At 30.3% G+C, this 72,089-nt stretch overlaps 3 protein-coding genes across 6 annotated transcripts; 2 read left to right on the forward strand and 1 right to left on the reverse strand.

Annotated features, from left to right (window-relative positions):
- Nucleotides 1-15,113: 15,113 nt before the first annotated feature.
- On the forward strand, nt 15,114-24,738 carry LOC124920788 (ABC transporter G family member 28-like). The gene is made up of 14 exons (XM_047461350.1): nt 15,114-15,415; nt 15,528-15,604; nt 16,370-16,639; nt 17,726-17,789; nt 17,873-18,019; nt 18,148-18,182; nt 19,812-19,885; nt 20,259-21,127; nt 21,869-22,165; nt 23,085-23,579; nt 23,669-23,817; nt 23,899-24,188; nt 24,275-24,408; nt 24,495-24,738. Exons 1-14 carry the CDS (start codon nt 15,114-15,116, stop codon nt 24,649-24,651), a joined length of 3,360 nt encoding a protein of 1,119 aa, XP_047317306.1. The 3' UTR covers nt 24,652-24,738.
- LOC124920680 (ATPase GET3B-like) lies at nt 24,734-27,758 on the reverse strand. Its single transcript, XM_047461223.1, has 11 exons — nt 27,544-27,758; nt 27,068-27,279; nt 26,926-26,988; nt 26,751-26,855; nt 26,547-26,621; nt 26,369-26,437; nt 26,229-26,294; nt 25,535-25,615; nt 25,368-25,466; nt 25,159-25,293; nt 24,734-25,078 (listed from the first exon to the last, which is right to left on the reverse strand). The coding sequence occupies exons 1-11, from the start codon at nt 27,671-27,673 to the stop codon at nt 24,941-24,943; spliced, it is 1,173 nt and encodes a 390-aa protein (XP_047317179.1). The 5' UTR covers nt 27,674-27,758; the 3' UTR covers nt 24,734-24,940.
- Nucleotides 27,759-30,704: 2,946 nt separating this feature from the next.
- Nucleotides 30,705-38,282, forward strand: LOC124920681. Of its 4 annotated transcripts, XM_047461225.1 has the most exons (10): nt 30,705-30,902; nt 30,983-31,085; nt 31,411-31,543; nt 32,685-32,871; nt 33,484-33,542; nt 34,752-34,839; nt 34,976-35,964; nt 36,452-36,733; nt 37,042-37,098; nt 37,882-38,282. In XM_047461225.1, the coding sequence occupies exons 3-10, from the start codon at nt 31,430-31,432 to the stop codon at nt 38,056-38,058; spliced, it is 1,953 nt and encodes a 650-aa protein (XP_047317181.1). In that variant the 5' UTR covers nt 30,705-30,902; nt 30,983-31,085; nt 31,411-31,429; the 3' UTR covers nt 38,059-38,282. The 4 variants fall into 4 exon arrangements, with proteins under 4 accessions (XP_047317181.1, XP_047317180.1, XP_047317183.1 ...); XM_047461224.1 differs by lacking the exon at nt 30,983-31,085; XM_047461227.1 differs by lacking the exon at nt 30,983-31,085 and having other exon boundaries at nt 33,484-33,521.
- Nucleotides 38,283-72,089: the final 33,807 nt, after the last annotated feature.

Raw genomic sequence — 72,089 nt, forward strand, 5'->3', positions numbered from 1 at the left:
CAAAATTAAAGTTAAAAGGTGAAAAAAACCAATTTCAAACAATCCATTAAGGTGTTAAAGAAGCTATAGTCGAAGACACAACCGATGGATGAGCGTTGGATTGTCATTCAACGCTCTAGGCGCGTCCGCGTAGCCGATTGTAACCAAGGAAGTGCGCACTTGCATCGCACCGAATCATCTAACTGGACGTTAGTCAGGTCGCTAACGGAACGCCCAAACGCAACGATGCCTTGACGGATCGCTAACGGAACGCCAAACGCGCACAACGACGTCGTTTTGGCCTCCGATCATCTTCCTCATTGCGACGCCGGGAGGATAAGGATGAAATCCAATCCATTGATTTTTCGAATTTGGAACTTTCTCCATAGTCAACCAAAACAACCAAAACGACTAATTCAAAAGGTGAAATGATCACCATACTTCGGTGATCATTTATCCTAAAAAATATGGGTGAATCATCCATATTTCAGCCACTTGAACAAAAAACAGCCAAAACACCATTAATGATTTTTGGTTGATCATTGGCGATTTTGGTAAGTTTTATTTATGAATAATATAAATGGTAATTAGATTTTATACATATATTATTTATTTTATTATTATTAAATAAAATATCAAATAAGAATAATTAAGGTAACTAGGAAGATCCCCGTGCGATGCACACGAATAAAAATATATTGTTATAATGTCCCGCGTAGGGTTGTAAATGAATCAAATACTTTTGATTCGATTCGGTATTCGTATTCGAATTTTGATATTCGTATTCATAATTTTGTGATTCGAATTCGAATAAAAATATTCGATTCGATTCGACTAATAAACGAATACAAAATCAAGATATTCGATTCGGTATTCGCTAATATTCGATTAAATATTCGATTATATATATATACCGTTTTATTAATTTTAATTTTATAAATATTATTTATTCTAAAACCCTAGTACATATATACATTTCTTCGGTTGAAAACTTGAAACCCACATTAAAAAAGTCGAATCGAATACTCGAATCGGATCGAATAATACGAATATCAATTTCAAATCGAATACGAATCACATTAATTATTCGAAAAAATTTCGAATACGAATACGAATATTCGAATAGTTTCACGAATACGAATCGAATACAGTAATATTCGCTTCGTTTACAACCCTAGTCCCGCGTTCATCAAATTTGGTATTGAATTTAAAACATAAAGTGTTATTAGCCTAGTTGGTTAAAGAGTTGTACTTGTTTTATTAGGTTGTGAGTTCGAAACATACTTATAACATTTTTTATTTTATTTTTAACCGTTTTAATTTTATGAAGGGTCAACCTAGAATCCGACCCAAGTATACATTTACTCTCACATATATATCTAAATTAACCACAGCTCTCACCCCAGCAATCATGACACTTTCAAAATTAAGCATTATTATATATATATATATATATATATATATATATATATATATATATATATATATATATATAGATTCCATTTTTATCATTAATCATTATTCTTATTTATGACATATAAAAAAAGGGAGAAAGTCAAAATGGACCCAAATTTATTAACCTTAGGTCAAACCTCCAATGACTCTAATGAGTATAAGAGAAAGCCAATGGTTGTGAAGAAAAGACACAGAAAAACATACCAAAGACAAAAAAACATACACGGAGAAGAAAAACAGGCACACCTAGAAATTTTACCTCACGCCCCTAGGTTGCACACATCTACTTCCATCTTAAAGAAAACCTAAGTAAACACCAACCATTGTAGGGTTGTGTCTCAAGTTTTTCTTAGGAACTTTCGGTTGTAACATCTTCATTAAGATCAAGAAAGCGATCCCTTTATAATCTCTTTTAATCTCATTTTCCATTTGATTTTGTTATTTTGTTTATAACATAATAAGATGCATTATCTTTGTATCTTCAATTTTTTTATTTGATTGCATACTTCCTTTACTAGTTTATGTTTAATTTTTGTTTAATCATATAACATATGTAAAATATAATTTAACATGTAAATACATTATACTGAAATCAAGATAAAAAACTATGAGTCTAAGCTTTGATTGTCGACAACTTGAATGTTATTATTTGTATTGTCTTTTATGCAATTAAAGTTTATTTAATTATTAGTGAGTTTGGGCTTGTGTATAAGTTATTCAGGGGTTTTGACATAATCTACTCATTTAAAAAAGTTGTTTGCAATGGTTGAAACATAACACTAAATACATTTAATTTTTTTCTTCTTCAACATATCTATCACTTCTTCCCATATTTTACTTATTTTCTTTTCTTTATCATTGTACTTAAAAGATTCGATAATCGGAACCGATTTTTGGTATCAGAGCCTATCTGAAGAATATGTCGTTGACAAAATCAACTAAAGATACGGCAACAATGAAGATCGGAAGAGAAGTGCACATGACGCTCTCATATTCGTTACTCACGAAGTGTAACTACTTAGTGTGGGTGTTGATGTTGCGGGTGAACTTACGAGCATAAGGAGTGTGGGAAGCCGTGATGCTCGACGAGGTCGACGAACAGAAGGCTAGAATAGCTCTCTCCGGTCGACAAATGGAAGAATAGAATGGCTCGAGGAGGTTGACGAACGTGAGCGCTTGATAGATGGCGACGAGAGTCATTATATCATTCAGTTCATCGACCTCGTCGAGCATCACAACTTTCCACACTCTTTGTGCTTGTAAGTTCACCCGTATCTTCAACACCCACACTAAGTAGTTACTCTTAGTGAGTAACGAATAAGAGAGCATCACGGGTCCTTCTCTTACGATCTTAATTGTCGCTGCATCTATGGTTAATTTTTTCGACGACATGTTCTTCGGATAGGCTCTGATACCAAATATTGGTTTTAATTATCGAATCTTTTAAGAACACTGATAAAGAAAGGAAAATAAATAAAATTTGAGAAGAATAATTATATATGTTAAAGAGGATAATTTTTAAAAGTCTTTAATATTATGTTTCAACCTTTGCAAACAACTTGTTTGAATGAGTACATTATGTCATCCTAAACTACTTATACACAAGTTTAAGCTCACTTATACAAGGTATTATTATTTTTATTTATATATTATAATAAATTATTTATTAAAAATACATTTCTTAATATAAATATTTATGACAAATATTTTCTTTATTAAAGTTATAAAATATATGTATATATCAATAATATGACCAAAATTAGTTATTTTTATTATATATATATATATATATAATTTTCTTTAATTTATCTTTTTTTTTTAATTTGACATCTCAATGAGTCTTTAAATTTTCTTTTTGTAATTAATTTTATAATAAATTATAAAATTTGTTTTTATATGAATAAAAATAGATAAGTGGATAATATAATAAGTTTTGTTTAGTTATTTGTAGTGAGTTATTACCTAATACTAATACTAGACTTATTTCCCTACGTTGTAGGACACATGATTAATAAAATTTTAAAGAGTAAATATATATTAGTTACCTTTTAAATTAAGATAAGTGTAAATTAATATACAAGTTAAAATGATAATATTGTATAAATTGGTACATCATTCATAAAGTTGAATGTGTGTACACATGATTAATAAAATCACAATTAAGAGTTTAAAAGAAAAAAATATATTCTCATACCAATAAATTAACTCAAATATTAAATTTGAAAGAATATAAAAGGTAAATGAATCTTATATAAAATAAAAGTAAAATTTAAAACTTTTAATAAAAGACTTGTATAATACATTAAAAAATAGTGTATATTATTATTATACAATAACAAATAAAATAATATTCAATAAAAAGTTAAGCTAAAAGTAATCGTTAATAAATAATCAAATTAAATAAAATATAAATATAAATCAATTTTCTCATAAATAAAATAAACAAATAACAATAAAGTTAATAAAGAATCATGATATAATAATTATCAAGATCAATTTTAGATAAAACAAACTTTAATCATTAACCTAAAAGATATTATAATTTGACTTATTTATATTAAAAATAAATAAGTGCATTTGTAAAACAAATTTTAAAATTAACAAAGAAAAATTTAATATACAAATTAAATTCTATCATTATATTAGATTACCCAACTTCTTCTTTACAATTACCTAAACTTTCTTAGGGTAATTCGTCTTTTAAACCATGAGAGTGTAAATATTTGAATGGTTCTTCGGTTCTAGTATGAAGATTGAACTTGTGTGCATAAATTATAGAAAAAATTAATATAAGAAAAGTGTATTTGTAACCAATAATTCGATTTTCGAAAGCATCAATATCAACATGGAAGTAATGTTAGACTTGTATGTTAACTATTGTGATAATAATAATAACATTTGATTTTTTTATGATATATATATATATATATTTATATTATCTGTCAACATTTTTTATATACATACGATTATAATAATCACCACATTTGTAAATATTTGTCTGATATTGACTATATTGTCTTCACAAAATTGTCATTTAGGAGAAGTGAATAATTGATGAATCACTTGATAAATCATAAATAAGCATACAAAAAAATTATAATTATATTAATAATTCACTTTATTTATATATATATATATAGTATGTGAAAAATTTCAAATTAATTAATACATTTGCTCCAAATTACCGAACTTACATTATAATATGTTTCTTATACATTTATATCTCAAAAAAGTTATAATTAAGAAAATAATCAAATTAAAAGTTTTACCATTTAATCTGTAAAATATTATTCATAAAACATACTTATCTCATATTTCTCCTTTAAACGGCATCTTAGATAAATTAAACGATAAGATAAATTAAACGATAAAAACTCAATATGTATAATCTAATATATACTAAGCGGAAAAACAAAACAAATAGATGAGTTTATATATGTCAATAAAAATAAAAAATAAAGAAACTTTATAGATTTGAGCCATTTTAACTATGGTACGTCCATATGTAGTTAATAAATGAGTTGGTTCAGCATTACAGTCTCACATCACATGTTTTATACAGTGAAACCACAAATTTCTTTGGGTAGGATCACTCATTTCCTAAACCAACCATAGGATTGTATAAGTTGGATCAGCATAACAATCTCACATCACATTTTTGTATAATGGCGCCATAAATTTATTTTGGTAAGATAACTCATTTCTTAAACCAACCAACCATACATACACAATATCATTGAATCAAATAATCAATAATCGATACGAATTCAGACTCCATTGGCAAGCACCTAAAGACATAAATGCATCAATTTCTCCATATTAGGTATGCACGTATGCCATCTCTGTAAGCCATCTCCGTAGAATGTAAAAGCAAATGATATAGTAATATGTATTGAGAGGGCACTTGAATCTAATGTATACTAAGTGGAAAAACAAAACAAATAGATGTTTATATATCAATAAAACAAAGAAACTTTATAGATTTGAGCCCTTTTGACTATGGGACATCCATATGTAGTTAATAAAATAGATCAATAGCCTAAAAATGACATGCATAATGGTATTGTAATCGTTCATGTAAAAATTGATACCAACCGCACTACGATTACTAATTCAGACCACCATTGCAACGATCCATCTGATAGCCATTTGTTTCTTTTAGAGAAGCTATGACAAAATAATTACACATATTATAAAAATTTTGAAGTTAACATAACTCTATACTACCTGAAATAAGCATATTCAATGAAGTTATAGACAAACGTGGCCAATCAGATCATGGAGCTGATGCTGGCCTCTAATCAGCAATAATAGTCTTTCAAAGAGTGTCTAGATATATCTGCAACGACATTCAACAATCAAATTCTGAAATCTTTGTATTTCATAATCGAATATTTATGGCATAACTATCCAACGTGTCATCATATATATATAACCCATCAGGGAAGAAATCACTCATTTCCTAAACAAATCATAGGATTAGGCAAACCACAAAAAATGTCAACTCTAGATGTTGTGAACATGTACCTATACAAGTATAGAAAAAATCTTGTCAGCAACTTGTGCTAATGGCTTGGATAAGTTGGTTCAACATAATAGTCTCTCACATGTAGGATCACTAATTCTTAATCCAACCATAGGATCGTGCAAACCAAAAAAAATGTTAGTTATAGATGTTGCAAACATTTACATATACAAGCAACAAACCCTCAGAGAGCCATTAATCTATTTTGGAGGAGATGTGACAAAAAATTACACATATTATAAAACTTTTAAAGTCGACATAATACTATACTATTTAGCATATTCAAGAAGGAGTTAAAGACAAACGTGGTCAATCTGATCGTTGAACTGATAATGACCTCCAACCAGCAACATTGGAAGAGTGTTTGGATGTATCTGCAAAGGCATTCAACAATCAAATTCTTAACTCTTTATATTTGATAATAAAATATTTATGGCATATCTATCCAACATGCCATCATATATCTAACATAAGATAAGAAATCACTCATTTCATAAACCAACTATATGAACAGACAAACCACAAAAAGTGTCAACTAACTCTAGATGTTAGGAAGACATCTAACTAAGAGCTAATTTAGAGAATAAACATTCAGAAACAAATTTTAGGCATCATCCCAACTTAGATGCTTAGTATCTGATTTTCACATATTCAATGCTACGAGAAATAACAAAATGTCTATTAACCTAAATCTGATGAGATGGAGAATGTGCGAAATGCAAGTCACTTCGTTCATAATATATGTATTTATTATTCGATTGAAGATTATTGTTTACACCGGATTGAATAACGATTTCTTCAACTTTTGACCATCTCTAATCTTCCTAAATCCCAGATAGTAAGTACTACTACTCTTGATGCATAGATATCCACTGACAATGATGTTTGTAGAGTACAATAATGGTGCATATTTGATCTGTTAATTCTCACTGGATACGAATTTTGATCACTCCATTTTCTCTGTTTCTTGTTTTATGTATGATCTTTGTTTGAATAGAGTTTCAGAAACAGGAAAATTGACTCAATACTTTTTCATTACTAATAAATAACACATCTTCCTATTCCTTGCCTCTTTGTTCTGTTGGAATTAAGCTAATTTCATTAATGAATAGAAATAAGATTGTAAATAAATAAAATCAAATAAAATTCACACAAATTCAAACGTGAATTAACGGTGAATTTAATCCAAATTATAATTAAATATTAATTGTTTAATTAATATTTAATGCCTAATTAGAAAATTAAAGCATAATGTTATGATAAACATTTAGCTTTAATTGGCCTATTGGCTAACATATGGACTCTTCAATTAGCTAGCATTAACATTGAATGTCTAACATTGCATTTCTGCAAATCAACGTATAGGCTGATGTTAATTAGTTATGGATTAATTAACAAATGAATGAGCAATATTTATTGCTAATAAATGTTTGGATGATTTTATTTATAAGTTTAATTCTCAGCAATATATACTCATTCATTATTCATTTTACATATACTTCATCCTTCATATTTCTCACTCTAGAATTTCAAAAGCCTTCTTCTTGTTTTGTGAGTGTTCTTCGAGTTCTTCGCTTGATATTTTCCGTTGAAACCCAGTGATAGTTCAGGTACTTTATCAAGTGCGTTGTGTAGTGATTCCGGTGTTGAATCACTACTAGATTCGTTGTACCCTGGGAGACATCCATCTGTGACAAGCTCTAGCGCACGGGGAGACGGTGGAACTGTTTTAAGGGAAATTTGTTTAACACATGCCTCGAATCAACCATCAAATACGGTGATATTATTCTTCGTATATCTTATTTTATTTTTATTTATTTGTAACATCGTATGTATATATATATTTTTTCTGTTATTTTTCAAGATAAGACTTCTAACAATCTTAAAACAGGTTTCATGTGCTAAGTTATTTAGTAGCTTTTGCCGTCAAAAATCTTTGTCTTTGATGTTTCAGAAATACGAGTCACGATGTTGCAAAAGAGATGATGACTCATTTCGACAAGTTGAAATTATTCATCTTAATAAGAAGAAGAATCGACTAATAAAGATAAGTCTTTATTATACACGTATAATGTTAATTATTAATATTTTTCTTGTATTATTAAAAGCTTAATTTTATAAGCTGATATATGTTTGACATATAAATTTTCTCAAGAAAAAATTATATATTCAATATAAAAATGTTATCTTGAAAATAATTTAGAAAACAATAATTTGTTTTCTTTTTCATTAAAAGTTTGAGAGTTACTAGAATTATTATTATTAATAAATGAAAAGGTAACTAAAAGGTTAACTTATAATTTTCAAAATAAAATAAAATTTGTGGTTATATTTAATATTAATTAAAATTAATTATAATTGAAACATATGGTTTCAGTTTTAAAATAATTAATTATAATATATATATATATACATTCTTAAATTAATTAAGCGTGATGATTAATAAGAATGTGATATGTTGATTATTAACGAAATATAGTCTATTTATATATGTACATATAAATTGTCTTATATATTTACCGTTTGATTATGATACTAAGTTATCAATTTTGTTTGACATAGTTTAAGTCAAAAATAAGAGAAAAATAAGTTTCTCTGAAGAGAAGACAAAAGGTCGTAAACAGTAATATATTAATAAAAAGGCGTATTGGCACAGTGGTTCAAAGTTCAGACGCAAGGGTGTGAAGAGGCGAAAGGTCCTTAGTTCAAATCCCATTTAGTCAATGATTTCTTTTATGGAACCATTCAAATTTCTTTTATAGAAATTATTAGATGAATGGAGCCAATGATTTCTTTCATAAGAAATCTAATGTGTTATAAAATGACACTAGTCATTTATGTTGAAACCATTCCAATTTTCTTGTGTAGAAATTATGAAATGAATGGATAGTCAATATTTTTTGATAGAAATCAGACTTTTAAAATGACTCTATCCATTGATGTTGGAGATGAATGAGGTCGATAATGATTTCTTATAAAAAAAACATGATTTGTCTAAATGACATTAATTTTGAATGTTGAAATCATTATAATTTCTTATGTAGAAATTATGAAATAAATTGAGTATAGAAATTTTAATTTCTTAAGATTAAATAAGTTGTTTGTGTTAGAACTTATTCTAATCATGCATTGAAATAGACAATTATGTAAGTCGAAATATTTTCGCAAGAATTATCTCGGTGAGAATGATCCACCTAGATTTGTTTTGAGCATTGTCGCTTCACGTGGATTATCGTTCATAACACGATAATGTAATTACTTCGATTAAGACATGATGTACGTTTGTAGTTATGTTTTATTTGATTATATTGCTAAGTGATTGTTTATATATATCATGCATATTAGCTAATAATATGATGATTCATGTTCATTCATAATAAGTATGATTATCTAAAAATTTATATACATATATAAATAAAGATTTATTTTTAATCTATTTTATTTTAATAGATAATTTTGAATTTTGTCACAAAACTATGTATTTTTTGATTGACAAATATTTGTTATAGAATGTTAAAGGTCATCTAATTAATTAAGAAACAAATAATTGATGACATGAATACTTATAATTAGTTAGTTTTATATTTGATTAAATTTAAACGGTCAACATTCTAATTAATTATAATAGTTAATTATTATGTATTCTATAAATGTAATTTTATATATATGAAATTATATATATATTTGTTTAAATAATATATGACATATTATTTATTTGATTATGTTTCTAAGTTATTGACTATATATATATATATATATATATATATATATATATATATATATATATATATATATATATATATATATATATATATATATATATATATATATATATATATATATATTTGTTTTTGTTTTTGTCGTGGTGACTAAAATTAAAGCAGCAATAATATATATAATATCATATATATGGATATATTAAATTTGGTATAATATAATATATTTGATATACATTGTTTAATTGTATCATAAAAACTTACTTCATTTGATAATTTTGAAATCAAATAATTACAAGGAAAGTCTTGTTTAATTTGAGAATAATATGGCAAACATGCCGATATTGCGGGATGCAAACGTGCAACCGAAAATAAATGTTTAAGCGGCTTCGGCCAAAGATGCTTGAAACATTACGATTTCTTTTGTAGAAATCATGTGATATGGTGAATATTTATTTGATTAAATATTCTAATTTCTTTTATAGAAATTAAGTGTTGAAATAAATATTTTAATTGATTAAATATTTTTAATTTCTTATGTGGAGATTATGTGAAGAATGATTTATATATGAATAAACATTCTAATCTCTTGTATAGTAATTATATTTTATTCAATTAATTATTTATGATATAGTTATCTTATTCATTGTATGATAAGTATAACAAAAGAAATTTGTAAAAGAATTGTGTGACAATTTCTTGATTAGAAAATCATTGATTTAAATTATACAAATGTGTGTGATTTAAAAAGGATACCAACACGAATGTGGGGGCAAATATTTTTATTGATTATAACACAAAAATAATTGTGTATATTATGATAAATGTAAAAATAATTTGTTGTTAGAGAAACATGTTCTCTATAAAAGATAAAGTTGCGCAACTTTATAAAAAGAAATAAAATAACAAGAAAATGTATTGTTTATATTTGCTGAGTTGGTGTTCAAATCGATATTTTAGATTTGAGGATTTTGAAATCAAGAAACGTGTCATATTTTGACATTATTTTCATAAATTATGAAGGACCAATGTCTTCAAAAGGATTTTATGAAATAAATGAAAAAGAAAGTTTATAAAGTCTTGATATGACTTATAACAAATTTTATAATAATGATATGAAAATTTGATCATACTTTTATTAAAAAGTGGATGTGACAATTATATATATCATGAAGACAATGAAAATTATTTCATTACGTGTCTTTTGTATGATATTTTTATCGTTGAAAATTACGATAAAAATGATTAAATCCATAAAGGATATGAATTGCACTAAACGAAATATCATGTTATTATCAAATGATATATTGATATTATTAAATGAAAAACTTTACGTTTTAAAGTGAATATGTTTACACTTAGAAGTGCAATCTACGTATGGAAATCTTCTAAGAAATTTATGATGGATAGATTAAACGTTATAATCTATATTTTTGACTTATGTCGAAAAATAAAATATTTTTATGTAAAATATATAATCGTTTACACGAAGGCAGAATAGTTCAAAGACATTTTGTCTACTAGTTAGCCAAGTAAACAATATTTTCATAAAAAATTAAATGATAAGCATGTACGAATGACTATGCTTCTTATTAGAAGATGTTCCAAGGTTAACTAAGAATGTACCAACATAAATTTCTAATTATTGTGATAGTAATTAGAAATTGGACAAGCTTAGAGTCAATGACAAGTCTAGACATACACGTCTATGTCTTAGACATAATGTCATTAGACTATACTCTCTAATGGAGTTATCAAATTTGACTATGTAAGTCAAAGATAACATTGTGGATCCACTAATCATATTATTGAATAGAGAGATAGTTTGAAGTCTTTTGAGACATTAGCCTACTATAAGTTGGTATGAAGGAAAACCTAACCTATGCAGACTGGAGATCCCAAGAACTAGGTTCAATGGGACAACCTAATTGTACTGACTTAGAAAATTATTGTTGAGGATTAATCCTATAACGAAACAATAATATTTTGACGAGGATAAGTATATCGCTTTTAATGATTCTTTGTGAGCAAAGAGATCACCTATGTGAGTGAGAGTGGGGCCGCTTCGAAAGAATTGCACGGCTCAATTTTAGACCCTCTCACAAAACCAGGCGCGTGTTCCATGGCCAAAATGGACACAACCATGAGAGCTTGACATGTATTAGGGGGAATTCTGTGTGAAAGTGTGTAATCGTTTACACAAAAGGAAGAATAGTTCAAGGACATCGAGTCTACTAATCAGCTAGTAAAGTTATATGCTTTCACAAGGGAAGGTTCAAAGGGTTACACCTACCTATCCTATGTAGAATTCAACTGTTGAACCTTTCACCGAGTTAATCTTTCAATTTCCATTAATGTGGGGGATTGTTGGAATTAAGCTAATTCCATTAATGAATGGAAATAAGATTGTAAATAAATAAAATCAAATAAAATTCACACAAATTCAAACGTGAATTAACGGTGAATTTAATCCAAATTATAATTAAATATTAATTGTTTAATTAATATTTAATGCCTAATTAGAAAATTAAAGCATAATGTTAGGATAAACATTTAGCTTTAATTGGCCTATTGGCTAACATATGGACTCTTCAATTAGCTAGCATTAGCATTGAATGTCTAACATTGCATTTCTGCAAATCAACGTATAGGCTGATGTTAATTAGTTATGGATTAATTAACAAATGAATGAGCAATATTTATTGCTAATAAATGTTTGGATGATTTTATTTACAAGTTTAATTCTCAGCAATATATACTCATTCATTATTCATTTTACATATACTTCATCCTTCATCTTTCTCACTCTAGAATTCCAAAAACATTCTTCTTGTTTTGTGAGTGTTCTTCGAGTTCTTCGCTTGATATTTTCCGTTGAAACCCGGTGATAGTTCAGGTACTTTATCAAGCTCGTTGTGTAGTGATTCCGGTGCTGAATCACTACTAGATTCGTTGTACCCTAGGAGACAGCCATCTGTGACAAGCTCTAGCACACGGGGAGACGGTGGAACTGTTTTAAGGGAAATGTGTTTAACGCATGACTCGAATCAACCATCAAATACGGTGATATTGTTCTTCGTATATCTTATTTTATTTTTATTTATTTGTAACATCGTATGTATATATATATATTTTTTCTGTTATTTTTCAAGACAAGACTTCTAACATGTTCTTCATAATGGCTTATATAGATCAAGTAGTTTATAGGTTTTACCTAAGAAATCATCTTCGATTCCCACTAATAATGTTCTCATTTTATCCCGGATATTTCTTGGTAAGGAATTGAGGTATAATTATAGTTATGTATGCTAATGTTTCTTTTCTTTTGAATGGAGGTTTTAAGTTATTATGGATCGATCTTAATGGATGCAGTCATAATTCATGAACTTTGCACTCACCGTCTACGATGTCCTGCAACAGTACAATTTTCCGGTAAGTCTTTACCAAAACGTGTAACAGGATACCAGATTAATCAAAATTCGTACCTTAAGGATACCTTTAGTTACAACATGGAAGGGTAGTAAGAGACAACGCGAAGAACACCACATCATCTTGCGAATTAATCCCATCTCCTTGCACAACCAGCTTCTGCATTATTTCTCACTCAAATAAAAACCTAGATTCAGTTAAACATATGCAGTTAAACATTAACCCACATTAATATGGGAGTTATATATGACACCTTCTATGTTTGACATTATTATATATGTATAGATTATATAATAAGAGAAAAAATAAAAAAGAAAGAGAAATTAGTAATTATGAAAGAAGTGATAAATTAGGAATTATGAAAAAGAGTTAATTTAGTAATGATAAGAGAGAATTTGAGATAAAAACTGGAAAAAAAGAAAAATTAGTAATTATGAAAGGAGAGATAAATTAGTAATTATGAAATGAGATTTAAATTAGAATTTGAGAATTATTATTATTAAGTATATTATATATATATATATATATATAAATAAAAGATGAGGGAGAAAATTTAAAAAAAAATTAATTAGGAATGTAAATTAATATATATAAATTTTAGGTAAAAAATGTTATTTGTTTCTAAAATATTAATTTTTTAAATAAATTAAAATATATATAATCTTTTATTTTATTTTATTATTTAATATATATATATATATATATATATATAAAAGATTAGAGAGAAAATTAAAAAAAAAAATTAATTAGGAAAGTAAATTAATATATATAAATTTGAGGTGAGAGATGTTATTTATTTTTAAAATATTTATTTTTTAAATAAATTAAAATATATATAATCTTTTATTTTATTAAAAAAAGTATAAAATTTATTTGAATGACAATATGAAAAAAATTGTATTTATATAAAATTATTGATAAATGAGAATTATATTATAAATATTTTTACATACAAATAAATAAATATTTAATATTAAATATAAAATTATTAATAAGGTAATATATATTTTATATAATTTGTGTGAAAAAATATATATATTATATGAGAGATAAAATAAAATAAAAACTAAATAAGAAAGATAAATTAATAATTATTATAGGAGAGATAAATTAATATTTATAGATATGTAATTATGATAGAAGAGAGAAAATATGTAAAAATTCAAATGAATACGGTGAAAGCGTGGATGTCAACCTACATTTTTTTTTATTTATTAAGCATAATTATATATATATAGATTACATATAATCATGTTTTCTTTATTACCCCATATTTATTATAAAATTATTTTATTTCTTATAATTTTATTATCAATACTCTTTAAACAAATATAAAGTTATTTATTATATATATAAATATGTAAAAATATATAAATAGAAAAAAATATATTAGAAATATAATGACATTTATTTATATTAACACAAAAATAAATACTAATAATTATATTTTAATTTTACACACATTTGAAATTTAAAGTTGGTTACTAATTGATGCACATAAATATAAACTTTGAATTTTGTATTTATTTGATTAAAATCACTTTGTTTATATATATATATTTTAAAACTTAGTATAATTATATTATTTAAATAAGTATAATATAATATTTTAATATTTATAATCCAAACACATGCAATGCAAATTATGCAATGCATGTATGCCTGCATATTATTTAAAAAAACAACTCACTCTAAAAAATCACAAAAGAAATAAGGTTACTATGACCGAAGTGACGTCGTTTTATTCGTATGTGACAGTTTATTTAACCCGCGGAATTCGAACTCATACGGTTACCAATATGCAAATGCCCATTCTCCCCCTATTTCGTCTCCCCGCCATCCATCGATTTTCTTCCCAAAACAACTAGTGTTTTCCCCTCTGAAGCAAACCCTAGCTAGCTCCACCATTTCCCCAAACCTTGCTCTCATGAGCTTCTCCGTTCCATCTCCTCCCCATCAGGACCCCTGCCAAACCGTCACAACAACTTCACGTTTCCATATTCAACACAATGAACAGCAGACACAAGTTTCCACATCCTATTATCACTGTGGCGTTGGTTTTGATACTTTGGTTCGGTATATTGGGACGAGTAAACTCTGCAGATGACGATTATGAGGCGACTGAAGCGACCGATGCATCGACCGAGGATCCCGATGCGGCCGACGCGCCCGAGGCGGCTCAGTCGACTGAGCCAACTAACCCTGCTGCCGTTCAGATCCTATCACAGCTCATATTTACACAATTTAGTAACATGAGTACTTTCCTTAGCCCCGACATCCGAGCTAAATTGGATTTCTGCATTAAGAATGTGTAAGTCATTTATTTATTTTTATACCTCATATGTCTTTCTGATTACTTGATTTTTTTTGAATGCATAAGTTGGAGATCAGTTTTGGCATCTGAATATTTTCATGTTCTGCAGAGAAGCTGAATGGAATTTGGCATTCAATTTCTCCGCGGATTCTGAATTCTTGTCCAACTGCATACAGAAAACAAAAGGTATAGATTAAGTAGCTTCAATTTGAAATTCATGAGTTTAACATGCTTGAAACAATTCGTTTAATTAATAGACAAAATAATGTTTTGCTTAGAATTAGAAGTTATGTAAATGTAATTAGTCCATATAGAGATGTCTGAAGCAAGATGCTGAAGACTAACGCATTATTCTGCTAACATTCACATAACATTTAGGTGCATCTGTAAGTTAGGTGAAGCTACGATTGTGCTTTTTTTAATAAAAAAAGTAGATAGTTGTGCATCAGTTCAGTACCAGGGCCTGATACCTTAAATGGAAAGAGGAGCTTCTCTTAACCAATATATACAAATTGTTACACTCTTTTTTAAGTAATATATTAACATAATGACTTTTGGTCTACAATAATAAGAAAACCGGCCAAACATAGATGTGGAATGAGCACAGAGGGTATTGTTGAGTGTTGCTACCTAACATGAGATCCAACCTGACTGGGTTACTGCCTATTCAACTTCACTGGACCAGAGGAGTTAAAATTATTCAATGCATCGGCCTCTGCAACTTGATGGATTCATACATATCTGGTCTTTCTCTCATTTATAATAAGTGATAATTTCTTTGCTAGAAAACTCACTTTATCTCTTTATATGCTTGCTCATGTTATATATCTCTTGAGATATTCCTTTTTTATCCATTTGTCTTGTGATTCCTTTTTAGGCTATTTGTATTTCTGCTGCTTGTTGTGTGATCCCTCTAGTTGCAATATCTTCTGATTATTGGTACATATATAGGAGAAGCCATGCAGCGTATCTGCACTTCAGCTGAAATAAGGTTCTACTTCAGAAGCTTCCTTGACAGTGGCTCAAAAAAATATTTGAAGCCCAACATGAACTGCAATTTATCCTCATGGGTTCCTGGATGTGAGCCTGGGTGGTCTTGTAGTGTTGGAAAGGATAAAAAGGTTGACTTCAAGAATTCCAAGGACGTGCCTTCCAGAATCCTTGCCAGTCAGCCTTGCTGTGAAGGTTTCTTCTGTCCACAGGGTATTACTTGTATGATACGTAAGTCTGCCAAGCACAAAAAATTGTCATCTTACGATTCATTTACTTATCTCAAGCACCTTCTCGTGTCATATTTATGTATTGTTATCAATGACACTCATCTTATTATTTTATTTCTTGTTGGTGGTGGTTTCTTAATTTGAACCATTCCATTCACATCAGCTCCTCCATATAGTAATTGCTAAATAATGACCCTGGTCTTGTTTCACTTCTCTACACTACTACAATCCTAATACTAATATCCTTAGATTAGATGTATGACATTTGTGTTTTTGGGACAAGCATATATGAGACCTGTGTAATTCTAAAGGGTGTAAAGAGTAAAGAGATAGTACAAAGAATATCATGCGGTGTGACTATATACGTAACTGTTGAAGTCATCCTTTCTTCAAATTAAATCATGTGAATACTTCAACACATTGCATTTTCATGTGAGTACTTCAACAAATTTTTTCTTCCGCAAAAGAAATTAAACACATTGCTTGGTACATTTACAAGCTTGGTTCTCCCAGATGAAATTAATCGACATATTGCAGATTCCATAACGGTTCATTCCTTAGAAGTTGTAAATCTTTGGGATCTCAGGATTGGTTTAGTTGTCTGGTTTAATACTTCTCTCTCAATTTCTATCTGTTTTCTCTATAATCTCTAACTTGCTAGATATATACAGTCTACAATATTGACACATCCTTACAAAAATGATATATCACACGATTCGAACATCATATATTCTAGGAATATAGTCTTTGGCTTCACTCTTAGCATATTGCATTTTATCCTTGGCGAGTAATTTAAGGACTGTTATATTTACAATTCATTGTGTCAAAACACTAAGAGCATACATGTGTACTATTTATTTTAAATCTATTCTAAAAAAAAATGTAGTTAAAACCATATGATTTTTTTTTTGAATTTAGGAAGCTAGCACGACTCCCACAGGACCCCACTTCAACTTAAGGCGTTCTTAGTGGGATGAGTTGACTAATGTGCTCATAGAACATGTATTGAATAAGAAAAAAGTGAGAGATTTCATTTTGTTACTTTCTGTGTACTGGAGTTCTGACTTATAAGTATTTTTTTATGAAGCTTGTCCATTAGGTGCTTACTGTCCTCTTGCCACTCTAAACAAGACTTCTGGTGTATGTGACCCGTAAGATTCTTCTTCTTGGGATTATTATCTAATCGTTCTTTTGATTTATCAGTGAAATAAAACCACTCGAAACAAAATTTCAGGTACCATTATCAGACTCCTCAAGGACAGACGAATCATACTTGTGGTGGAGCAGATATGTGGGCGGATATCTTAAGCAGTAGACCGGTATTCTGTTCCGCAGGATCATACTGTCCGACTACTATCAAAAGAGTTCCTTGCAGTAGGGGGTATTGTTGTTATCCCAGAACTTGTATTTGTCAGTAGTTACATATCTTTTGTATTCCTCTGTTCATATTTTTGTCAACCTTGTTAACTATCATACTTGCACTGATTATCACCCTTTTTCCTATGTCAGACACTACTGCAGAACTGGTTCTACAACTCAAACAAGTTAGTTCCTTGTTTGTTTTTTTTCAAGAATGCACTTTATTGTCTTGCATTTTCCCCTATGGTATATGTAACGTTTGAACACATCTTGCGCTCTTTTTAATAATTGTTGACCTTTTTCAAAAAAATATTTCCCCTATGGTATAGGGGAGTTGTAATTTGCATTTTCTATACTTAGTATTGAAAATATTGAAGGATCATATGATACATAGACAGTTTGATAATAACTGTACATGCACCATAGGTTTGGTAAATTTCTGGATGAATACCTTAATGAACGTCCTGATGTACGGGGCAGAATGCCAGAGCAGATATCACAATGCATAATCATTACATAGTTTTGGATATGAAAGCAGAGAGTAGTACATCTTAATTTATCCTTCTTTCTTGAGCAATTGTGGCTTACAATATGAATCAGTGTGATGGTTTAACTTCTTTTTTGGGGGAATTAAAGGAGAACTAGCCTGACAACCCACAGTCATGGTCTCCCACTTAAACTCAAAGCGCTTTCAGATGGAATCGAACCCGTGACCTTTTGGTCTCTTAAGCCGACTCTTACCACTGGGTTACCTTGGTGGGGTGATGGTTTAACTTTAAGTTCACGTGCAGTGATTTGAAGCACTTCTGTTTTGGAAACAAAGGGGCCATTTGTTTAGGCTTCTTGTCACTTCAATAACCTTGGACCTTAGTCAAAGACGACTTAAGCCATTGTCCAGAGAAAAGAAAGCATTAAGGTTGGCTAAGAATGTTGTTGTGCACAATAGTTATTAGTGTTGCCAACATTGAACAAACAATACAAACCTTAGCATCCTGACCATAGTGAATCTATACAAACAACCTTATCAGTGGTATTGGTTTAAAAGCTAAATCCTCTAAAAAGCCTAAAAAAGTCTCTCCCAGTGACTTAGTTATAAAATGAATATCGATAATACAGAATTTCTATAACTAACAACAACATTGAGAATGAAGTAATGGTATTAACCCCCGAACCTACATAGCTTTCCTAATTTTCTAGTGCCAAAAAAATGTACTGTAAAAGCATGTAGACTACCTTGTTCTATCAGAAAAGTAGGAAGGTAGTGTGAAAATTGATGGACGACTAAACCCACTAGGGTGGTTCAAGTGCCAAGAGTCAGTGCCTAAGAGACCAAAAGTCACGGGCTTGATTCCCACTTAGAACACCTTAATTTGAAGTGGAAGTCTAGAGTATCATGCTAACTTGCTACACTAAAAAAAAAAATGAAATTTGATGGACAACAGCAAAAAAAATAAAATCCTGGAGCATTGGCTGTTTTTACATGGCTTATTGAGAGCAAAACTCTGCTGCTAGATATTAATGAATTTTCCGTACAACAAATAATATCTAAGTATATGTGATATATTTATATTTCACAAAATGCAATTTTCCTGCATTAGTTCTCTTAAACTTTCCCTGTAATTATAGTTGTTTCTTGGTCACTCTAGAGAAACTGCCTGCAAATGTGTATTGGGACTATTGGAATAACAAAAATTAAATTAATTGGTATAGCTTTTTTGTACCATTCTGTTTTTCCTATCTTCATATTTTGGTATACTTCACTTATTCTGATCTGATGGTCTCAAATAATGTCATTCATGTGGATGGCTTTGTAGGATGCTTTCGTTTGGCTACTTGTGAAGAAAAAACTGAAAATCAGAATATTACTGCATATGGAATCCTCCTTTTTGTAAGTGATTACCTCTAGATTATACTGTTGAAGCATGTACTTGACATGAAACTCAAAACTATATGCAGAACTGTAATATCACTCTCTCTACGAGGGGTGTTCATGTTAAAGAACTGTAAAAAGGGGATCAAATACAAAGAAATTTAGATTCTTTTGAGTTCAAAGTATTTCCATGCGGTGCATATCCCCTTTTCCTTGGTTGAACAAACATGTAGAAGGAAACCTTTGATCCTATCAATCCCAAAACACTTTTCTTGGAAATCTCTTCTAACCCGTTCTTTCCATAGCATCCAGCATATGATAAGGGGGTCTACTTTCCCAAAAATAATACACTCAGAAAGCATATAGTTGATTTTATCTATTCACAATGTAGGTTGGGTTAATGCTGGTGATGCTCATTATGTACAACTGCTCTGATCAAGTCCTCAGCACTAGAGAGAAGAACAAAGAAAAATCCAGAGAAGCTGCTGCAAGAAGTGCAAAAGAAACTGCACAAGCACGTGAACGATGGAAAACTGCAAAAGATGCAGCCAAAAAGGGTGCGTCTGGACTGCAAACTAGTTTATCACGGACATTTTCTCGCAAAAGATCATCAAATTCCCAAGATTTTAAAGGCACAGGCCAAGTGAAATCTGGATCAGATGTGCCTGCGAATGCATCTCAGGCCAAAGGAACGAGAAAGGAAGATAGTGACTTCCATGATATAGATGAGGACCCAGATAACCATGAGGGCTTTAATATGCAGATTGGAAATAAAAACATGAAAAAACCACCAAAAGGTAAGGAGCTGCATAGTCGTAGCTCCATTTTTAGATATGCTTATGGCCAAATTGAGAAGGAAAAAGCTCTGCAGGAGCAACATAAGAACTTATCTTTCTCGGGAATTATTTCAATGGCCTCTGATGGTGAACCTAACAACAGGCCTACAATTGAGGTTGAATTCAAGGATTTGACGCTTACTTTAAAAGGAACAAACAGGCATATCATGAGGTGTGTTTCTGGGAAAATTATGCCTGGTCGAGTTTCTGCTGTCATGGGGCCGTCTGGGGCAGGGAAAACTACATTCCTTTCGGCCTTAGCTGGAAAGGCAACTGGGTGCACAAGGAGTGGTCAGATTCTTATTAATGGAAAGCCAGATTCAATTCATTGTTACAAGAAAATTGTTGGGTTTGTGCCCCAAGATGATATAGTGCATGGGAATCTAACAGTTGAGGAAAATCTATGGTTTAGTGCCAAATGCAGGTAATTACATTGTTGTTACTATCACGTCCAATTGTCTTTTTACCTCTTCTTGAGCATGCTCAAAAAACATGTGCTTCTATAGCTTAGACTTACTTGAACCACATTACAAGGCAATGACAAATGTGTTATGGAATTATCATTTTAAATCCATGCATTGATTATCTTATGTTCAATAGCTTCACAACCTCAGGAATCAGTATGATAAAAGCTAGTCTGCAAGGGTAACCAAACTCAACGTTCTCAACCTTTTTCCAATTAACACCATTACATTTCGTGGATATAATATTCCTAATTATACTTTTCCTAGTTCTCAACATTTTCACTTTATTATCCTCATTTCTGTTGTTTCAATTGTGTTTATTTCTCATGGTCTTACACCAACACAGGACATGCTAGGTTTTGTAGCTCTTCTACAGAATCAGTTTTAGTTGTAGTAAAGTTGTTTTATCACATAAAATATGAATGCTATTTCCATTTGTCCTGTTTGCTTTCACCTGAAACAATCATCTATTTATAAGCACATGCTTCAGTGCTAGGTATACTCATAAAAAAACACTTAATTGATTAGGTACCACTTCATCAGATGCATAAAATCAAATTCACAATGGTAACCTTCAACACAGAACTATTTGCCATAACATTTCCTTTTATATTCACAGTACTTTTCTTCTGTTTGTTTTGCTTTACTGTTTTACTCATGCAGATTGATTTTCCCTTAGTTTGACATAGCTTTGTTCATAGACTTCCAGCTGAGCTGCCTAAAATGGAAAAGGTTCTAGTTGTTGAAAGAGTTATAGAGTCTTTGGGATTGCAGTCTGTCCGAGATTCCATGGTGGGATCTGTAGAGAAACGAGGAATATCTGGAGGTCAAAGGAAGCGAGTGAATGTTGGGTTAGAAATGGTTATGGAACCTTCCCTTTTAATCTTAGATGAGCCAACTTCTGGTTTGGACAGTTCATCTTCACAATTACTTCTTAGGGCACTTCGTCGGGAAGCCCAGGAAGGCGTAAATATTTCCATGGTTGTTCACCAACCGAGGTAATTTAAGCTTGCACCTTGTTTTACTGATTTCTTGGAAACTTGTAACAGTATTGCCCGTCATCACATTATATCTAAAATCTTGTTCATATACTTCTGAGTTCTTTTCATTATAAATTTGTCTTGTTCAAGTTTTTCAAATTCTTCATCAACTACCCATGACATGTTTTTTTCTTTCTTTCATTATTTGTGAAATTTCAGAATAAGGTCCGAACGAGATGTGGTATATGAGAATTTTTCAGGATAATATCTAAACATTTAGCTGATAGGAAATATTATCTATGTGAATACAAAATGCTTTTTTTGCGGAATTTAGAGTAGGTAAATTGTGTGTTAATATTATTCTTTAAATACATACATGATGATACATCACTCAATGTACACAAGAAATATAGAATTATGAGATATTTTAGGTAATCTTTTATCCTAGAATCATGAAATAATAGAGAGAGAAACATAGGGTCATCATCATAATTGCACAATTAATCCTCATAACATGATTCCATTTATAATCCTACTGTAGTTCTAATACTAATAACTAGATAAACTTGAATGTGAACAATATCTTACTAGTTAACTAAAATAAGTAACAATAATTGTATAATAAGCATATGTACATAACTAACAATTATCGTTTTCTAATTAAGTTAACCCTCCGACCACATGCCCCTGGAAACTTATTCACTTTTGTTGAGTAATGCTCCAACTTTTTCTATCTGTTAACTGTGTATTCTATGCTTTCTTCATTTCTTTCCAAAGCAAATGAAATGTACATAATTTTGTGGTGTGAAATAACAAGATATAAACACTTGAGAGGATTTAGAGGAACTTGTCACATTTTTAAACTCAGTTTCGTTCAATTTAAACTTATACTTGATTGAAGTAACAGAAGATGTATAATATGTTGGTGGTGCTTCAGCTATACCTTGTTCCAGATGTTCGATGACTTGATACTCCTAGCTAAAGGTGGTCTGACAGCTTATCACGGACCAGTAAAAAAGGTTGAAGAATACTTTGAAGGGCTTGGTATTACAGTACCGGAACGCATTAATCCTCCTGACCATTTCATAGACATTCTTGAAGGAATAGTAAAGCCAACTGCAGCTTCAGGCATAAATTTTAAGGAACTTCCACTGAGATGGATGCTTCACAACGGGTATGCAGTGCCACAGGATATGTTAAACACTGCTGGAGGACTGAAATCATCGGCTTCTGGGAATGATTCAGCTCACGGAGGAATGATCTCATCTGCTGCATCAGAGAGCCTTTCTTTTGTAGGTGAAATACTCAAGGACTTGAGATTTCATGCAGAATTGAAGATAGACTTTATACTTCATAACTTCTTAAGGTCCGCAGACCTATCCAACCGCAACACCCCTAATGTGTTTGAGCAATACAGACAGTTTCTTGGAAGGTGAATAATGATGATTTTCTTTTTAAGATGATGATGCTGATGAAGCAGTTAAAACCTACCTACATTTTAATATTTGGGATATATTTCAGGATTGGCAAGCAACGGATGCGTGAAGCCATGATACAGGCGATAGATCTTCTGATTTTATTATTGGCTGGAATCTGCCTGGGAACGCTTGCTAAAGTGAGCGACGAGACCTTTGGGGCAACTGGATATACGTATACCGTTATTGCAGTTTGTAAGTAAAATAAATAAAATGCCTTCTTAGTTTTACGTGCTGACAATCGAGTTTTCTAATAATAGATTGTATTTGTTGCAGCTCTTCTGACTGGAATAGCAGCTCTGAGATCATTCTCTCTGGATAAACTACACTACTGGAGAGAGAGTGCTTCTGGGATGAGCAGCTTGGCTTACTTCATGGCAAAGGATACAGTGGATCTTCTCAACACAATATTAAAACCAATGGTGTATCTTTCAATGTTCTATTTCTTCAACAATCCAAGATCCTCCTTTTTGGACAATTATATTGTTTTGGTTTGTCTTGTGTACTGCGTCACTGGAATAGCTTATGCATTTGCCATATACCTCCAACCAGGTCCAGCCCAACTGGTAAGTCTTTGTTTGTTTGCTGTCCTCTTTCGAATAAAAGAAAAGAACATTTAAGTTTTTACCTTTTCCCAATTATATCTTTGCAGTGGTCTGTGCTTGTTCCTGTTGTGTTAACTCTCATAGCAAACCAGACGAATCCCGGAGATTTCCTCAAGAGCCTACAAGACATTTGTTACACCAAATGGGCTTTGGAGGCATTTGTTGTCGCCAACGTTGAAAAGTGAGTCTCTCTTATCTCTTACTACACACTTTATATTTTTAGAGTGGCGGTTTGGTTGGTTAGTTTGAATGAATAAATAAATGCAGGTATTCTGGTGTGTGGTTGGTAACAAGATGTGGTTCACTGATGAGCAGCAATTATAAGCTGGATGACTGGTTTCCTTGTTTAATTTACCTCATCATTGCTGGCATAGTTAGTAGGACAGTTGCATACTTTTGCTTAGTCACCTTCCAGAAGAAATAACTAAACCTCCCCTTCATGCTTCCAATTTTCTTCTCTTTCTATTCTACAAGAACAATATGCCTAACTTGTATACACAGATAGATTTCAGGAAATCTCGCAGAATATAAATTGAACATAACCATGACTCAAATGGTGACAATACAATTTGAAAAGATCGTTGTTAATGTTCTAATTACCTAAAGCAGCCTGCAAAAGTAAAGCGTGAACAATTCCTGTGAAAATTTTCTCTCTTTAAAAGGTCAGCAAACCTCATGTTTGGTTTTCTGGACATCTGATATAGCGTTTGATTTCATCTCCAAATCATGTCTCCCATGTACTTAAGAGCTGGAACACCTCTAATCTCCAAATCAAATAAAGGTGCTTCCATCATGGACAGATCACTAAGTATAGGATCATTCTTTATCAAATCAATGGCCCTCAATTGATCCTGCAACGGGAGCAAATCAGTTCTGAAATAACTTTAAATGTATATTAACAAAGGAAAAATATATATAAGAATTTGGTTACCTTCCTTTTCATTGAGCAAAAGTTGCAGTTTGATGATGATTGAGGTAATACTTGATTCACAATAATCCTTTGCACAGGAACATTATCCTTCTTCAGTGACCCACACAACCGAGATGACTCGCTTACAGCCATAACCTTCTCAGAAAGTTAAGTTAAAAAAAGAAGCTATCACAAAAGACAAATCCACTACGATGAACAAGATAGTGTACCGTGGGAATTGTTACTATGATGAATTCAGTGGTCTCTGGGTTATGGAAAAGCTTGTGCACTTCTTTCATCTTTGCTCTTAGTTGCTCCAGCTTGTCACTCTGCTAGTCAGTAAGAGACAACTCAAAAACATGTGTGAAAGAAATATGTGATAAAACTCAATACTTACAGTATCCAATTTTGGTTGCGCATCCTCTTTCCCAAACATGGATTTGAAAGCATTTTTCGCTGAAGATATAGTTTTCTTTAGCTGGTGGTCAGATGGAATCGAAACAGTTACTATACATCATAGCTCATTCTCACATAAGGTGTTGTAATAATTAAACTGCCTATCATAATCTGAGACTATTAATAAATAAATCACACCCTTCAATTTTTAGTTCATGACTAACAACTGAGGGTAATTCATCTACAAAAAGTAAGAGGTTGAGATCTTAAGTTCTATTCACACTTAAAGCATGTTGATTGAAGTGGAGGTTCATGGCAGTGGAATATGTGCTAGCCTTTTTCAGGAAAAAGAAGAAGTAAAGAGTCTATTTCCACAAGTAAAATTGTTTAAAAACAGGATTACCCACAAACTTTTAAAATCTAGAGCAAATAAGCCCTTGGGATTTATCATGCTTTTCTTGATTTAGTTAAACATGAGAGCATGGTGTAGGAAAAATGTGTAAGAGTGTTTTTTTATTATAAAAAAACTATGTTTGTCACAAGGCTATTTTGGTCCCAAAGGGGAGAATTTGCCCTATTTTAAAGAAGTTCAAGTGCAAATATGTTGTTTTCCCGCATAATGACATCCAATGTTTGAAACTGATATTCCTACAAATTAATTGGTATAACCCGTCCATACCATAGATCATACATACCTTCATCATCTTGCCAATAGATGCATCCATGAAGTCAGGCAATGCTAAAAGTCTTAGTGTATGCCCCTATATAAAAGGAAACTAAATATTACAGGACGGTCATCATCAAGATTAGTTGAGTTAAACAGAGCTTTATTTACTGTTGGTGCTGTGTCCAGAATGATGCGTGTGAACGTGCTATATTCTGGTAACTCAAGGATGTTCATAACCTGTAAGGCAATGATTTATAGTTTAGTTTCATGAAGAAAATGGTCATGCAATTGTATAGAAAATAGAAAACATTGGCCTTTATTCATAGCCAAAGAAGTCCATACATGCCTTGGAGATTGCAATAGCTTCATCCATACCAGGCGGAGGATTGTCCAACAGCTCTCCTATTTTCAGTTCTTCCAGCTGTGACATTATGGAGAAAGAAAGTAAATCAAATCAGGTTAGACCAGATTAATGCATCCATGTACTTGATGCAATACTGGTCATTATGCGTCTGGAAATAAGGTATTTTAAGAACTGGATCTACATTACCTGTTCGGCAAGTGCTCCAAGTCCCATCCCGTCCATCATGTTCTTGATACCACCTTGTCTTTGGGCTGCAGACATCAATTCTTCCTTTGCTTTCTCCGGATTTATCTACCATAAGTCAAATAAATCATCCAAATGAAATTCAGGAATCTATATCGATGAGCACCTAAATAATTACCTCAAGTGCATATAGTGGAGATTCCGTTCCTTGTACATGAACAAGCGCCCCTCCTGTTAAATTCTGGATAAATTGTCCAGAAATTCCCGTTAGAATTAAACAACATAGTTTACACACAAACTTCCATGTTTCATCGAGTAACCTGGTCGAAAGAATCACTCAATGAATGAGCAGGATCAGTGGAAACCACAATGGTAGGATGTCCATGATTTGCAAATCTAACAGCAAGGCTTGCTGCACAGCTAGTTTTTCCAACACCTCCTTTGCCACCCAACATGTAATACTTACGTTCATTCGTAGCAATCATCGATTCAAATTTCGCAACTGCTCCTACAGCCGTAGCTATCGAACGCACTGAAGACATACAAATTGAATATGTTCATGACTAGTGACTAGTATAATAAGGCAGCAGTTACATGTGTGTTCTCCTATCCACATGTTAGATGCAATGCAACATTCTTCAACAATTATTCCCTAGTATCTCTAAAAATTTCTAAGTAAAGCATGATAGATTTTCATAAACTCGTTTTCTAGCGAATGCTTGGATGTGTAAGGAATTAAAATGTAAGAAAGCGAATACGGATAGGAAAACGAAAGGAAAATGGAAGGCGATTGCACCTTGAAAGGAGTATGTATACGAATTTACATTGACGAGTTGATCCGAACGAGAACCGAAGCTTCCGGTGATCCTTCTGAGCGAGCAATAGCCGTTGGAAGTGTGAATGCGACGGAGAATGGTGGCCGCCATTGACGAATGGAAATTAAGCTCTTTGAGAGGACCTGCGTTTTGCTGGAGAGAGAGAGAGAAGAAAGTGGAGGGAAAGCTAACCGAGGCGGCGTCTTACTTCAGTCAGTTCAGTGCTTCCACGGGCCTTATAATATTCTTGTATAAGATACAAACAAGTACCTGAACTTTTATTCAAAATGCACTTATCTCTTCGACTTTATATAATAATCACTTAGGACAGTGATGGATAAGGGTGTTCAATATTTGGTCTGAACCGAATATCCGACCGAATTCGAATTTACCGAATTCGAATAAACCGAATTCGAATTACATTTTCGATTTTCGAATCGAATTTTAAACCGATTCGAATTCAAATACGGTTTTCGGTTTGGTTTTCGAGTTTAGGTTTTAACTCGAAAATCAAACCGAAAAACGAATTCATTTTTATTATTTATTTTTATTATATATTATATAACTTATTACATATTATATATTAAATTATCATGGGCCTCCTATTAGATCCCTACATTAAATCCATAATCCCTATTTCATTTTCCCCTTTCTCTAGTTGTCCACACCTCTCAACCGCCATATATTGTCATCGTCGATACTGTTTTATTTTCGTCGTTTAATTATCGAATATATATTAGCGTTAGTCACTAAGTTTGCGTGATTTATATTTTTTTTATAATTTAAGTATATAAGATCTCTTTAACAAATTATTTATTTTGTTAACTCTTTTAAAAAAAATTATCTTATAGGTAGGTGATGTTCTATATTTGGTCTAAACCGAATATCCGACCGAATTCGAACCGAATTCGAATTCACCGAATTCGAATAAACCGAATTCGAATTTATTCAAATCAGTTCGGTTTTCGAATTTGCTTAAAAAAAATAAAAATTCGAAGAACCCGAACCGCAAACTCGAATAACCCGAAAACCGAACCGATGAACACCCCTAGTGATGAATAACTTATTTAATATAAGTTTGTAGAGAAACATGTTAAAAATAATAAGATAAAATAAAAAAAACTTATTTTAAAAGTCAAACAAATGTTAAATACAACTATAAAAAAAAATAAGACTAAAAGACATTTTTTTTTTTATTTTAATAAAATTATCTACTATATATTAAAATATTATTAGGTTTTTACTTTCATTATCTTCTCTCCGATGGCACATAAGAGTTAACTAGTTCTTCTTTATTTATATTAGTGTTAATTAATTCTTGATCTCCCGGATCTATCATAATATTGATCTCCGTTGCCTTCGATTAGGCAAAACTTTAAATTTCCTTTCATTTTCCTTGTATTCGATCGAATCAAAAGTAAATTTTATTTTTTCTAATCTTATAGATTTTATTTTATTAGATTGATCTGGATAGAAATGTTTGTAGATCAAATTATATTTTATTTCAAACATTTATTTGATTACAGAATTCTTTCTGTTATATTATTTGATTCAATTTTATTTATTTATTTGCTAACTGTTATTGTTTGGAATTCTAGTAAAAGTGGCACATATAGAAGGTTAACTAAATAAGATTTGAGTCTTTATATATGTTTATGCGGTTGATCGATCTTTAGTAGAGTGATTTTAATTTATTGACTCAACTCCAAATAATCTAATGTTCTTTTATGTTGGTATAAAAATAGTTTTAAAAGAGATTAAGAAGAGAATAATATAAATATATTTAGGGAATGGTATAGAAATAGTTTAAGAAGAGAGTAAGAAGAGAAAATATAGATAGATTTAGAGAACATATCTGTAAGGTGTTTGACGTAATGCATCTGTGTTGTTTGACATATTAATAAGTATTATTAAAAGCAGAAAAAACATTAGATTCTTTGGTGTTGTAGTCAATAAATTAAAATAACTCCAACTTGATGAGGCGCATAAACATATATAAATATTTGAATCTTATTTAATTAACCTGATGCATATGCCACTCTTTCTAAAACTCTAAACAAAAACAATAACGGTTAACAAATAAAAAAAATTAGATAAAAAATATAACTAAAAAATATAACTAAAGGATAAAAATATAAAAAAAAGAATTATGTAATTAAATAAGTGTTTGAAACAGAAAGAAATATAATTTCATTTACAGATATTTCTATCAAGATTAATCTAATAAAAGAAAATCTAGAAAATTAGAAAAAATAAAATTTACCTGATTTAATCGAATACAGGAAGATAAAAGGAAATTGAAAGTTTTATTCGGTAATCGAAGGCAATAGAGATAGATATGATAGATGTGGAGATCGATAATCAATTAACACTGATATAAATGAAGTAGTTAACTCTTTTGTGTGCCGGTCCAAAAAGAATACTATCAGAGATAGAAGAGAGAAAATAGAGATGAAGATAAAAAAGTAAAAATAATAGTAATTCAATATATAGTAAGTAATTTTATTAAAATTATAAGGGTAAAGAGTTTTTTTTGTCTTTTCTTTAGAGTTCCATGTTTAGCATTTTTTTAACTTTTAAAATAAACTTCTTATTTTAATTTATTATTTTTAAATTTTTTTACTAAAATTTATAAAAATAAGTGATTATAACAATGTGTTATCAAACAATTTTATATTAAATAAATTCTTAATATATTAAATTAAATAATAAGTTAATTTATCACACGGCCTAATAAATCTAAAAATTAATACTTAATTAAAAAAATATTCAAAACGTATCTAAATTTTATTTTATTTAAAAACGTGTAATTAAAAAAACACAAATAATAAAATTTTGTCCATTAAAAAATATCAAATAAATAAAATTGTAATGAACTCAACTCAATTCAGTGAAAACAATTTTAAGCAGCAATTGAGCATTCATTATTTAATCAATCAAATCCATTTTGCTTCGGTTGGTTAACGGTTTAAGCAATAGAAAACATTAATAATTTTCACGCGCTAGGCACGTGTCCGTCACGGACTCAAATGCTCAAATTCAATTCGCCTTTGTAAAGATTTGACGTCCGTTCCAGGAATAGCAAAAACCAGTCAGTAGGAGCAGTAGCTTTCTTTTTCTTTCATTTCTCTTTACTTTTCCTTTTCTCTCTCATTCATTTCATTTCGCCCAATTCTCTTCTATGAATTCTCTCTCTCTTAATTGGTTCATCTTCTCTGTCGGAATGTGATTATGTCTTCGTCTTCTCTGAAGATGATCTACAAAATGGGATATTCTCTTTGAATTTTTTTCATTTTTGAAGAGTTCACTGCTTTCTTCCGTGTTCTCCGGTCAAAAGAAGGTACTTTCTTGAATCGTTTACCCTTTTTTTTTTTCTTTTCTTTTGCTGTCGGAATACAGTACATTCTTCGCTTGAACCAGCTTCTCCTCCGCATTTGTTTACATTCTTCATGACAAAACACACGAGCATGCATGCCAACTTGTTGCTTTGTCCGTGTTCGATTTCCCCTTTACAGCTTTTTGGGTGAGTAATTTTAGAAACAGACTTCTGTATTGTGTGCTGTATTTTAGATATTACTGTAGCAGAATCAGAATGCAAAGCAAAATCAGGTGAATTTATGCTAGTAAAAGTTCCATTTTAGTACTTGATTTCTCTGGTTGAGCAGATAATTAGCCTGGAAGAGTAAGTAAGCCTGGTAAAAGCTATTTTTCGGACTTAAAAAAAGATGGGTGTTGTTTTTTAATGTTAGTGGGTGATTCTGAACCAATTCTATTCATGAAGATTAGTTATTTGAGCACGGTTTATGCTTCTTCTTTTTTATCAGTTGATGGTAGTTTACTGTCCATAGTTTCAGCTAATTCAAGACAATGTCGGAAGATAGTCATGGAAATACCAAGTCTAGGCCAATGTTAAATGGACCTGACGATGATTTACATGTTTTTGATGAACTTCCTAGCATGTTTTCTGAGAACCCTCCCCAGGTATTAATTATCTCTAGTTAATTTTATATCTTTAATTTAAGTAATTGTCTAGCTAGATTGAATGCTTTTTACTACTCTTGAGTCATGGCTAAGGGAATAATCTATGTATTTGCATACTTAGTTGCTTTTGTCTTTTGATATATAATGTCCTTTCTTTCCCCACCCGCTTGCCTCAAAATGTTCATCTATTGTGCTCTTTCCAGATTGTCCACCAACGAGTAAGGTGATGAGCTTCCATTGCGTGTGGATGATCATATCGTAATACTTCCTAGTTAATTAGTACTCTCCCTGACCCACTTTTTTTTTTTTTTGGTGATATCGTTGAGTTTGGTGCATGTCATAGAAATTTAGAATGCAGTAGATTATATAGCTGAAAAGAAGATCCTTTTAAATTAAGCATCATTATTATTTGATGTATCTTTGAATGAGTAAATAATAGTAGATAAGAGAATATAATGAAGAAATTAAAATAATAACCTAAAGTTGGGGATTGTTTTCAAACCAACTCGAGTGCAGTATTGGGGTGGGGCAAGGATGTTAAGGCTAAAATCTGCCATTCTCTTCCCTGTACACAGCATTGGAAGTTTAATGATACTCTTTATTATTAAGTATTTGTCGCCATACTCAGTTCTGTGACCATAATGTTGAGTTCTATTAAAGTTCAGGGCATGTTTATAGATCTATGTGCTGTGTGCATCTATGTGTATTTTGTTTTTGAAAAAGGTGAACTTTTATTAAAAAAAGAGCAAAATGTGTTCAAACGTTACAAAAGGGAAGGAAAAAAACAAAACAACAAATAAGAAAACAACGTAAGAATTTTAAATGCCAATAAGATCGAAAATTTTTCATCCCGTACAAGCCTCTCTTTTTCGGATTTGAAATGAACGCGTGTAACATAAATCCTTTGAGACGCTCGTATCCATAACTTTTCCCTTCGAAAGCTCTTCTATTTCTTTCTTTCCGGATTGTCTTTCTTTCATTACTTGTGCATCTATTTGTTTAACTAGGCATAAATATGTAGTTACAATATTTTCTTATTTATCCTTGCAGGTGTACTCGTGAGCTCTAAGAACATTTTTCATTACTTTAAATGCTCATGTATTTGGGAAAATGGCTGTTGATATGTCTTCTTTTTCTTTAGGTTGAGGGAGATCCATGGTTTTTTCATTCCTCTGAAGATTTAGTGGGGGTTGATCATTTCTTATCTGAACCTAGATGCAACAATTTAGGTGTCGATGTTCTCAGTTTCAGCTCAATTGTTCATCAGAAGTGCTACAATATCCAAGAACTTTCAGTTGTTGATTATGGTTCTGTGAAAGTTGAAGATGGTAACAGTTACACATCTTTTATCTGTTATAGTGCAAAGCTGCACAAAACAGTACCTACTTGGTTTTCTCTGGAAATATTTATGTTCAAGGAAACATAACTGTAGAAGTTGCAAAGTTAAATCACAAGAGATAGAAGTCCATCTGAACTAATAGTTGATATAAAGCATGTATGAATTTCTTACACTGAGCTATATTAAGCAATCAATTATTCATCACCAATTTTTTTATATACAGTAGTAGTTGGCAGTTGTCTAATGAACCTTCCTCAATTAATCACACAATGCAATGGTGGATTATTGCAAGGAATGGAGAAGCAAGATAGAAAATTATTTTAAAGTACATAAGATCACAGTAGTTCTCTCTCTACCAAATGTACAGCACCTTTTTTTGTGTCTGTTTCAGTGTTAAGAAACTTCAATTAAGCGCTTAGAGTCACAAACATTCAAATCTTTAAGCCACATAATAGTGTGTGAATTTGTGATTAAGAAAAATTAGTCCATTGCATACTGTGTTCATGAGTGTATGGGATGATATCAACTGCATACCTTCCTATTTTTGTAGATTACTTCCTAGTTTATTTTCTGAAATGATGTTTCATTTGATTTCTCTCAGGCGTGCCAGGTTCAAACATACAAGAGCATAGGGAAGAAGTATGTTTATCTTCAAGCACTGTATGTACATGTTTTTGTGTAATAATCTTCTAATTATATTATTTTATCTACGAGCTTATCAAGCATACTTGTTTATGTGATGGGGAAAAATCCATTCTATGTTTTATCGAGAATTCATATTTGCATTATAGTGGCATGTTTCTGTTTCTTATCAGAATATTTTAACAGAATGTCTTTGCTTCAACCTAGAAAAATAAATCTTCTCTATCTTTTTTGCTATATTACTGTGGTATCAAGAGTTTTGCATGTGTTACATATTCCCGGATAAATATCTGTCATTTGGTAGTGGCTCTACTTAGTTGCCATAAAAGATTATATTCTTGATTATGCCACTTAATTTTCCTTCTGCTAATGCTTCTAGAATTCTAGATTATAAATATTAGTTTAAACAACTTTTCATATCATTGCAGCTCCATGTTTTCAGCTTGAGGTATTAATCTCTTTTTCTGTTAAGTCTTCAATGGAATAATAAAATCAATAAATTTCTTGTGGATGATTGAGGGCATGGTAATTTAAACACTTGATCTTCAATGGGAAACAAGTGGATAAATCCAAATATCTATGTATTATTTCTGTTTTGAATATATAACTGGATCTGTTCGCGTTAGCTAATTCAAATTTCTTGCATGATCGCATTTTCAGATATATACCTGGACACAGTTAATTATTATAGACAAAGGCCTTGCATAATTCCATTTTTGGGTCCAAACTTTGGTGTCTGTAAAACATAAGGACACTTACCTAATCTATTTAAAACATATTCACTTTGTCTTTGATGCAATTAAATCTTACATCATTATATTGATTTTATAAGAAACTAAAATGTTTATGTACATTTTATTTGACTCAAATGTCAGTGTATTCTTTACTTCTAATTTTGCCTACTTCCAGTTCTCCTTGAAAACATATCTTTCATATACAAATGTTTTTTCTTAAAGGATTTTCCGGTGTTTGCATTCAGTCTTTGTAATACTGGTTCATATGGCAAGTCCTATCCGGGAACAATGTTTGATCATCTTTTGCTCAAATATGAAGCTCGGTTGGCAAGATGGCTATCGACACTACCATTTTGATTTGATTATTCCAATCTGACCTTTTTGAACCTGGATTTATTTTAGTGGTGGCTTGCAGAAATTTGTGTGTTATCTTTTATGTTTCCTTATGCCCCAAACAACATATAAAATTAACTTTTATATACTGTTTCTATAGCTGGCTGATGGAATCTCCAAAGCAACTGATACTATGGCGTGTGAAGAGAGACAAATTGCCCGTGATACATGTGAAGATTATCTACTTGGTAAGTGAATTTGGAAATATAAACTCGAACTGTGAATGTCCTTCTCCCCTAAAAAAGATAAAGATATTTTTTTAAAATAAATACATGCTAAAGGTGTTAGTGTTTTACTAACATTTTGGGCACATTCTTTCCCCAGATAACGAGTTTGGTGATGAGGCCTTCAAAGCAAGTCCTACTAGAGGGTCTGATGAGGAAAACATAACCTTCAAAAGCACAACCCATGTTTCTGGTCAATTAAGCTACGGTGCTCAAATATCTGAACTCTCCATGGAAAATGCCCCTTTACTGGAGGCTACAAGTGATGAGAGTTATTCATTGTTTGATGAAATGTCTATTCATGAGTTACACACGGCATTCTCTAATATATTTGGACGTGAAACGACTGTTACAGACAAGCAATGGCTGAAGTGCCGTCTCTCATTCGGATTGCATAATAATTTTGAGACCAGCACTGATTTGAGCAACATAAAATGTCCTTTGAATTCCGATGAATGCAATGTCGTACAAATCTCGCCTACAACTGGTGCCTATTCTGGGAGAGACCCAAAACCCTTAAATGACCTTATTAGTTTCAATATAAAACCAAGGATAAGAAGTTTGACATGGGAAACATGTGGCGATAATGATTCAACAGTACACATGTCTTCTGAACCAGATCAGATTGATACATTTTTTTCTGAACGAGAAGATAAAGTAATCTCCCCCCTTACAGAAAAGAGATTGCGGAAGCCACCTAAGAGGTATATTGAAGAATCATTAAAGAAAGGCACAAGGCATCGAAAGAGGAGATGTGGTGTTTGGGATGATACCCATTCAAAGGTAGAAATGCTGCAATACCAGTCTTGCAAGCAACCACGGCAAAAAAGATTTGGTGTCAAATCATTGGTAAAGGAGGATTCTTTTTTAGGTAATTGTATTCAGGTTCCTTTTGGTGAACCAGTTCCCCAGCATGAAAAGAAAAGAACCTCTATTCGGGTTCCTTTTAGCAAACCAATTCCCAAGCAAGAAAAGACAAGGAGTGTTATTCGTCTTCCTTTAAGTGAACCTGTTCCTGAGCCAGAAAGGAAAAGAACTTGCATTCGGGTTCCTATTAGGGAAATGGTCCCGAAGCAGGAAACTGAAAAGGTGACTGCTTAATCTTCATACCTAAATTGACTTTATATTCATATTTAATTTTTTTTACTTGGAGCTTGTTTGATGCAATGTTTCTCTGGAAATAATCCGATTTTTGGAGAAAAACTTATTTGATGAAAAAGTGGATTATTTGTGTTAAATGCCTAAGATATCCTTTGTATTTAATATTTAAAGATGTTATAGAAAATAAACTAACGGTATGTTAGTCAGTTATTTGAATGATTTGATTGATGATGGGCTAATGAGTTATTTGGATTAAATCGAAATAACCCTTCATCAATTAAGGTCTAACTCCGAAGTGTCTTGAGGCTTTTGTTTTTATATGTTTTTACATGGAATGGATTATGGTCTAACTTCTGAATCACGTGAAATGGATTATGGGTAAATCAATATGTTCTACCGTATGCATAAATCATCAATTTGTAATAGTTCAAGCTTTCTCTTAAAGGACATTGCGATGATGAGAAATTTGTTCCAGGGACACTATTCCAGGGCTCTTGAAGAAACTAGGTTACTGGGTTGGAATGCAGACTCAAATACGGAATCCTTTTCAACGGAATCATTGGATGGAGTCTCCGATAACGAGAATGCAGCAGGGAGTAAGGAGGGTAAGTGCAGAAGGAAACACCATATATATTGGTCCCACTCGGAGGTGTTGAAGTTGGTTGAAGGTGTTTCTCGATGTGGTGTTGGAAGATGGAGCGAGATAAAAAAACAACTCTTCCAATCTTCGGCAAACCGCACATCAGTTGACCTGAAGGTAGTCTTTGTTGGTTGGGTTGTACTCCCTCTGTGCTCTGATTGACACTTCCGCCCCTGCGGAGTTTAAAATAAGAAGCGAAATAGGTTAAAAAGAGTGATTCATGTGACAAAATTAGCCTCAACTAGAAAAGTAAATACCAATGTCATTGAAGCAAAAATAATATATATACTTTGATTAGATCAAAGAAATATCAATTTTTTTGGCACAATAGAAAAAGGCACCAGTGTAAATGTGTAAAAAAAAATTGACTTACTGTTTTAAGTCCTTAAGATGTTCACAATCTTTCTTTACCGCTTGGTTTTCAGGACAAATGGAGAAATCTTCTTAGGGCCAGTTGTCCAACATTGCAAAGCAAGAGAGAGGTATATTGTCTTTTGTACTTGTATTACAATAGTTTTGCTACAAAGTCGTAAACATGTTCTTCTTGCAAACCGAGTTATGACAGTTTTCACGTGTGATTACTAGTTGCATGGAACAGTTAATGCCCTGTGTGGAATAATCAAATGAAGCTTATCAATTAAAATTACATATATATTTCTACTAGAATACTTTTTTTTGAAAGGATTTCTATAAAAATGTTAATATATAAAAAAATATGTCCATCTCTCCATTTGAAAATCCACACCCTGAAACTCTCCTGAAAATGCTTTTCTATCAATAAATAATGCTCATGCATTCATAACTAGGTGAGCATTTTATTACCAGTCACATAATTTAGAGTTGTACTCCTAGACAGTGTTTGTATTTAGGGTATTTCTCTTGTGCTAGATATTGTGCAGTCAGACATGGCTTATTTTGTTACAAAATTGTTTTCTGTTTAAACTCGTCTATATTTTTTAAGACAGCGACAGGCTAAGGGAAGGCCTTTCTATTTTCCAATCCACAAAATGCTATTGATAATTTCGTCATATAAGCACGCAGAACAGGGCACCTGTTTCAGTTTTCAACAGTAACATCAAACGTAGGAAAAAATACATTGTTTGTTATAGAGCTTATTTTCTCTTAATCATAAACGTTTGTGGCTATTTTTCTTCTAAACAATAATAGGGCAGATTTTCTTGCTCCATTTCGATGTGGACCTGCACCTAGAGAAATAAATTGTGTTGTTTGGTTTCTCTATGGTGGAATTTGTGTGGGTTTCGCAGGTTCAGTCTCGAAGAAAGCAAGGTGCGCAAGCAATACCAAAGTCGGTTCAGGACCGTGTAAGGGAGTTGGCTGCTCTTTACCCTTATCCAAAGAAACAAGGTAGTAGGGCTTTGCCAATAATTCCTACAAAAGCATGTGATCGTCAACTGATACCTCTGCCTAACTGTTGTTATTAAGTGCGTGTACAGTTTTATTCCATCCTTTTAAAAATTGCTGGAAACCATTTATTAGATTTAGCTGGATTGTTGGAATACACACTTTGGTGTTGTAACGCATTTAGGAAAGCCCAAATTACCCTTATGATTGGGATATATAGTTGTGCTTGGTGATGAACCTAACAAGTAACACGAGAAAAAAAATGATCTCAACATCTCAATATTGAGTTCTTTTTTCTGATTAATTCTCAATTTGGCCCTTTTTAGTTTTAAGTTTTGTTTGAAATAGTACTTCATTTTCTCTTCTAATACTAAATCACTGTTATCACATCAAGATGTTTTTAGGCCTTGAAAAATGAAGATTATGAAATGAGGAATATTTGACTACTTGAAAACACATAACTATTAAAGTCATATGTGTGCATTTCTTTTTCTTTTGAAATAAATGATAATTTCATTAAAAATCTTAGTCAATTCGAAGGTTGCATAGCCGATAAAAATAGAAATTTATGTAGTGAAATCATAGAAGACCTAATTTAATCCATGGGTAAACTATCCCTGAAATTATAGAAGAAGAAAAAACTAATTTCATTCAAAGGAAAACTGTGGGAAGTCAAAGATCGTTTTCTTCACCTGATGTTATAGTTGATCCTAGAAGATATGCATAGCTGCTATGTTTTCAATTTTATTTCTCATTATTTTTTATCAGTTCTTGGCCGGTTCCTTATGTCTTCTCTGTTATGTTCCTTCATAGTATTTGGCATTTCAGACACTCCCTTAAATTAGTTTAAATAATACAATCATAAAGCTTATGCTTCTTTGGGACTTTTTTGTTTTGAATTTCATCTTCACATTACTAATTATCAAGCTTAAATTTCATCACTAAACATATTTATTATGAAAGGATATTAATGTTAACAAAGGCAAGGTAACAAATTGAAGTCATTAAGGTTTAGTACTTATTCAAAAAGTTATTTATTTATGTTTATCCATCCATAGTTTGCTTTAGTAAAAGCTTAAGCTTAGAAACAGCTGTATAGTACTCTCTTTTTTAACCTTTTCAATCATAATTTCTCATAAAGTAACGAGACATTAATATATTAGCTGGAAGAAGTTCTAGAAATTGTTTGTTGTTAAGTTTTGTTTTAGGACTAATAAGAAAGCTATCTCTTATTTATTTTCTTAGTTACATTACATCCCATAGCTATGATCATACTATACTATAATACTCATCAAACTTATAAGACAACCTAATAGTTACTTGAAAATAGATGATCTTTTTGGTTACTTGTTCGAGAACCATGATCTTTGGCTCTGGTACAGTACTCTCTTTTTTTAACCTTTTCAATCATAATTTCTCATAAAGTAAGAGACATTAATATATTAATTGGAAGAAGTTCTAGAAATTGTTTGTTGTCAAGTTTTGTTTTAGGACTAATAAGAAAGCTATCTCTTATTTATTTTCTTAGTTACATTACATCCCATAGCTATGATCATACTATACTATAATACTTATCAAACTTATAAGACAACCTAATAGTTACTTGAAAATAGATGATCTTTTTGGTTACTTGTTCGAGAACTATGATCTTTGGCTCTGGTTTTGAACAATTTCCTCGTTAATTACCAGTACCATTCTCTTGTCCGTCAATAGTGGCGCCACCATTACCACCGCTGTTGTAGTTACCAAAGTCTTGCCTTGGAATAGTATGGTGGTTACCCATACTACTACTTTCTGCAGTTGAGTACTTGTTAACTCTTTCATTCGTTTCTCCTCCATCTATTATTAGCTTCCGGCCATGGTTAGACCTCCCTTTGTCGTGAATTGCCAAACAAGAACTCGTCATCATAACCACAAGCACAAAAAGCCCAAGAAGTCTCATTTTCGTCTTGCCTGATTGATTGTCATTCAAATGAAAAATGGTAGTGGGTTAGAATGATCATTTTCAAAACATACTTATTATTCTAGACCAACAATATTATCATATGTATATAACAAATCTAAGAATTACCTTAATTAAATTGAGAAGAGGGGAAGTGGATATGTATGGTATGATATTTTGTTGGTTTCTTATGGAGTTTGTTATGTTATGAGTTTATTATATATAGAGATCCATGGGGATTGTTGCCAAAAATAAATAATGCAAATAACAATATAATTGGAGTCTCCACCCAAAAGAGGCAAGAACAAGTGGGGTGCCTATTAAAGCAACAAAGGGCAATTTGAAAACCCTAATATTGAAGAAGGTGAAGAAAGAAACATTTGTCCATACTTCAATCATAAAAATGTATAGGGATTTTCCACATTGTGAGTGGATTCAATTGAGTTTATGTGAAATCAACGCCAACAGGAATCAGTGGGGAGGACTGTTATAGTTTTGTCTCATAATGTCAAAACACACATATATAGGTTAATAGTTACAAGGGAGGATTAATCTATTCATGCCTTCATAAGATTTGTGTAAGTTTCTACCATTTTGATCATATGTAATATGAAGTTTTTCAGTATTATCTACCATCCCAAATACATGATTTCTTATTTTTAGTCACCTCAAACAATATAGGTTCTCTTTATTTTGCAAATTACCATTTGCATGATGCATTCAACCGTTGCAAAGGAAAAAAGAAAGTAACTAAATAATAAAAAATACTAACATAAAAAAGATCGATTTTTTTATTCCATGCGTGTCTTCTTCAGATTGATGTAAACACGTTTAACATAACATTAACGATCGTACTTATAACTTTTTTTTTAGATTTTATTATTTCTTTCTTTCCATACCGTCTACCACCTCACCACGTTACGTGGAATCACAATAAAAAAAAGTCGAGAATTTTTGTTGGCCCAATAACAACTCCTCAGTAAATATAAAGACGTTTTTTGATATCAAACTCTTTTGTCATCTTGGACTCCACACAGCTTGGATAAAGAGGTAGGGAGCTACCATAGCCAGCCCCCCATTCTTATAGCATGTGGTCTTGTAGCATTTCTGAACTTTCTTTTTCAGCTCATAAGTTCATAGACTTGCGAATGAAACAAAAAAAAATGGGTAGACTCGCAATGTTGTTGCTGAAGTTTTGATTAATTTGTTTGTATATATATATATATATATATATATTTTTGAAAAATGTCAACTTTTATTAAAAAGAACGGAATGTGCGTTAAATATAAAGACATGCTTTTTGGATATCAAACTCTTTTGTCATCTTGAACTCCACATAACTTTATCTTCGATAAAGAGGTAGGGAGCTACCATAGCCACCCTCCTCGATCCTTATAGCACGTGGTCTTGTGGCACTTCTGAACTTCCTTTTTCAGCTCATAAGTTCGTAGACTAGACTTGCGAATGGAACAAAAAAATTGGTAGACTCGTAATATTGTTGCTGAAATTTTGATTAAGTTGTTTGCACAAATAAATATATATATATATATATATATATATATATATATATATTTGAAAAATGTCAACTTTTATTAAAAAGAATGGAAGGTGCGTTCAAATGTTAAAAAGGGAAAAAAAAAATAAAACAATAAATAAAAAACAACATAAAAAATTTAAATGTCAAAAGATTGGAAAATTTTCATCTCGTATAAGCCCCTCTTTTACGAATTGAGGCGAATGCGTGTAACATAAATTTTTTGAGACGCTCGTATCCATAATTTTTTCTTTCGAAAACTCTTTTATTTCTTTCTTTCCAGATTGTCCACTACATGATAAGGAGAATTGTTTTTCAATCGTCCGTGATGTTTTACAAATACGACCCCTAGGTTTTACCCATAAAATTTCTCCCATAAAGAGGCTTCCATTCGTTATCTCGAAGTCCTACTTGGCAATGATGGCTTTCTTTCAGAGACTTGTGTTTTCGTTGAGAAATCTCCACCACCATTTACAGAGGAGCAAAGTGTTGAAAAGGGAGAAGTCCTTGATTTCGAGTCCGCCGTCAACGTCAAGCTTCATTGTGTCTCATCTCACTAAATGAGTGATTTTAGATGAGTAGAGTTGTCCCAGATAAAATTCTTAATGATTGTGTCAATTCTGCTGGTCACCGATGCAGGGATAGGGAAGAGTGACATAGTGAATGTCGGGATTTTGGCGAGGGAGTTTTTAATGAGGACTAACTTACCGTCTTTAGAGAAAAGTTTGCTGAGCTAAAGTGCCAACTAATTTCCCATTTTCTCGATGATAGGATTTCAAATATCTTTGCAACTGAATTTGGTGCGGAGAGAGAAGCCGAGATACTTTGATGGGAGAGAACCAATTCTGAATCCCAAAATTTTGGTCAATTATTGGGTGTAATGAACGTTATCGATAAAAAATAGTTCAGACTTTTCTCTATTAATCTTTAACCCCGAGCATGCCTAAAAAAGAATAAGAATCTTCCGAAGAGATGAATGTTTTCTGTTATAGGTTTAATAAGACTAAGAGTGTCATCAGTAAAAAGTAAGTGAAATATGTAGTTAGGTCTTTTCGTCATTCCTATATTAATTCTCGTGAAAAGACCAGCGTTAATGACTCTCTCAAATAGTTTTGAAAAACCTTCCATAACTACTGTGAAAAGGAGGGGTGATAAAGAATCTCTTTGTGTAAGTCCTTTCAAGCTCTTGAAAAACTTAAATACCGCACCATTTATAAGAATTGAAAACTTAGATCAGCAACACAAGTTTTGATCCAAAACTCATCTTCTCGATGAGAGAAAAGAGAAAATCCCTCACGTCTGTCTATCCGGTTAGGAGAAATGAGTTATATATATTCTAAAATTAAATTAATATCAAAATTTAATTTATTCATATAATTCATCTTTTTCAATTATCAGTTATTTAAAAAATATGATATATATTTTTAAATAATTAAAATGATTTTTTTAATATATAGGGTAATATAATACACAAATATTAATCAAAATAAAAAGTAATATAATATTAACCTAATTAAAAAATATATATCATAATTCATAATAAAATAAATATACTGTTTTAAAATATCTAATAATGATATGATAGGAAAAAAATATTATAACAAAAAGTAATAAATTAATTAAAAATGTATATTATTATAAAATAAATATATTGTCTTGAAATATATAATGAAAACAAAAATATTATAATAAAAAACATTTTAATTGATTTATAATGTGTAATAATAATTTATTTAAAATTATCAGAATATATATAATTATTCAGATTTAGGTATAAAAAGATATCATTTTAGATTTTAAAAAAAAGCTCTACTCAAAAGATTTATTTAAAAAAAAAATAAAATACTATTTATTTTATATTATAAACAAGTTAGGTTTTAAGCAAGAAGGACTGAACTTTTCTTTCCTAAGCCGTTTTTAATTTTTTTTTTTATAAATGATGTGTTTTTTCATTTGTACAATAAGGTTAGTTTAAATAAATATGGTCTTCTTTACTTTTTTTTACTTTGTAAAATTACACTATTTTTTAAATAAATCCAAATTTATTTAAAATAAATAAATAAATAAATATATATATATATATATATATATATATATATATATATATATATATATATATATATATTAAAAAACAACCTTTTGTCTGAGAAAGATACCAGCTTTATGTTCTTTTCATGCAATGATTATTGTGGATTTTCTTAGTTTATTTTTTAAAATAATGTTTGATTAAATTTTCTAAAATTAAATATTTTATGGTTAAAAGTAAAAAATATTTTTTAAAGATAAATTCATATATATAATATATAAAAAAAAGGAATAATTTTAATATTTAAATATATAAAAAGAAATGATTAGATGATTGGGTTTTTGGATAAAATCTTAGAAAAATCTAAAAATTTACTTTGTTTATAAAATATTATTATATTTTGTGAAAAAAATTTAACTAGTGGCATCTGTTGTGTTGTACTGAGTGCATAAGCAACTATATCCGTATCTTTCTTTTTAGGATAAAAAAATATCTACCATAGATTTCAAATCATAATTTTGTCATGTGATTACATTAAGGACGGAGATAAGATTTAATATTTACCCGTATTAATTTTTTTTTATAAAATTTACTCGGGTTAGAATGATAAAAATATAAGCAAATAAACAAAATATATCTAGGTTATTGTCACCAATTTCTTTTAGCGACGAAAAAAATGTCAATAACGACGATATTTTCTCGTCGTTATTGTCTTTTACATACAAAACATTTTGGACTACCCGGGCTTTAGTCTGGATAGAGTTGTACATAGATCTTCCCTGTTAGAATCCCACCGTTTTTGCCTTGGTCGGTTTCATTTGCATGCTATTCCTCATCTTCAACTACTACAAGTTACTTCACTTTCTCCCGAAACCGGCCTTTATTTGGTCAAGTTCGTAAAATACTGCTACTCTACCTGCTGTTTGAATTAATTCAAATCATAGAACATACCAAATTTAAATGTTAATTAACAGTAAAATTTAATCTAAATAAATATTTAATTAACATTATTGTCTTGAATAACTAGTAAATGTTGAATACATACATATTGTTAATTAATAATTTATGTAAGGTAATTATCAATAAGGGAGATGACAAACAATTTAGACTTTGAATGAATGGATTAATGAATTATTTTGTTTATTTGATATTTAATTTTTAGAAATGTATATTGCTCACTCTAATTCATGAACACGAGTTTGAATAATGTATTTGTTGTGTAGTAATTTTTTATGTGTTAAAACCATTTCAAGTTCTATTGTACATGTTTCTCACCAACGAAAAACTCTTCACTACAAATGGAGATGGTTGAACTCTTCATTCGACTCTAGTACCAAGGGTGGATCTATATAGGGCTCGGGGTGAGTTGAAGTCCACCCTGAAAATATATATATATATATATATATATATATATATATATATATATATATATATATATATATATATATATTACACTAAAAATATTACATTATATTATTTTTTTTTTTCAATTCGTTATAATATAAAGATAATATATCTTACAAATATATTACGATAAATTGTCATAATATCTTATGGATATATTATATTTATATTATAACACAATTTAACTTAATATTTATTTATCTAATTATTAAAAAAATGACAAAATTACCTTTATCTACTATGTTTATCAATAATTTTTTTTTGTTATTTTTTTAATCTCAACACAATTTTTTTGTAAATCCACAACTCAGATTCCTGAGTTGTCACAGTACCGTTTAACAACAATAGGAAAGGTCTTCTAAACTTTTGCTTTCCTTTGATTTCGGGTCACGGAGGTTCGCTTCTACTTACCAAACTTTATGTACTCTCTCATTCACAAGAAGGGGAAATTTGACGAAATAACCCTCATAATAAGGCTATTTGACCTGGTGACCGCGCATAATTTTAAATGCGCTGGTGACCACTTTACATTTTTCTGACGATTTTACCCATTCGCGAGACGCAACTGCAATTGCGTCTCACAACCGAAACCTTATAAAATCCAAAAAAAAATTCATTTGTTTCTTCATTTTCTCTTTCTTCTCGCTCTTCTCTGTTCTAAACCCTAAGAGCGGAGACGACTTTATTTTCTCTTCATCGGCAAAGAACACAACAACGAAGAACACAATTCCGAACAACTGCCAACGACAAATAACACAACAGCGAAGAACGACGAAGAACTTCCAACGACGAACTACGAAGCCCGAATGGTGTACGACGACGTCAAAAGATAAAATTAACACTTTTTTCATTTATAGATGAATGTTTTGTGTTTATTTCGTTTATAGAACGGCCTTGATTCGCCTAATTGATTGAATGCAAGTGTTGATGGGCTCTCATGTTGATCACTTGATATTTATTGCTTATCCCGGTTGCGTCTCGCGATTGACGGTTGCGTCTCGTAGTTGACACGTGTCGCAATTTATTTCATATTTCTTGGGTTATATTTAAAGGCGGGTTATAATTTTTTTCATATTTTTTCCTACTCTCTCTCTCACATCTGCTCATCTCACTGTTGCCTGCCTCAACGACTCTTCCTGCTCGTCTTCTCGTTCATTCATCATCTTCATCATTAATCAGGTTAGTGTTAGTTTTGTTAGTTTTTGTTTTAGGGTTTATGTTAGGGTTTAACTTGTGTCTCACGAATGGTTTATGTTAGGGTTTAAGCAAACTTGGTTGCGTCTTGAGAATGATTTATTTTAGGGTTATTGTTATCGTTAGGGTTTAGTCAAACTTTGTTGCGAATGGTTTATGTTTATGTCATGTTAGGGTTTAGGAAAAATTTGTTGCATCTAGCGAATGGTTTATGTTAGGGTTTAGCTGGTTATTTTTTGCGGTTGCGGTTGCTTTTCGCAATTGACGGTTATTTCTAGCAATTGACGGTTGCTTCTACCGATTGATGGTTGTTTCTCGTTTGTTTATATTTGTTGTAAAATGTTTTTACCAACAATGTTTTTTCCCTTTTGTAGATGGCAGACTCTATTGTTCCTGATTTTCCTAGCAGGATTTCTTGGAAATCTGTCCAAACCCTAAAAAAGATTGATGGGAAGTTTCAAAAGATGAATCTTAAGGAGAGGGCTCTTAATTGTCAATTTCAGTATCTATTCAAAGGAGTCACGGACTTGTTGTTCTCAGGAACAATAGTCCATCAGATGGTGCTTCGGAAGGTTAAGTCCAATTCGAAAAGGATGATTTTCAACGTGAATGGGGAGGAACTGACTTTTGGTATGAAAGAGTATGCATTGATTATATGCCTCAACTTCGACAGATTGTCTGAATTCAAAGATGAATGTCGAGGTTGTCCACCCTTACTCATAAAATATTTTAAAAGGAATATGACAGTTCAAATCAACGAGATGGAAGTTTGTTTTATGTCATGCACTGATAAGGAAGATGCATGGAAAATGGGGCTTGTATGCTTGATTTTCTAGTACCTCTTTTCATTTGACCCAAGGCGGATTGTAAATGTCAAAATACTCCATATGGTTGAAGATGTTGAAGTTTTCCTCTGATTTCCATGAGGAAAGTTGTCCTTTAGAGTCACCATGAAGTGTCTTAACTAGGAAATGAAACGCCATATGTCCTTATATATGTCCAAGAATGAGAGTGGAGTTACTAATACTTTTACTTATAACGTTTATGAGTTTGCACTAACACTACAAGTGTGGACCTATGAGGTTATTCAAAGCTTTGTCCCTAGATTCAAAGGAGGTTCATAGCACTTTATACCCAAGGATACTAGTGTATCAATCCAATAAGAAGAACACAATTCAGGAGCTAAAGTATGCCCTTCATAGCATGTTGTTACTGACTATGATAGAAGAGTCCTCCACGGAGAAGAGCTTGACAGTGGGGATAACTTTGAACAAATTGACAATTCATTTGATGATTTGTTTGAGGGAGTTACTGAAGGGGGGAAAAAGAGAAAGGCTGAAGAGGAAGAGGAAGAACCTACTATTATCCAACCTCCCAAGAGGAAGAGAAAGCTTGAATATGATGTATCTCCCACCAAAGCAGCCAACATGAGTAGGCAACCTCCCCTAGTCCCATTAGTCCCCCCATCGCATATTCACCTGCATCAGCACCTGTATCTCCTGTTGGATGTAAATGTCATGAGCTGAAGAAGGATGTCGAAGAGATGAAGAAGGATCTTGAAGAAATTAAGCGAGACATAAGAGACATAAAAGAGAATCAACAAAACAACTTTATTTTGTTTCAAAAGATGGTTCTCAATATAATCAACCATGTGACCAACCAGACGGCCATAGTAACAACAAAACTAGATGAGAAGACCTACCAGGTAAGTCGTCCAATTCATCATCTATGTTATATGTGATAAATGTTAATGTTGTGTTATTTCATCAACTTGTAAAACTATAGGTTATTTATCAAATATTTGTAATATGGTTGATGTAATGTTAATGTTAAACTTTTGTAATATGGTTGATGTAATGTTATTGTCAAATATTTGTAATATGATTGATGTAATGTTAATATCAAACTTTTGTAAAAGAAACAACATAGATGTTATATGATAAATGTTATTGTTGTGTCTCGCGAATGTAGTTGCGTCTCGCGAATGTAGTTGCGTCTCGCGAATGTTATTGCGTCTCGCGAATGGAGGTGTTTAAAGTATCAAATTCGGATCTCTCTCCGGCTTTCTTGCTACATTAGACAGTAAATAATATTATTTATACTTGGTTCATTATAATCAATTTTGTTTAGACCCTCCCTCCATCAAATATTCTTCCTCTCTATTGACAGTAAATAATATTCATTCATATCATCGTTTCAAGCGTATATTTGACACTACATGTAAGAAAATCAAAGGGAAGATTCAGGTAAACAAACATGGCCGACATTCAACACTACAACAAGTTCATTGATGCTCTTTTAAGCAAATGTTACTAGTATGTATATGATCAAAATAAAAAGGAAAAAAAAACAATTGGAATTGAATCAATTAATATCACAACTTCAAGTTCAAGCTAAAGACTTGTACAGCTGAGATGATGGCTCATACTGCTGAGATGATGACTCATGTTGTTGAGATGATGATGCTCTTGCAGTAGGTGGTGCAGGCATCACTACTTTGAATGTTGCCCTATTATGTCCTAGACTAGCACATGAGCTGCATCATCTCGGGACCTTATGGACCTCACCTTGGGATGACATACACTTAGTTTTTGGCTGCCCTTTCTTAACCTTAACAGGTAGTTTTATGCACACGCATTTTTTATAATTTCGGGAACATCCCAAATGTCTTCATCACCAATAGGATAACATGTCTTAGCATATGCATTCAACCAAGATTCAGTTGTGTAATACCTGTGAGCAAGGAAAATAGAACGATTAAACAATTGTTTAAATAGATTGAACACGTGAGTTGAATAATACCTTGAGTAGAAGTCATAAGAAACCAAATTTTGGTGTCGGGAAGTAGCTAGTGCATGTGTACAAGGAAGACCGGATACTTCAAATACCCTACAAGTGCAGTCTATGTATTTCAAACTGACTTTAAAATGAAACTCATTGTCATGCACATAAAACTCGAATCGGTTAAACATTGATATGGTATAAAATCTGGCCTTCTCGAATTGCTCACATAATAACTTTTCATAAGTGGGAGATAAACGTTTTTCATGGTTGGACGTTTTTCTCTTCTATCATTAAACCAATGTTGTATTGTGAATCTTAAATACTCAGCCATCGTTGAAATTGGATACTTTCTAGCTTCCCTACTTTGACTATTAAAGCTCTCAACATAATTACTCGTGAGTTGATTGTATCTCTTATCGAGGAAAATTGCTCTACTCCATCTTTGGAACTCAATTTCTTCCAAATAGGCGATATTATTTTATCCTCAACCCTGATATGGTCAAAAAACCGTTGAAAGTTGGGGGACTGTATGCACGAGAAGCCAAATCAAACTCTTGGTGACAACTATCAGTTTTAAATTTGTCCATAATATTCATTTTTATGTGATATGTGCATGCACTGTGGTCTTCTTTTAGAAAAAAAAGCACACAAAGCATTGACGATGCTTGAGTGTCTATCGGATATGAAGACTCATCAACTAATCCAATTGCATCTCTTAGTTTTTGCATGAAATAAGTTCAAGAGTTATTATTCTTTGAATCAACAACGCCGAATACAACAGGATATAGTTGCTCATTTGCATCCAATGTTATAGCCACCAATAGTTGACCTCCCACCTTGTGCTTAAGAAAACTAGCATCAACGCACAATATAGGACGACAAAAAGCTTTGAAACCCCTAATTGAGAGGCCTAGGGACATGAACATATACCTGAAGTGGCTGAGCTCGTCTGTCTAAATGTTTGTTATGGTACCCGAATTATTCTTCTCCAACATGTAAAGGTATGATGGCAATTTTCCATAGGAATCCTCTACCATTTCTCGCACCGCCAGTAAAGCCCTCCCTTGCCCTCTAAGCCTTATTATAATTCAAATATAACTCATAAGTTGTCTGCATGTCTTCAATTATTTTCTTAGGCAAGTGGTTATGGTGATTGTTCATGTACTTACTCTTCATGCACTGCCCGATAACCCATACTGGTGTTTGCATTTTTTTCTCTAGCCTCGACAAAACTGAGCATGAGTATTGTTGGTCGAATTTATGAATCTCAAACATCTCAGATAATTTACCTTTCACAGCACCCAATCGCCACTTGCATGTCTCATCCAAACATTTCACATACCGAAGATGTTTTCTTGACTTCTCCACTTTGAATTCAAAATGATTTGTCATCGCATATTTATATAGCCTCAGTTGAAGTTCTTTTTTATTATCAAACAACGCACCGACTTCCAATACGGTTTCACTACTTAATGCCATCGCAAATGACGGGTCTATCGGTGATGGGTCTGTCGGGTCTGTCGATGATGTAGACATTGATGCTCTTGCACTAGATGGTGTACCCATTGGTGTAGGTATTGATGATCGGTGAGGCGTGCGTGCAATTGCTGGTGCGACACTAGTTGTATCTTGCAAGTCACTAACCCGTTCATAATTAACCAGTTCATAATGAGCTCGTTAATCTTCTCCTCCTCCTCCTTCATTTTCACTTTCAAAGACAACCTGATGAAACATTTGAGGAACAACTCCAGGTATAGTTTTTTGAGTAAGTAGTGGTAGTACACTATCTTAACTTGGGTGTGTAAGTGGAGACTTCTCTACTACAGATACACATAGTGGTGACGAAGTGCGACCCGAAATCAATATTGATAAATTGGTGCCCAAATCGTCATCTTCATTAATAACAACAGAGGAAAGATTTGGCGAAACATCATACATGACTTCAATCACTAAATCATACGTAGACTTTTGCACGTTAATCTTTTGATTGATGATATCAACTAATTTGGCAAATGTAGTATTTCGGGGGTATATCCAAAGTTTTGCATGATTTTGCACAGAAAGACCTAACACCATCAGCTGCAATTTTCCACTCTCCATTATACACAATAAATACTTCAGCAAATACTTCAGCTGCAATTGAAAACAATAATACTATCAAACGCGAGACGCAACGTACCATTGAAATACAATTACTCATTATAGATGATCTGGTCGCGAGACGCAACCGCATTAAGTCGCGAGACACAACTGCATTCACGAGACGCAACCGCAACCGCAATCGCGAGACGCAATCGCAATTCACCGCAACGGAGAAATTTATACCAGTATACCTAAACTCTAAACCTAACAATGCGTTCAAAGAAGAAATAAACAACAAGAGAAGGAGAAGGAAGCATACTAGTATTGGACATCATGGTTGTCTGCCTTCATTAAGATTACGACGTCGGGGTTCCGTCTTCGGTCGTTTATGTTTTTAGAAAAAAGGAAAGAGAAAAAAATATATTAAATAGCAAGGACATTGTGGATTTTTCACAATGCATCCGGTTGCGTCTCGCAACCGGCGATTGAGTCTGCGAAGGGGAAATTTCGTCCAAAAAAATTTAAAAGGTCACCAACGCATTTAATTTTATGCGATGCCTTATTATTTGGGTCATTTCGTCAAATTCCCCCACAAGAAGGGATAAAAATGTAATATTATTTTTTAAAATATTATTTTTCTTTGTCAGAAGGCAATGGAGATTGTGGTAAAAGGAGATCCCGACTAATTTATTAGGTATCCGAAATTATATCCCGAACTGTTGGGTGCCAAGTACTATATCGGTTCTCCTAAAATAATAACCAAATATATCCTAAATTATTTATTTTGCGTCTGTTTCTCTTTCCCTATGAGTATAAAGGTAAATTCTTTTTTTTTTTTAAATTACCTTAATGTCCTTCCGGAATAGGCACAAAACAGTACACCTCAGGGACTAAATTATTGACATTTGTATTATTATAACCTAACAATGTCTCATGAACCACATATAAACAATCCTAGCAGGGGAAATTATTTGCATTCGTATCAGCGCATAATTTTTAATGCGCTGGTGACCACTTTATTTTTTTTTTACAAAAATACCCCCTTCGCGAAACGCGATGGGCCTTCGCATTTCGCATGAATTTTTTTTATATATAAATACTCAAACTTTTTCATTTTGTTATTTTTTTCTCTCTTCTTTATCTCTTGCGACGACATGGTGGCGAAACCCTAATCGAACAAATCGTACAGATCGACGACGAAAACTCATTCTAATATCAGGTGATTGGATTGATTTATGTTCTTATTTCCATTATGTTCATCTTCAAACCCTAAACATGAGGTTGTTCTTATTGTTCATCTTGTTTATCTAGTTCATATTAGTTGTTCATCTTTTCGATGATGATATTTGCAAATGATACTCTAAATTGGTTCCGTTTTAGGGAAGATTCGTGTGATCTCGCGAAGCGGCACAGTGGTCACGCGAAGGCCCATCGGGTTATGCGAAGCGGCACAGTCGTCACACGAAATCCTATCGCGTTACGCGAAGGCCCGTCGCATTACGCGAAGCGGAAAAGTCATCACGCGAATCAACACAGTTGTCACGCGAAACGACACGGTGGTCATGCGAAGTAGCACAGTGGTCACGCGAAGCGACACATTAGTCACGTAAAGCGGCATAATGGTCATGCGAAGCGGCACGGTCGTCACGTGAAGGGCCATCGCGTTATGCGAAACGACACGGTCATCACACGAAGGACCATCGGGTTACGCAAAGCGGCAAAGTCGTCACGCGAAGGGCCATCCCTTGGGAGTTTTGTTTTACCTTCTAACTCGAATTTTGTTGGAAGTTTTCATTATTTAATGTTCTTTGCATCTTTTGATGGTCTAAGATTGCCTAAAAGGCAACTGTTTAAGGTGATTAATAATACACTTGTTTCTGTTGTATCTTTTTCACTGGTTTTAGTGGATTATTATCCAATTGTTGGATCATCTTAAATTTGGTTCTTTGTGACAATTGTTTTTTAACAATTTATAAGACCTTGTTGTTTTCAAATAACCTTAATTACTGTAAGTTATAGATTATTAATTCGAAAATGAGTTTATTTGAAATTAATCTCAAATCGATTGAGATTTACACTTATAGACTGAGACGAAAATATAGTAGAGAAAAGATTGATAAAGTTGAGGATACAATGTTTGTTCATAATATTCAGCATAACCCTAAACCTATCCAAATTAATGCTCTTAAATACTAGGTAAACTCTAGCAAAAGTCTCAACCATAGTTAAGAAATTAACTGATAAGGCAAGACAGACAAATATGCCTCAATATGAGCAGATGACAAATTCTTTAATAAAAAAACAAAAAAATCATTCTTCCTTCAGCTGAAAAACAATAAGAATCGAATTCGGTGCTTTACACAAATCTAAGCACAACTCCGTGCCGCTTCGCGTAACGCGATGGGCCTTCGCATGACCACCGTACCGCTTCGCGTGATCATCGTGCCGCTTCGTGTGACCACTGTGCAGCTTCGCGTGACCACCGTGCAGCTTCGCGTGACCACCGTGCAGCTTCACGTGACCACTGTGCCGTTTCGCGTGACCACTGTGTCGCTTCGCGTAACGCGATGGGCCTTCACGTAATGCGATAGCCTTCGCGTGATGGGCATGCCGCTTCGTGTGACCACCGTGTTTCTTTGTGTAACGTGATGGGCCTTCGTGTGAACACCGTGCTGCTTCGCGAGATAACATGAATCTTCCCTAAAACGGAACCGATTTAGAGCATCATTTGTAAATATCATCATCGAAAAGATGAACAACCAATATGAACCAGATGAAAAAGATAAACAATAGGAACAACCTCATGTTTAAGGTTTGAAGATGAACATAATGGAAATAAGAACATAAATCGATCCAATCACCTGATATTAGAACGAGTTTTCGTCGTCGATCTGTATGATGTGTTCGATTAGGATTTCGCCGTCGTGTCGTCGCGAGAGAGAGATGAGAGAGAATAGAGAAGAGAGAATAGAGAAGAGAGAAGAGAGAAGAGTGAAAGAAAATAATGAAATGAAAAAATTTAAGTATTTATATAAAAACATTTTCCCCTCGTGAAACGCGAAAGCAATCGCGTTTCGCGAAAGGGGTATTTTCGTCAAAAAAAAATAAAGTGGTCACTAGTGCATTTAAAATTATGCGGTGACCACGAATGTAAATAAGACAATCTTTAGAGTCATTTCGTCAAATTTCCCCGGCCACATGCCATCAACAATAATTCAGTTGTCTTGTAATTCACATAGCTATTTGAGAAAATGTATTGTGAGTTGCGTCGGTCTAAGGTGGGTCGGTATGATATAACTTAATTTTATTATCCATATCTTATATCTTACCGAAAGTTTCGGTATAGAAAAATTCATACATTGGTCTTGCCTTGATTTCGGTATACCTTGATTTCGGTATACCTTAATTTTGGTATGGTATCGTCGTATCGATATTATTGCCTTTCATACCTAAAAAAATAATAACTTAAACAAAAAACAATTTAATATAGTTATTACAAAAAAGTTACACAAAATTAAAAATTAAAAATATTTATTATATAATAAAAAATTCTTTTTAAAATCCAATATTTTTAAAAACTAATAAATATTAAAAATTAATTTTAGTTACAAAAATTGAAATTATAAAAAATAAACTTAAGTAGTTTTTAAGTTAGATTAAAGTTGATACGAGAGAGGGAGATTCATAATAGTCTTCAATCACATTTGTAACGCAATTTTGTTTTATAAATTGATAATACAATAATAATAATAATAATAATAAATATTAGTTAATTTAAACTTAATTAATAAAAATCTCTCACTCTTTTTAATTTGTTCATTTTCTTTCAACAATTCAAGTTTATCAAATGTAGGATCTTCTCCTAAGTTAAATTTATCTCTTTTTAACCAGTTATTTGTGCACGTACATCAATACCTACACCATTTTATTACTCAAATTGCTCCTAAAAAGATTAATTATTTTTTTACCCAAGTTAAAAGCAGACTCACTAGCAATCGTTAAGGATGAGCCTTAACAATAATTAAAAAGATTGGATACTTAGTTTCACACATTTCCACCGCTCCAAGAGATTAAAAGTTTGGTTGAATCTCTTTTCAATTTTATGTTTAGAGATGACATATATGAAATAATATTATAGTATAATTATATTTTAATTTTTAAAAATTATATTTATATAATTAAATTAATATTAAATATATTTATTCTTCATAAGTATTATATATATATATATATATATATATATATATATATATATATATATATATATATATATATTGATTTATAAATATTATTTCATTATTTTGGTATATCTCGATATATCAAAATTTTGAAAATCTCTTACCTTTAATGTACAAATAATTTCGGTATCGGTATCATATCTTACATTTTTCGATATACATTAAAAATCGATATATTATAATTGAATATTTTTGATATACATATAATATCGATAAATTTTCTCATCTCTACCGGTTGGCCTACTAAGCGGCCTTGCAGCCGGACATACTTCAGCCGGCCTTCCTTCATTCAGTTCAGCGAAGAGAATGACATAATTAATTAGAAAATATATAATTAAATAATAAATTATTTCAAATAATTTCTCCCACTCAGTGCATGACAAGCATAATAAAATATCTAATCAACTATTTGTTTTCTAGAAAATTACTAATTTTCTTCAATTATATAATAAGAATCCACTCATCCCATATAATAATTACCGCAAGGATAGTTATTTTAAAATTGTCATATTCTTTAATTAATATTTTTATTTTCTAATTTTTTTTATTATATACTCAAATTAAGATGTAGTAAGACATGAAAACTAAGATGTAGGATCCTCATCGGTATAAATTTTTTTTTCTTTCAAGTTGACCTAATCAAGTTGAGTGGTCGGTGATATATGGAAAATTATCATCATGATGATTTAAATCATTTTTTTTTTCTTGTGTGCCACACCTAATTTAAATAATAGTTTATACAATTATGGAATCAATACCTAATTTAAAAAACAGTTGATTTGTTTGTAGTTGGATGTTTCTATAGAAATAGTCACATCAAATTTGAATTCATGTACACACTCAATTGACTCATTTTTATTTAAATTTTAAGAAATTAACACTAAACTATCTTGAGCTTCATTTGATGTTTCATAATAATAAAGGTTTATCCTTCCAAATAAAAAATAACTTTCTTCTCATTTATTGACTTTTTCTAACATGTTTTTGATAATTTATCTATCAAAACAAGAACAATGATTAAAACAAAAACAAAAGGAAGAAATAAACCAGACTTCAAAACATTTCTGAATATAAAAAACATATATATATATCTATGTACAAATAGATAAGGATCCAGAACAGAACAAAGAAAGATGATTGATGCATCAAATGGGAAGAGGGGTGCCATTCTAGTGGTTGAGACATTGCATCAATGATCATTAGTTTCCATTCACAAATGGTTCTAGGATAAGTTTGATTCAACTTATTTGTTAGGTTTATTAGCTTTTGTGAATAATATAATACATTAATTTTAACTAATAAGTTAACATAAAAAAATTACATTTAAAACACATTTTTAATCTCCGATGAGAGGAGGCATTGAACCCATTGTAACCCACGTAGTTTTCGGTTATTAGTATTTTCTGAATTATATCATAATTTTATTGTTAGAAATTAAAATTCAATGCGGAAGAATTTATAATTTCTTAATCTTTTCTTTCTTAAAATTTGAATGGTTTTTCAATTGATATGAGTAGATCAATTAACTTTTTTCTATACTAATATTATTAGTTACTAGCATTTAGTCCGTGCATTTGCACGATTAATAATATAAAAAACCGTGAAAAAAAGTTACGGATAACATTTTTAATTTTATTTTTAACCGTTTTAAGTTTATGGGTGGGTCAACCCACAATCCGACCCAAGTATCCATTTACTCAACATCATTATATATATATATATATATATATATATATTAATTAAAAAATTGAATTTATATTAATGTTAAAACGTCCCGCGTTCATCAAATTTGGTGTTAAATTTAAAATATAAAGTCTTAGTATCCTAGTTGGTAAAAGGTTATACTTATTTTTGTTAAGTTGCAAGTTCGAAACATACCTCTAGCATTTTTTATTTTATTTTTAACCGTTTTAAATTTAAGGCGGGTTAACCCACAATATTCCGACCCAAGTATCCAAATTAACCACAACTCTCGATCCGGCAATCCGTACACTTTAAAAATTAAGCATCATTATTTATATATATATATAGATTAGTTAGTTAAAAAGTTAAACTTATATTAATGTTAAAACGTCCCACGTTTATCAAATTTGGTGTTAAATTTAAAATATAAAGTCTTAAAAGTCTAGTTGGTTAAAGAGTTGTACTTGTTTTGTTAGGTTGCAAGTTCGAAACATACCTCTGATCTGGTATTCCCAATCCGGACACTTTAAAAATGAAGCATCATTATATATATATAGATTTCTAATTTAGCCTTTTTATAAAATAATATTCCTTAAAATATTCTCAATTTATATTAATACAAATCACTTAAAATATAAATTTGATTTCACATTACATCCTATTATTTTGACATATATATATATGATCACATTCACATAATTATTTATTTCACTAGTAACCTATAAATTCAACATCTATTTTCTGAGACTTTATTTTAAAAATGTTGTTATATATATTTAATATATAATTATATAAATTATAAAATAATTTAATATAAATTAAATATATCACAAATTAACTTTTAAATATGTTGTTATATATATATTTATATTTAATATATAATTATATAAATTATAAAATAATTAATAAAAATAAAATTATTAATATATATAATTATTTATTAAAAATAATTAATAGAAGAAAGATAAATAATCAAATAAATTAATTTAATTTTATTTAAATATATTACTAATAATATATCAACAATATTATTAATACAAATAAAATTATTAATATATTTATAGTTATTTATTTTAAAAAAATCATGAAAGGGAGATAAATAACAAAAAAAAAAAAAGTTTTAATTAAATATATCACCAATTAAATCTTATATAGGTTATATATATATATATATATATATATATATATATATATATATATATATATATATATATATATATATTTAATTAATCAAATTATTAATTAATTTATAACTATTTATTTAAAAAAATCATAAAAGGAGATAAATAATCAAAGAAATTAATTTATTTTTATTTAAATATATCACCAATAATATTATCACCAATTTATTTTTATATAGGTTGTTATATATATATTTAATATATAATTATATAGATTATAAAATTATAAATATATATATATATATAATTATTAAAAAAATATAAAGTATAATTAAAAAAATATACTTTTCACATTCATAATTAATATGTATTAATTATTATTTTAAATATATATATAAAAAAATCTTTTGTAACTAATATGCACCCTTTTAACTTAAGGTTATTTATATTTAAATGAATTAACCCAATTTATTTTATTTAATATAAAGATCCAAATCACTCTTAGCGAATGCTCAACCTATTCATCCAAGCAAATTTAGGATTAAACATTTATTTATTTATTTATATAACACAATTCTTTCTCTTCTAGTTAAACCTAAAGTATTTTAAATTAAAATTAAACGACTTTTAAGTTCTTAAGAATCAATCCTACGTAAGAATATTGATAATTTAATAGTGATTTAACCAATTGAGAATAACTATTAGATTAATATTAATGGTTTGTTATAGGGGATGTTTGTTACGTGGTTTTGTACTCATTAATGGGAAAGAGAATAAAATAAAATGTTTGGTCGATGAGTTTCATTTCAAAACATTGATTTGATTCTCATATACTTAGGAATTATTCATTCCTCTCTAAATTAGGAGGAATAAATCTCATTTATAATGCATTTTATCTGTCATAATGTCCACTCTTCCACGTTTCTCTAATAATAATAATAATTATAATAATATTTTTTTTTCTTTATAATTTTATTAGACATTCTTCTATAATTAAAATAATAATAAAATTTTTAAATTACTTATTAAAATAAATTATTTAAATAATATCGAGGAATTATTTTAAATAAAATATAATTAATAAAATAAAATAAAATAAAAAATTTATAATAATTATAATAACTAAAACTAATAAAATTATTTTTATATAATTAATTTATATATTATATATTAATAATAAAATTATAATAAATTAATTAAAATATAAAAACTTAAAAATAAAATAAATATTTAAAAAATATTAAAAAAATTAAATATGAAATATTTTAATAAAAAATGTTATTAAAAATATTATGCAATGTTATAGTATATATTATTAAGTAAAACATTATATTTAATTTGATTAATTATAGACAATTTTTATTTATAAATAAAAAAAATGAATTATTCAACAATTTTTTAAATATTTTTTAATATATATTTTAAAAAATATATACAATTAATATAATATTATATTAGATATTTATATTTTTATTAAATTAGTATTTTATATATTTTAAACAATTATAATATAAAAATAATAATATTTTATATTTTTAATTAAATAAAATATAATTATAATAAAAAATATTAATCTAATTTTAATTACAAAATAATATTAATAATTTCTCTGTAATAAATCTAAACATTATCAATGAAATGGAAATATCCAAATGTTATCAATGGGATTGAGAATGATTAATATTCGTAATTAAACACTACACTTTTATCAATCATACTCATTCTCATTTTCATTCCACACTTCTATCAATCTCATTCCTATTCCGATTCTTTTATTTGAACCAAGTATTCATATTCTGATTCTCTTATTTGAACCAAGTGCTCCATGAGTTAACTTTTTTTATTTTATTTTTTAATTTTAAAAAAATAACACAATCAAAAGGTGATTATCTCCCTTTAACTTAAACTTTAAAATGTGGACTAAATAAAATAGTATTTGTGATATTTGACTACTACTATCATTTGAATTAATCTAATGAATTATAATTGATTAATTAATCATTTTTATAATTAGAATTGTATAGTTAAAAATATTTTATTTATTAGAATTAAAATTAGAGTAGTTAACTTTATTATTACATTTATTCTTCCTTCTTAATAAAAAAGAACTTATAAATTAGATATTTAATTTACACAGATTATATGTTTTAAATTAATTTTTTTATTTTAGATAGTTAGTACTCAACCTCAAAATGTTGTGACCTTACTTTAACTTAACATATTTTAAATGTAATAGTACCAATCAATTAATTATAAATTCTTTAATCTTATACCACATCTATTAGATTTGGATTATTATAAAATAATTAATTATAAAATTAATATAACATTGTTAATTTAAGTGAATGACTAACTACACGACAACATATATTTGTTTGTTGAGGATTGTGAGATCCCTAATTTTTGTCCGATAAATTTTCTTTAATTTCATATTATTTTGAGTATTTACTTTAACATTGTAGGTAAACTATTAATTTGCATAACATTGTGAGGCTTATCTTATGGGTGGAGGCATAAAAATATATCCACATACAATTGTGTTTAAAAAGTAATTCACAAAATCATAAAAAGTAATTAATTAGAAATAATAAAGGTTATCACAAATTGAGTGAAGATCAAGTATAACTAAGTATGTAGTAGAGTAGATCTTACGTGTCATACATACAAACTTGTTTGGTTGAGGTTTATTTAAATAAACTTTAGGTGATTTAAAAAAGATTGATTTGTGATTATTTAAAAATGAGAGTTTTTTTAAATAAAATGACTTTAAAAGTATTAATATATAATGATAAAAATATATATATTTTTTAAAAAATATTTATTTAATTAATGAATTAAGTGATGTAATTAAAGAGAATAAAATATAATTTAATTATTGTTAAAAAAAATAAAAAATAAAATAAAAAAAGGCACAAACTAACAAAACAATATGTTTAGTCAATTTTTTTTTTAATTCAATTATAATAGTTTCATTAATACTTTTAACAATTATATCATCTAACTTATTAACTAAAATTCATTATAACTAATATATATTAATTTATTATTATTATCTATTAATAGCCTTTAAACAATTTTTTTTTTTTTAAAAACTCCAAGTCCTCCAACCTAATACTCATCAATTTTCTTTAAATAATTCAAAATTTATTTTTAAAATTGACAGAGTCGGCTACCAAGTGGAGATTCATAATTACACCCACCTACTTCTCTTCATGTATTCTCCATTAATTTCAATTAAAAATAATAATTAAAAAACCACCTATCACTATTTTATTTATTTATTTTAATATAATATTAGAATATAGCATATCCTCGTCATTATTGATATTTGAATTATTAAGTCAGAAATATATAAAAAATACAATGTTACAAATAAATGAAAAAATAAAATAAGATATACGAAAAACAATATCACCAAATTTGATGATTGATTCGAGGCATGTCGCATGTGTTAGACATTTCTCTTAAAATAATTTTATCGTCTTCCGTTTGTGCTGGAGTTTATCGCAGATGCTTGTCTCTCGAGTACAACGAATCTAGTAGTGATTATGCACTGAAATCACTACGCATCGAACTTGATCAACGTACATAAATATCACTGGATTTTAATAGAAAATGTCGAACGAAGAACTCGAAGATCACTCACAAAATAAAAAGAGGGCTTTTGGAATTTTATAGTGAGAAAATATAAGAAGATGATGTAAGTTCACTCACAAAATAAGAAGATGATTTTTGGAATTTTAGAGTGAAAAAATATAAGAGGATAATGTAAGTTTTAGATTAGAGATTAGAGATTTTATATTGTTAAAAAGTTAAACCATTAAATAAAATCATCAGTTGATTCAACGGTTGACATAGCTTTCCTCTTCATTTACCTTAATGTTTTTCTCTTCGTTATAGAGTAATTATTTGTCAAAATAATTAAGTCATTTATAATCCAATACTAATGTTACATGGTTTTTCAATTTGTTAATAATAATATTAAATTATCATAATAATTAATAATAATAACAAACTCATTTGAGTAACACTACAAATTAACATTTTGTTAATTTGTCATCAAGGCATTTCAGATAAATTAATTTAAGTTAATTGATTCAAATTATACATTTGGATCAAATTTCACCATTTAATTTATGTTTGAATTTCATGTGAATTTGATTTGATTTTATTACCCATATTCTATTTTCCATTCTATAATAAAATTTATAGAACTATTTTAAAAATTCCAACAATCCCCCATATTAGTGGAAATTGAAAGATTAATCCGATGAAATGTTCAACGGTTGAATTCTATATAAGATAGGTAGGTGTAACACTTTAAATTTTCCCTTATGAAAGTATATAATTTACTAGCCGATTAGTAGACTCAGTGTCCTTGAACTATTCTATCATTTGTGTAAACGATTACACACTTTCACATAGAATTCTCCCTAATACATGTCAATCTTTCATGGTTGTGTCCATTTTGGCCATGAAACACGCGTCTGGTTCTGTGAGAGGGTCTAGATTAATTGAGTTGTGCAATTCCTTCGAATCGGCCCCACTCTCCCTCACATAGGTGATATCTTTTCTCACAAAGAATCATTAAAAGCGACATGTTTATCCTCGTCAAAATATATATTGTTTCGTTATAGGATTAATCCTCAATAATAACTTTTCAAGTTAGTACAATTAGGTTATCCCATTGAACATATTTCTTGAGATCTCCAGTCTACATAGGTTGAGTTTTCCTTCATACAAATTTATAGTAGACTGATGTATCAAAAGACTTCAAACTAACACTTTATTCAATAATTTGATTAGTGGATCCATAATGTTATTTTTGACTAACATAGTCAAATGTGATAACTCTATTAGAGAGTATAGTTTAATGATTTATTGTTGAGTTATGGAGCCTACACTTATAATAAACTCTACAAGTGTTAATTAGAGTTTATTTGGTTTGTATTTGGTTTTGGGCTTGGGCCTGACCAAGAATTATTTAGTTTTATTACCTGAATGTTTACCCTATAAATATGTGATTATTAAGGGTTTACAGAGGAGGGAAACAATTCTAGAGAGATAAAGTGTAGACAAAAACTTTATATTCCTTCTTCTTCTTCATAGTGAAATTTGGTGGTGGCTAAAGTGGATGTAGCTCAATTTGAGTGAACCATAAATCTGTGTCTTCTTGTGTTCTTATTTCTGTGTTTTTTACATATTGTTTCAAACTGGTCGGATTTGAGAGATACAAATCCTAACAACTGGTATCAGAGTAGCTAGGCTAGATCTGAGCATTGGAAACAATGGCAAGTGAGAACAGTATATGACATGAGATTGGAAGATTTGATGGGACAGATTATGTCTTCTAGAGAATACAGATTAAAGATTATCTCTATGGAAAGAAGCTTCATGTTCCTTTGAGTGAGAAACTAGAGAAGATTGATGAAGCTGAATGAAAACTCCTTGATAGATAGGTTTTTGAAGTTGTCAGATTGACGCTAGCCAAGACAGTTGCTCACAATGTAGCAAAAGAGAAGACCGCAATGGGTCTGATGAAAGCTCTTTCTGATATGTATGAGAAGCCATCTACTAACAACAAGGTACACTTAAGGAAATTACTCTTTTACTTAAGAATGGTTGATGGTACTTCCGTCACTACTCATTTGAATGAATTCAATACAATTGTGAATCAATTGCTATCTATTGAGATTGATTTTGGGGATGAAGTTAGTGCCCTAATTTTGTTAGAATCTCTACCAAATAGCTGGGAACCTATGAGGGAAACAATTAGTAATTCAGTTGGAAATGCTAAACTGAAATTTGTTGAAGTTAGAGATCGTATTCTTGCTGAAAAGGTTCGTAAAATTGATTCTGGTGAAACGTTCAAAGGTTCTGCTCTAAATGTGGAAAACAGGGGCAGAGGTAATGATAGAAATTTCAATCGAGGTAAGAGCAAATCTATATCGAGGAGCAAAAGGAGTTAGTCCAAGTATGGGCGGACATTTGAGTGCTGAAATTGTGATAAACAGGGTAATTTGAAGAGGAACTGCAAAGCACCGAAGAGAAACAATGATGATAAAAATGATGCAGCCAACGTTGTTACAGAAACTGTCAATGATGCGTTACTTCTTTCTATTGATAGCCCGATAGATTCATGGGTTTTGGACTCGGGAGCGTCTTTCCACACCACTGCCCATAAAGAATTAATGGAGAATTATGTGGCTGAAAATTGTGGGAAATTTTATCTCGCAGATGGTGAGCCACTAGATATTGTTGGCATGGGGGACATCAAATTGAAGATGGCAAATGGTTCTGTTTGGAAGATTAATAAGGCTAGACACATTTCAGGTTTAATGCGCAATCTGATTTTTGTTACACAACTTGATGAAGAAGGTTAAAATTTCAGTTGTGGAAATGGTGCATGGAAGGTGACTAAAGGAGCAATAGTTGTTGCTCGAGGTCACAAAACTGAAACGATATACACGACTTCAACTTGTAAAGAAACAGTTGCTGATGTAGTTGATAACTAGAAGAACAGTGAGTTGTGCCATTGCAGGTTGGGCCATATGAGCGAAAAGGGGATGAAAATTCTGTTGAAGAATGGACAGATTCTAGAACTGAAGTATGTTGAACATCAGTTATGTGAAAAATGCATTCTTGGAAAATAGAAACGGGTGAGTTTCTTAAAGATTGGGAAGGAGCTCAAAAAAGAAAGGCTAGAGTTGGTACACACTAATGTGTGGGGACCTGCACCTGTTTCTTCTATTGGCGGATCACAATACTATGTGACGTTTATAAATGATTCAACAAGAAAGGTATGAGTATAATTTATGAAGCACAAGTATAAATGATTTGTTATTTTCAAGAAATGGAAGACTTTGGTTGAAAATGAAACAAATTAGAAAGTTAAGTGCTTGAGATCCAACAACGGAGGTGAATATATCAATTCAGATTTTCAAAGAGTATTGTGCTGTGAATGGGATCAGTATGGTGAAGACTGTTCCTCGAACGCCTCAAGAGAATGGAGTAGTTGAACGAATGAATCGAACATTTAACGAGTGTGCTAGAAGCATGAGATTGCATGTAGGGCTGTCTAAAACCTTATAGGCAGAAGCTATTAATACTACTGCCTATTTGATAAACAGGGGACCCTTTGTTCCTCTTGAATTCAGAATTCCTGAAGAAGCTTGGAGCAATAAAAAGGTAAACCTTTCTTATTTGAAAGTGTTTGGTTATTTATCATATGTTCATATTAATGAATGTGATAGGAGCAAGCCTGATCCAAAGTCTAATAAATGTTTTTTCATTGGTTATGGTGATATCGAGTTTGATTCTCGTTTCTGGGATAATCAAAATCGGAAGATCATTCATAGCAGAAATGTTATCTTCACTAAACAGGTTCTCTACAAAGATTGTGTTGGGAAGACATCAGATGGTGATTCCAAGTTGGAAGAGACTAATACAGTCGATTTGAGAGAATTTTTTATCGAAGAAGAACAATGTGTTGTTGAAGATGAAATCGTTGAGAACGTGGCCCCAGAGGTAAATCAGCAAACACCGGTTATATAGTTGAGAAGATCATCAAAGAATCGAAAACCAGTTGAGAGGTGGTCTCCATCTCTGAACTATATCTTGTTGACAGATATAGGTGAACCTGAATGTTATGAGGAAGCAATACAATCTGATGAATCGATTAAGTGAGAGTCTGCTATGAAAGATGGGATGGACTCTTTGATGTTGAATCAGACTTGAGAGCTCACTGAGCTACCAAAGGGAAAGAAAGTACTTCACAACAAATGGATCTTCAGGATTAAAGAAGAACATGATAAAACCATGAGGTACAAGGCAATATTGGTTGTGAAAAGATTTCAACAAAAAGAAGGTATTGACTATAATGAGATCTTCTCTCCAGTAGTTAAATTGATGACAATCAGAACTATTTTGAGTTTGGTTGTGAAAGAAGACTTTCATCTTCAACAAATGGATGTTAAAACTGCTTTTTCTTCATGGTGATTTAGATGAAGAGATTTATATACGACAACCAGAAGAATTTGAAATCAAAGGAAAAGATGAGCTTGTGTGTAAGCTTCAGAAGAGTCTGTATGGTTTGAAACAGGCTCCAAGGCAATGGTACAAGAAGTTTGATAGCTTCATGAAAAGTAACAATTTTCTAAGGTGTGAAGATGATTATTGCTGCTATATTAAGAGGTTTGATAAATTGTACATTATTCTGCTCCTCTATATTGATGACATGTTAATTGCTGGAGCAAGTTTGTATGAGATTAACAAGCTCAAGAAAGAGTTGTCTGAAAAGTTTGCAATAAAGGATTTGGGTGTTGTTAAACAAATCCTTGAGATGATAATTTTCAGGGATGAAGAAGTTCTCGAGCTTTCACAAGAAGAATATGTGAAGAAAGTTCTTAGCAGGTTCCACTTGTATGATGCAAAACCAGTTACTACCCCCTTAGCTAGTCACTTCAGACTATCTAAAGATCAGTCGTCTTCAATAGAGGAGGAGAAAAATTACATGGCCATTGTTCTGTATGCCTCTGTCATTGGTTGTATTATGTATACGATGGTTTGAACAAGACCAGACATAGCACATGCAGTGGGAGTTGTTAGCAGATTCATGAGCAACCCGGGTAGAAAACATTGGGAAGCAGTAAAGTGGATACTACGATACTTAAGAGGAAGTACGAATATCGCTTTATGTTTTCAAAAGTCTAATATAGGTTTGGAAGGATATGTTGATGCTGACAATGGTGGTGATGTTGATAGTAGAAAGAGCACAACATGGTACATTTATACTCTGTGAGGTACTGCAATCAGTTGGGTTTTAAAATTGCAGAAGATTGTTACTCTTTCTAGTTATGAGGTAGAGTATGTTGTTGTGACAGAGGCTGCTAAGGAGATGATGTGGTTACAACCCTTTTGCGAGAATTGGGTCGAGACTACGTGGGAAGTCTGTTACGATGCGACAGTCAGAGTGCCATTCATTGGGCAAAGAATCATGTTTATCATGGCAGAACGAAGCATATACAAGTTCGTTATCATTTCATCCGGTCAGCTTTAGAAGATGGAGTATTAGCTCTTGAGAAGATTCCCGGGAGTGAGAATCCAGCTGATATGTTAACGAAAGTTGTGACAAATGAGAAACTGAAGTTGTGTGCAACTTCAGTTAGTCTTCTTTGTTAAGACACAAGATGGAAAAACCGCCACCGACCAAGAGATGATGAAGTTAGTCTCCAAGTGGGAGATTGTTGAATTATGGAGCCTATACTTATAATAAACTCTACAAGTGTTAATTAGATTTTACTGGGTTTGGTTTTGGGTTTGGGCCTGACCAAGAATTATTTAGGTTTATTACCTGAATCTTTACCCTATAAATATGTGATTATTGAGGGTTTACAGAGGAGGGAAATAATTCTAGAGAGATAAAGTGTGAGGCAAAAACTTTGTCTTCCTTCTTCTTCTTCATAGTGAAATCTGGTGGTGCCTGAAGTGGATGTAGCTCAATTTGAGTGAACCACTATAAATTTGTGTCTTCTTGTGTCCTTCTTTCTTGCGTTTTTTATAGATTGTTTCAAATTGGTCGGATTTGGGAGATACAAATCCAAACACTTATGACTAAGGCATTTATGTTTAGAGTTGTCATAGACTCTAAGATTATCCAATTTTTAAATTATTATCACAATAATTAGAAATTTTTGTTGGTACATTCCTACATAATCTTCGAATAACTTCTAATAAGAAGCATAATCATTCGTACATGTTTACCATTTAAACATTTTTTTTATGAAAATATTGTTTACTTGGCTAACTAGTAGACATTTTTATGAAATATCTTTGAACTATTCTGCATTCATGTAAACAATTATATATTTTGCATAAAAATATTTTTTTTCCGATATAAGTCAAAATTATAGATTATAACGTTTAATCTATCAATCAATATTTTTTAAGAAGATTTTCATACGTAAATTGCACTTTCAAGTGTAAACATATTCACTTGTAGACGTAAAATCTTTCATTTAATAAAATATATCATTTGATAACAACATGATATTTCGTGTAGTGCAATTCACATCCTTAATGAATTTAATCATTTTATCGTAATTTTTAACGATAAAATATCGTACAAAAGACACGTAATGAAACAATTTTCATTGTCTTCATGATATACATAATTGTCACATCCACTTTTTTAATAAAAGTATGATCAAATTTTCATATCATTATTATAAAATTTGTTATAAGTTATATCAAGACTTTATAAACTTTTATTTTTATTTATTTTATAAAATCTTTTTTTTTGAAGACATTGGCTCTTTAAATTTTTATGAAAGTAATGTCAAAATATGACACGTTTCTTGATTTCAAAATCCTCAAATTTAAAACATCAATTTGAGCACCAACTGAGCAAATACAAAGAAGACATTTTTTGTTATAGTATTTTTTTTTTGTAAAGTTACGCAACTTATCTTTTGTAGAGATCATATTTCTCTAATAATAAATTATATTTTATTTATCATAATATACACAATTATTTTGGTGTTATTATTAATAAAAACATTTGTCCCCACATTCGTGTTGATACCATTTTTTAAATCACACACATTTATATGATTTAAATGAATGATTTTCTAGTCAAAAAATTATTACACAATTCTTTTACAAATTTCTTTTTTTATACTTATTATACAATTAATAAGATAATTATATTATGAATATTTAATCGAATAAAACATAATTTCTATACAAGAGATTAGAATGTTTATTCATATATAAATCATTCTTCACGTAATCTCTACATAAAAAATTAAAAATATTTAATCAATTAAAATATTTATTTCAACACTTAATTTCTATAAAAGAAGTTATAATATTTGATCAAATAAATATTCACCATATCACATGATATCTACAAAACAAATCATAATGTTTCAAGCATCTTTGACTGAAGTCGCTTAAATATTTATTTTCGGTTGCACGTTTGCATCCTATAATATCGGCACGTTTGCCACATTATTTCTCAAATCAAACAAGATTTTTTCTTATAATTATTTGATTTCAAAAATATCAAATTAAGTAAGTCATTATTTAATATATTCATTTATATTATAATTACTTCATATATCATTAAACAAATATTTTTATAAAATACATCAATAACTAATTATTATAATTAGTTAGAATATTAATTATTACAATTAATTAGACTAATGACAATTTTTTTAATTAAATACAAAACTAACTAATTATTATAAATAATTATTCATGTCATCAATTCAATTAGTCAATTTCCTAATTAATGATGACTTTTAACTTTTCATATGAGTTATTGTATACCAAAAGACAAATAATTTATGGAAATGTTTAAAATTTTCTATTAAAATAAAATAGATATACAATAGGGCAAATTACTTGGGTGACTCTTTAATTACTCTGATCGTTCACTTTTAGCCTTAAATTTTAAAACAAATCAGCCCTTCAATTTTTAGAAAGGTCATGACTCTTCCGTCAACTTTGTGGTTAAACATAACGACTTAAGTTTAAAATATTATTATTTTTATATATTATCTTTAATCTTATTTTTTATATTTATATTTATAATTATTAAATCACTTATATATATATATATATCAACCGAATTTAAAAATAATTTATATAATGTATATATAAATAATTTATATATATATATATATATTATCTTTAATCATTAATTTATATAATATATATATTTTTTTTAAATAATTTGAGGGTTAAAAGTAATGGTAACCTCTTAACTACTCAATTATTTTTAATCCTCAAATTATTTTTTAAAATATATATTATATAAATTAATTATTAAAGATAATATATATATAAATTATATATTATATAAATCATTTTAAACTTTATTTTATATAGATATAGATAAAAATAAATAATATATATATTATCTATATATTATATAAAAGATTTAATAATTATATAAATATAAAAATTAATAATATATATATAAGCGATTTAATAATTAAAATATAAAAAATAAGATTAAAGATAATATATAAAAAATAATATTTTAAGCTTAAACCGTTATCTTTAACCAAAAAGTTGGCGGAATGGCCATCGGTGACTTTTCTAAAAGTTAAAGGGGCGATTTATTTCAAAAAATAATTTGAGGGCTAAAAGTGAGCGATCGGAGTAATTAGGGGAGCTCCTAGGTAATTTACCCTATACAATAATCCGTATACATGTATATATACAAATAACATGTTAATCATACATATTATGAATTATCACAAGTTATCATATTATTAGCTAATATGCATGTTATATATATAAACAATCACTTAACAACACAATATATAACTACAAATGTACTTCATGACTTAATCGAACTAATTACATTATCGCGCTTTGAATGATAATCCACGTGAAGCAACAATGCTCAAAATAAATATAGATGGATCGTTCTCACCGAGATAATTATTGCGAAAATAATTTCGACTCACATAGTTGTCTCTTTGAATGTATTAATATAATGAGTTATAACACATATGATATTCATTCTATGTCATACAATAATTAATCACATAATTTCTATAAATAAAAATAAAAATTCTTTAAAATATCATTGATAAAGTCATTTTAGCAAATTAAATTTCTATATGAGAAACCGTTAAGTGCCCCCAATTCATTTCATAATTTTTACATAAAAAATTAAAATGAATCCAACATCCATGATTAAAATCATTTAACGGAGCTCATTCATATCATAAATTAGAATGAATTCAACATACATGATTAAAATCATTTAACGGAGTTCATTCATCTCATATTTTCTACACAAGAAATTTGAATAATTTCAACATCAATGACTAGAGTCATTTTAATAAGTCTGATTTCTACAAAGAAATCATTGACTATCTCATTCATCTCATAATTTATATACAATAAATTGGAATGGTTTCAATATCAATACAACTAAAGTCATTTTAACTAGTCTAATTTCTATAAAGAAATCATTGACTACCCTCACTCAACTCATAATTTTTACATAAAAAATTGGAATAATTTTTAACATCAATGACCACAGTCATTTTGGTAAATCAGATTTCTATAAAAGAAGTCATTGCCAAATTAGGATTCGAACAAGAACATACTTCCACCTTGCACACTTGCATCCGAACTTCAAACCATTGCGCCAACGCACTCTCTCATTAGTTTATCACTTTTATGACATTTTGTCTTATTTCTAGAGACAATTTATTCTTCATATTTGACTAAACTCTGTCAACAAATAAATATATACATATTTAAAATTATAACTTAACATCATAATCAAAATGTAATATATAAGACAATATATATATTTATATAAATAAATATATTATCTTTTTTTAGTTATCAATTATAGTATCACATTATTTTAATTATCACGATTAATTAATTTAAGAATTTTATATATTATAATTAATTATTTTAAAACTGAAACCATGTGTTTCAATTAAAATTAATTTTAATACCATTAATGTTTGAAAATTGAAAAATAACATATTATTTACTTTCTTATTTTCATTCATTATTATTAATAATAATTTTAGTAACCAATAAACATTTAATTAAAAAGAAAATAAATTATTATTTTTTAATTTATTTTCTAGATAACTTTTGTATAATGATTATACATCATTTTTCTTTAGATTATATATCTATATCAACATATATTAGCTTAAAAAATTAAGCTTTCATAAAACAATGTTATTAATAATTAACATTATAGATATGCAATAAAAACTTATCTTTATTAGTCGGTTCTTCCATTCATTCAGATGAACAACTTTATCTTGTCGAAATAAGTCATTATCACAACTCTTATTTTTGAAACATCAAAGACAAAATTTTGATGGTACAAGCTACTAAATAACTTAACACATGTAACTGTTTTAAGATTGTTAGAAATCTTGTCTTGAAATAACAGAAATATATAAAAATAAAATATTACAAATAAATAAAAATAAAATAAGATATACGAAGAACAATATCACAAATTTTGATGGTTGATTCGAGGCATGTGTTAAACACATTTCCCTTAAAATAGTTTCATCGTCTCCCGTTTGTGTTGGAGTTTAT

Source organism: Impatiens glandulifera, chromosome 1, assembly GCF_907164915.1.
Source record: "Impatiens glandulifera chromosome 1, dImpGla2.1, whole genome shotgun sequence".
Taxonomy (NCBI): Eukaryota; Viridiplantae; Streptophyta; class Magnoliopsida; order Ericales; family Balsaminaceae; genus Impatiens; species Impatiens glandulifera.

Coding starts and splice junctions, on each gene's coding strand:
- LOC124920788 (XM_047461350.1), top strand. CDS start 15,114: ATGAACAGCAGACACAAGTTTCCACATCCTATTATCACTGTGGCGTTG. Junction 22,166..23,084: donor ATGGTTGTTCACCAACCGAG/GTAATTTAAGCT, acceptor GTGGTGCTTCAG/CTATACCTTGTTCCAGATGT. Junction 23,580..23,668: donor TACAGACAGTTTCTTGGAAG/GTGAATAATGAT, acceptor GATATATTTCAG/GATTGGCAAGCAACGGATGC.
- LOC124920680 (XM_047461223.1), bottom strand. CDS start 27,673: ATGGCGGCCACCATTCTCCGTCGCATTCACACTTCCAACGGCTATTGC. Junction 26,295..26,368: donor TTCTGGACACAGCACCAACA/GTAAATAAAGCT, acceptor CCTTTTATATAG/GGGCATACACTAAGACTTTT. Junction 25,467..25,534: donor CGCAACCAAAATTGGATACT/GTAAGTATTGAG, acceptor ACTGACTAGCAG/AGTGACAAGCTGGAGCAACT.
- LOC124920681 (XM_047461225.1), top strand. CDS start 31,430: ATGTCGGAAGATAGTCATGGAAATACCAAGTCTAGGCCAATGTTAAAT. Junction 34,840..34,975: donor ATGTGAAGATTATCTACTTG/GTAAGTGAATTT, acceptor TTCTTTCCCCAG/ATAACGAGTTTGGTGATGAG. Junction 37,099..37,881: donor CATTGCAAAGCAAGAGAGAG/GTATATTGTCTT, acceptor TGGGTTTCGCAG/GTTCAGTCTCGAAGAAAGCA.